Below are 72,089 nucleotides of genomic sequence, written 5' to 3'. Positions count from 1 at the left end.
ACACACACACACACAGAGAGAGAGAGAGAGAGAGAGAGAGAGAGAGAGAGAGAGAGAGAGAGAGAGAGAGAGAGAGAGAGAGAGAGAGAGAGAGCACCATCGTTGCCATTACCACCATTGTTTACAAGGAAAGAGGAGAGGAGCGCGAAGGAGAAAAGGGAGGGAAGCCGCAAAAGTGAAGGGTTTCTTCTTTAAGCCCTTGTAAGTGCATTGTTTCTCCTCTCTTTGTTTTTGTATTTCCTTCTCTCCTCTTTATCTTCTTCTTTGTGAAGAGATGCATTGAGAGAGAGGGGGGGAGATAGAGAAATAGAGAGAGGAAGGGAAGTAGAGAAAGAAAGAAGAAGGAAGAGAAACAAAGTGGAAAAGAGAGGGGGGAGAGAGAAATATAGAGAGGGAGGGAAAGAAAGAGAGGGGAGGGAGAGGGAGAGGGAGGGAGAGAGAAAAATAGAGAGGGATGGAGAGAAAGAGAGAGAGATGGAAAGAAAAAAGGGGAAAGAGGGATGAGAGAGAAACAAAGAAAGGGAGTGAGAGAGAAATAAAGAGAGGAGAGGGAGAAAGAGAAATAAAGAGATGAAGGAAGGGAGAGAGACAAAGAGAGGGAGGGATGGAGAGAGAAAAATAGAGAGAGAGAAATAGAAAGAGAAACAAAGAAAGAGGGGAGAAGAGAGAGAGAATGAGAGAAGGGAAGAGAAGCCAAGAGAAAATAAATAAATATTAAAAAAATAAAGGAAGGGAGGAGAGAAACAAAGAGAGAGGGGTACAGAGAAAAATAAAGATAGGAAGAGAGAAATAAAGAAAGAAGGGGGAGGGAGAGAGAAAAATAGAGAGAAGGTGTAGAAACAAAGAGATAGGGAGAGAGAAATAAAGATAAAAAAGGGAGAGAGGAGAGGTGAGAGAAAAATAAAAAATAGAGAGAGGGAGAAAAATAAACAAAAATAAAAATAAAAACACAATATTAGTGAGTTTGGGAATCTCCCAATTTCCATTTTTTGAATACTAAAAAGGTGGCACCTAGATAACATGCCCATAAGTTTCTCAAAACCATATGATATGACCTATCATTGGAAAGTGCTTGAAAAATGGAATCTATTGAGCTATAGAGAGCGCCCGATTTGGAGTTATAAGTTATGACAAATCCAAAGATTTGACCACGTGTCCCAAACTTATGGAAAATTCCCACATTCCCCATTATGATGTTTAAAAAACAAAGTAAAATATAAAAATAAAAATAGAGAGATAAATAAAAAAAGAGGAAGAGAGAGAGACAGGGGAGGGGAGAGAAACAAAGAGAGATGGGTTAATAGAGAAATAAAGATGCGAAGAAAGAGGGGGTAAGAGAGACCCGGAAAGGGAACATGCAAACAAGGACAAAGCTGCCCTTCGATGCACTGAGTGTGGAATCACACATCTATTTCATGACTGTCCTAGATGGAAGCCATCAACTAGTTCTGCCAACGTGCCCTCAGTACCCTTGGGGCTGTTCAGTGTGGAGACCTTTGACAGTGAGGATATGCGCATCCCACTACATGTCATGACACGAGCACAGACAAAACAGGCAGGCATCTCATTGCCTAGGCCAAGTAACTTGGATGCAGCCTCGTTAGGAAAGAAAAGCCGGAGGAGAAAGAGAAAGAGAACAGACGCAAAGATTACCCTTAATATTGAGGAAGCTACAACACTAGTGACAGGAAAGAGGGTCATTGATGTAGAGGTAGAGACCTCAGCTCCTAAGACAACAGAACTAGGGAGTGCCAAGGTAGGGAAATACCCCCACCCACAACAGCAACTCGAGGCTATAGCCAAAGTCAAGGAGTGGGTCAAGCACGCCCAGGAACACCTTAAGGACGTAGAGCCCATACTTGAAGACCAAATTGAAGATCTCTCTAGTGTGAGTACACCTGTTTCACCGTCGCGACCTCAATTGGGGAACGCACCCACATCACATGAGATGCCACAGAGGCAAGACCAGGAAGAAGCATGTCAGCAAGCTAACCAAGAGATATGGCCAAAGAGTGCTGACCAAGGAGGAAGGCAACCACCCAGCAACCTCCTCACCACTTTAGTAACCACACCAATAACCTTGAGCCTAGGAGATCTGCTTCGGCAGCACTCTTCCTTATGGCAAGAATTAAAGCGCTGGGTGGAGGGAAAAGAGGAGCACACTGCCGCTAACTTGCAAGAGCAGGACGTAGTCATGCAGATTCCAAGCCTAAGGCTACACTTAGTTCTAAGGTCACTGCACGACGTCAATGATTTCTGGGAAGCACTGAGATGCATGCAGTCTTACCTATCTTAGCCTTAGGGGATGTAACACAAAAAGGAATTGTAGACACAGGCGCCGATGTCAGTGTCTTGAGCCATGCAGTTCTACAGGCCTGGGGAAACCCACCCGTGGAAATAGCTAGGTTCAATGTCACATTGGCCAATGGAATGAAGGTTAGACCATTTGGGGTCCTAAAGAACTGGCCAGTGAAGGTCGCAGGGGTGTAGTTTTCCGTGAACTTCATTGTCATGAAGGGAGTGGACTACGACATACTGCTAGGCCGACCCTGGATGATGAACGCTCGAGTTATTGAAGATTGGGGTAACAATCTCATCTTCTTGGGGAATAGAATAGAAGTGATAAGGGTTAACATGGATATCTAGAAGACTACCCTAGCCGACCTTGATGCTTTCTATCCCATGCTAAAAGGTGATGCACATGCAAGCAAACCCTATGGGTCATTGACCAAGTACATCCCTTGCCCTGAGGACGAGTGGGATTGGATGCACGTCTTGGCAACCATTGACCTACCATTCTTAGATGAGGAAGAGCTATATAGGCAAGCTGCTAAATCCCCAAGCATGCCAGCAAGGGAGCTCATCGTGCCACTGTGCATGATGGAAGGAAGCTCACGTAACCCAGGGAAACCAGTCTCGTTCCATATCCCCACCAACAAGATCGAGCTTCAGAAAATCATAGAGTACCTGACCGATAAGCTGAAGGGAAACATGGCTGCCAATCTAAAACCCCTAAGTGATCTTTTGGATAAGCCTGAGTGGAAATGGACCAAAATTCACGATCTAAACCTATTATACAATTGGGCTTTAGTCACTGATGAAAAGGAGATTGGAGAGGAAAGCCTAGGGGATGACGAGCAATCAGAGGGGCAAGACTCTGATGATGAGGAGTACAAGGACTGCCGCTCTATTGGAGACGAGAGTGAAGAAGAGTTAGACACGATAGAATATGACATTGAAGGGAGAACAATCGAATAGATCAAGGAAGATTCTAGGCCTAGAAGGGAAAGGGCAGGCTGGAATGAAAGAGGAGTCATGCGAATGGAGTGCGATAGATCCTGGTTGGAGCACATAGGAGCCATGGATTATGAGCAGACAGGAATGGCGCAACCATTGGTAGTTCTAGTGCTTAAGATGGATACACCACTGAATTACGACCCCCTGTCAAACTCCTTCCTCAAGTGAGGGATGTGAGTTTAACTCAGAGTTAGAAGTCAGTACGGAGAGTGATCCCAAAATACCCCAACCCTCTAAGGTCAGAGGCACCAAAGGGGACTTGCCAGTCCACCTAAGGCGCAAAAGGCTAAAGGAGGAGGCCAAGAAGTGAACTAAGGACTCAGAAGTAGAGAGGCAAAAGAAGCTGCAGATCTCCCCAAATGCTTCACAAAGTTTAAGAAGGGTGATAGAGTGGTGATTCTACTAGGAGCAAAGAGACAAGGGCAAACTAGTGAGCCAATTGAGGGACCCGCCAAGGTCAAGGAAGTCAACTTGGCAGGGGAAGGTGAGAAGCCTCGACCTGTGTTCATTGCTGACGACTTGACCAAGGATGAGGAGGCTAAACTTGTTGCTCTCCTACAAGAGTATGTTGACATGTTTGCCTGGTCCTTGGAGGAACTTAAAGGAGTCGATCCTAGGGTTGTGACCCATAATATCCCAATGGTTCCAGATGCGGTGCCAACAAAGTAACGACCTTACCCTATGAATCCCAAACATGCCTATGCAATGAAGGAGGAAATCGATAAGCTCATGAAGGCGGGATTTATATATGAGATTGAGCACATGGATTGGGTATCACCTATAGTGATCATTATGAAAAAGAATGGTAAAATTTGAGTGTGTGTGAATTACAAGAAAGTTAATGCCGCTATGAAGAGGGACAACTACCCCTTACCGTATGCCGAGCACATGCTGGAGAGGGTAGTAGGCAAAGAAGCCTACAGCTTCCTGGATGGCTTCTCTGGCTATAATCAAGTGCAAGTGCACCCTGACGACAGGCACAAGACTACCTTCGCCACGGAGTGGGGTGTATTTGCCTACATTGTTATGCCCTTTGGGCTAATGAATGCGTCTGCAACCTTTCAAAAGATTAATGTGCACCATCTTCAAGGGTATGCTTAGACGCGAGCTAGAGGTGTTCATAGATGACTTATGCGTACACTCTAGTTGGGCCGAACACTTAGAAAAGTTGAGAGCTGTCTTTGAACGGTGTCGGTTAAACAACCTCTTGTTGAACCCCTTAAAGTGCCAATTCTGGGTGAAGCACGGATGTATCCTAGGGCATGTAGTGTCAAGAACGACATTTCCATTGATTTCTCAAAAGTCAGGGTCATTGTCGACCTACCACCACCCATTAACTACAAGGGCGTTCAGTGTTTCTTAGGCCATACAGGATACTATCAACGCTTTGTACTGAATTACGCACTGATTGCTAGACCATTGTACAAGCTGCTGATCATATTCGAGTGGACTGAGGAATGCCAGCGTGCATATGAAGAATTGAAGAAGGCTCTCACCACTGCACCAATCTTACGAGCCCCAGATTGGAGCATAACGTTTCATGTACACATAGATGCCTCTAAGTTTGCTATTGGAGCTATTCTATGCTAGCCTGGTGAGCATAATCTAGATTACCCCGTGAGTTTTGCCAGCAGGCAGCTCACTGAAATGGAGATGAACTATTCCACTACAGAAAGGGAAGGGTTAGCCATGGTGTTTGCTGTAAAGAAATTTAGGCATTATCTATTGGCCACCCCCTTCGTCTTTTTCATTGACCATCAAGCCTTGCTTTATCTCCTAAACAAGCCGTGCGCTACAGGTCGCATAGATAGATGGTTACTTCTCTTGTTGGAATTCGATTTCTCTGTGGTTGTACGTAAGGGAAAGCAGCACTACATGGCTGATCACATGTCTCGCATACCCACAAGAGAAGCTACTGGACAAGGCATACCTGACGACCTACCGGACGCTTATCTCTTTGGCTTGTCTAGTGAAAGAGACTTGTTTAGAGCCGATCTGATGCCATATTGGGCCGATGATGTAGTTCAAGTGCTAGTCTACCTGAGAGACCTATTGAGAAAGCTAGGCTAAGGAGACTTATCTTAAAGATCCAGCCATACCAACTGATCGCCGGCTAACTCTATAGGCTAGGACAAGACAATTTGTTGCGTAGATGTGTGTGTGAGCACAAGATGCACGATGTATTGAGAGAAGCACATGGTGGAATAGCTGGAGGAAACTTTAGTGGGGATACAACAGCTTGTAAGGTGCTACAATCCCAACTATGGTGGCCCACCCTATTCTGTGATGCTACTAAATTTGTAAAACACTGCGATGAGTGCCAGAGGACTAAGGTGCTTGTGCGCAAGGATAAGATGGAGTTGACCCCCATAATAGCACGACAACCCTTCGAAAAATGGGGCATTGACTTCATTAGACCTATTAGTCCTGCGGCATAGTACTCCTGGGCACGCTACATCATTGCGGCAACTGATTACTTGACGAAGTGGGCAGAGGCAAGAGCCACTAAGAAGAATGACGCTAGAACCACTACGAAGTTCTTGTGGGAGCATGTCCTTTCATGTTTTGGTTGTCCAATTGAACTAGTAAGTGATCAAGGCATGCACTTCATTAATGAAGTGATATCCCACCTGCTCTCGACCTTCCTAATCATTCATAGAAGGTCCTCGCCCTACTACCCTCAAGCAAATGGCCAAGCAGAATCCACGAATAAAATCCTAGTCAACGTGCTTACGAAGGTGGTATCCACATCACGAAGTGACTGGGATAACAAATTAATGGCGGCCTTGTGGGCCTATCGTACAGCTTATAAGATGGCGTAGGACAGACGCCCTTTAGGCTGACTTATGGAACGGAGGCCATTCTACCCTTAGAGTTGTTTGTCCCTAGCTTAAGGATAGCAGCCTAGGAGCATTGGGAGGGAAGAGAGGCTTGGACCAACCGCTTAGTGGAGTTAGAGCGTCTCACGGAGACTCGACTCTTAGCCACCCACGCTCTAATTTGTGAGAAGGCACGAAGAAAGTGTGGTTTGACAAGCATGTCAAACAGCGCAACTTTGATCAGGGGGACCTCATTCTACTATACTCTATGAAGGGTCACAAACAGAAAATGAAATTTCGAGGACTAGGACCTTTTCGAGTATGTACAATTAGTAGAACAAGAAATGTTGAATTGAAGACACTCGAAGGTGAAGAAATAGGCTTTTTCAATGGCAGTCACATGAAAAAGTACTATTCTCCTTCCCATCTGTTGCACGAGCCACCTATGCTTGAAGCCCCTGTCAATGTCTGCGTGGCCACTATTACCAAACTGACAGACCAAGATGAAGAAGCAGTGGCACCCGCCTATCTACGAATCACGGTCACTGCAGAACAAACGTATTCTTTTGATGCCTTGATCGACGAAGGTGCCGACTATAATATCTTGACGCATGACCATTGGACACGCATTGGTCAACCTAAATTATAGCCCACAAATGCTAAACTCAGCCCATTTGGGGGCAACACTTACTCACTCTTAGGAAAATGCAAAGTGGCTGTCTCTATCAAGTCTGAAAGTATATCAGTCTTCTTTTATGTGTTGCCAAACACTAAAGGGGCCGGTAATAAGTCACTACTAGGTCGTACTTTTAAAAATAAAACAAACTGCAATGGGAACTATAGCCTAGATCGCATCCATCTTGCTATAGGCAATGTGCGCATAGTGACTACTTTCAACAAGGGTTATCTTGATCCTTCTACAATTGCAAAGCCACCGATAGAGACCCCTACGACCACGCCTATGACCAAGCCTAGGGAGAAGGGTTGTGATATCTCACCCCATGCTCAAACTGCTAGAACCAAGCCCACAAAGGCCATTCACAAGGCCAAGGAGTCCACGCTCATATGGGTGCCAAAACGACAAGGGCCACCTCCTTGTAAACTGCAGAAACGTGCTTCTAAATGCAAAAACTATCAGTCACAATCTAAGAGGTAGCTTAGATGCTATCGACATAGGCGCACGACCATGCCGCGATGGATCCCCAAAGATCTCTTGCGAGCACAAGGATACTATGAGGGAAACCCCTGGATATGGGTGCCTAAGAGTGGACATTCAAGAGGCTCAACTCTAAGCAACCTCACTCTAGCTAGAGAGGCTTGCACATACGGAGCCCAGGCTGCAAAGTAAGCTGGACAAGCACCGGTTGTGATTAATGAATCCCAACTCATTTATCGTCCAAAGCTAGATGCCCCAAAATTATCCAAGTCAAAGGAGTTGAGCACCCCCATGCCGGCTCAAATAGAATGCAGCACACCTCCTATGCCACTGGAGCCCCCTGCAGCATCTCAAAGTGCTTCTGAGTGCAAAGTCCCATCTGTGACTCCATCAATGGAGTAACCACTGTCCAGCCCAATTGCACCATCACCACCAACAGGTTTTAGGCCTTCATATGAAAGACGATCTTTCCTTTCAGTGGCCAAGGATCTTGCTGAGACCTCGAGAGATGACATAGTGACATGCATCAAGGTGTTAGATAACACCTTCACCACATTTGCTAGGAGCTATGAGAGGCTTGACCTAGGACTTCTCGATGAACCCATTGCTTCTGATGTTCGTGCATTGCCATGCACTTGGGAAGACTACAAATTTATGACCGTCAAATTCCCCAAAATTTCCATCGAATTAATTGCTAATTGAGAAATCTCAAAGTAGCAAGCCATTCTCAGAAGTCTAATTACCTCATACCGCAAGCCTGCTCGCTCTGCACATGAACAAAAATTGGAGGAGCTCACGCAGCTTGCCAGCTCTGGTTCTTCGTTCTTACAACTGTGGTATGCCTTGCGACTCCAATGGGAGAAAAAAGGTTGCCGCATCATGACCAATGCCGAGCAAAACAATTGAAAAACAATTGAACACGACCCTACTTATGTGGCACCTCTTTCGTTTAGGGTTTTGGTCATTACACGCAACATACACTTGGATGACCATGTGTTAGCCCACCCTTACATTGACCAATTCCTTACAGAAGAGGAACTGCATGTTGCTAGCTGCCTCAACTCCTGGGATATCTTTCATGATGACTTGACCTATATCACCCAAGCTTCCATACGACCATGTGAACTTGATCATCATGCCCATCTTGAATATAACCCTAACCTCTATACTTGGCTATTGATCAAGTAACTCGCCCCACAAAGTCCATGTGAGTCCTCCTTCTTCCCTTGCTAATCCTAGGAAGGATTCCTTTAAAACTTAAGGAAGGGGGGGGGGGGGGAGCAAAGTGAGAGCCAAGTGATGTAGCAAGGTGTAGTGATGGATGAAAATGATCAAATGAATTTAAATAGGAAAGAATGCAAAGGAGGAAATAGATGTTGCTTTTGAATTATTTCCAAGTTTGATACCTTTGAACCAGCACGGCAAATTGTCACACATATTCTTTCTTGGGTTTTTGTTAGTGATGAGTCAATTCATAACGCTAATATTGGCATGGTGTAATGATAAGCACCTACCATGGCATGACAAGAAAAGGGGGGTAAACTTCCATTCACTAAAGAGGAGCTGATAAAGTATGGGATCAGTGTTGAGACACGTGGATTTAGCCAATTCATGTTCAAACATACCCTGAATTTAGATGATGCCATCCTGGAAGAGCTGGCAATGAAGGAGTTGGTGGATAAATGCAACCTCCGAAAGTATATGGAAAAGGTCGGACAGGCTATAGATTACAGCATGTGCACTGACTTTTTAAGGAGCTTTGATGAAGGTAGGAGTTGTGGCACGGCCACAGTAAGGACTGGTGACCAGGAAAGAAGGGTGCAAATGCCCCTTAATGCAGCTATCATCGAGAAAGCCCTGGGTCTTGTGTCCAAGAAGGAGAGGTGCCCAAGAAGAGATGTATATACCATGATGGGAGTAAAAAAAGATGACGTGCACACAGTGGATGGAATCAGTTTGGTTGATATTCCAAACCCTGCAACAAAGATGCAAGCTAAAATGGTCCACGCCCTTTTCTTAGGACAGAGATACAATGCTTTAATGAACAAAATCGGGGTGCCATTACTAGAGAGCATCGCTGCAGGAGTTCCAGAGGAGGTGGATTGGAATGGTTTTGTGCAGAAAATTATCAAGAGTTTAGCCGCACTCCTAGCTCCAGCAATAGCACCAGCTGGTGGGGAGTCTCCTGCTTCTACTGCACGATCCGCAAGGAAAAATCCTGCCTCAAAAGCCTCCACAATCAAATATGGCGGTGTCCTGACGGCAATCATCCATGAGGCTATCAAGGATGCTGGTGTAGATGAAGAGCAAGCTGTGCATCAAAGCTCACGTCACTGCAAGGAAGAAGACTCGAGTGAAAGGACAATAAGCGACAAAGGAGAGTCAAAGGTACCACCTACTCAAGCAGCTAAACCACGGGAGGAAAAGAAGAGTGATAAGAGCCAGAAGGAGAAGAAAGAAAGACCAAGCAAAGAAGAGAGAGACGAGATGAAGAGGGCTCAAAGAGAGTCAAGAAGGGTGGAGGAGGAACGAAGGAAAAAAGAAGAGGAAGAACTCGAAAAAATTAGAGAAGAATCAAAGAGGGCAGAAGAAGAGAGGCAAAGAAGGGCATAGGAGGAAGCCGAAGAACTAAGAATGAAAGAACTTGCTAAGTTGGCAGAGGCCACTCATAGATCTGTCGAAGAAACCCATGGGTGAGGAGAGATCGATCCTTTGAGTCCCCGCCATGAAGCTGAAGAAAATGGCAGTGTGGAAATGGCCCCAGTAGTTGTAGGCAAGGGCAAGTCTCTGCTGCACCCCTTACCTTCCTCCTTTGTGCTAGTACCAACCGACACCACAACCACAACCACCCCGCAATCCACACCCTCTCTAGACACGTCCCAATTGATGAACATGATGTAGCTACTTGTCAGTAAAGTGGCTAAAATTGTACCAGAAGCCGGAGCAAAAAGGCCCGCTGTCTCGCAAATGCCAAGTCTAGGCAAGATCCAAAATGACAGAAGCTAGAGGCACCAACCACTACAGCCCCTACTCCCATGCCATCTGGTGCCGACTATGACGCTTATGTGGCTGAGCTTCTAGCACAATTGGACAAGGCAAAAGAAGAAAACAAGATAGCCCTGGTGGAGTTAGAGAAAGAAAAGGAAACTTCGACAACCTTAAGGCTAGAAGTTTCAAAGCAAGGAGCCGACCGAAGAAGGGAAGTGAAAACTCTACATGATCAGCTGGAAGCAAAGACCAAGGAAGCCTAGGACAATGAGAGCCACTTAAGACAAAGGCTCGAAGATGAAGAGCAAAACTTGGTGGCAAAACAACGAAGCATGAAGTTACTAGTGCAGCAGTATGCTGAGTTGCAACAGAGAACTGCCAAACTGGAAAGGTATAGACAGATAGAAGCTTAGGAGGGCAAGCCAAGTGAGCAACAAGAAGATGCCATAGCTTTCCGGCTATGGTATGAACTTGAAGAACAAGATAGATTGGAGAGGGAAATAGAGTTCCTAGAATAGGAAAGTTCGGGAGTTCCCGTAGCAAAGCACAAAGGCTGCAAAATGAGGCACAACGACTGTAAGATGCATTGGAGATTACCAAGGGAGACATAGAGGCCCTCATGGCCATGGCCTTAACCCAGAGAAGATTGCACTTTGCAGAGATCTAAAGTCACAAGCAGCTTGTGCAAGAAAAGTCATAGCTATTTGCTGAGGCAGAAAAAAGATTCAGCATTGCAAATCAAGCAAAAGAAATTGCTGAAGAATAGTTGGCTCGAAAATCTAGGGAAAGAAACCAACTCTGGTTCTTAACGAATGGGCAGGTTGTGGTAACCTTGGCAAGTGAGCTAGGGGAGGGAAGAAAGAAGATGGACGAGAGAGCTAGTGAGTGGGAAAGAAACAATTTTGAAAGAGTTAGGGATTTAACAGAACGCTTGGCGGTGGGGCTGAGTGCGAGAGAGTGCTTATGGAGTCCAGGGCAGAAGCTGTTGATGTATGTGCCAACACACAAAGGCAATCCTTCCTTAGCACAATACTACACATCATCCAGGTGGAGGGCAATGATTCAATGGAGAAGGTAAGAAGGAAGCTAGAACTGACCACCCGAGCACTAAAGTATGGCCTTCAAGAACGGGAGCTTCCAACAGGCACGAGAATCACAAAAGAGCAGCAATTTCACTACCTATGCCATGCCGGCCTCTCCACTGTTGAGCTTAAGGAACTTGGGTTTGAAGAGCATGAGCAGCCACCACCACCACCACAAGCGGTTCCATCAATTGTCGCATAGAATGTTGAAGAGGGTCCGGACTTTGAGCAGGATGCTGAAGAAGAGCAACAAAGAATGCCCAGTCCGCCTCTACCAGACCTCCTACCTGAAGAGCCCAAAGATGCCCATATGCTCGAGTGCATTGTGGCAGCCAGAAGAAGAAGTCAAGAACTAGTAGAGAAAGCCCAACGCAAAGCACGATCACTGCTAAGACAATTCCCTGAAGAGCCTGTGCCACTACGGGGGGATCCCCATCCTATCGATTGGCCTCAGGAATTGGTCATATGGCGTCATGGGAGTTCCAGACGAGGCCGTTTGAACTTTCATTTGCTTATCCACACTCTCTGGACCGTGCTTTGCCTCTAGGTATTCTAGCCAAGATCAAGGATCTGGCTCTAATGATCTTGCAAACAGGTGGATAGAGGAAAGAAGCCTCATAATAACTAGATGGAGGCAAGAGCCTGAAGACTAATGGCAAGACAAGGTAAATAGGGTTCCCAAAACTGTCCAAGGCTACGAGGCATAGTCAAAGTGGCGGAGGAGGATTTGGGATACCAATTTTGATGCTTGGACAGCCTTCTGCAGCTCGCTCCCTGAAGAATGCAATGACCCCATCTACATGCCCTACCCCCGTAGGCATGGAGTTGACTATGATCAAAATATTCATGGGGATTTTGACTTTCCTAAGATATATAATGTTAATGCCCGGAGCCCCGAGGAATGTCTAGTCTTTAGGTTAGAGGATCTCCTCCCATTTATCAACCGCTTCCTCGCGGATTTTTCTTCTTGCCCAGATCCAGCCTTTTAACTACCTATAATTATCTTAGGCTTATCAAGTTCCTCCTAATGCAGAGACCCATATCCAAGGAAGCCCACCTCCCTCCACTCTTTTTTGACATCAACCTAGGGATAGATGGTAGAGCCATTACTAGACTAATGATGAGGGCAACCCTGCTTCCCTCCTTTTGCCTAGAAATCTTAGAGGATATGAGTGATACCCACTTCATGAGGTGCAATCATCCTTTCTTGTCATCCACACCTCTGAAGGCCCGGGCCGGTATTAAAGAATATCTACAAAGTCGTGTGTTCCTATCCCAATGCTTGCGACCGCCTCGTAATCCAGCTGAAGGTGACAGGCATTAGCCAGGACATCTTCCTTGTATGCAATTCTTCAAAAAAAAAGAGAGAAGAAAAAGAAAAAGAAAAAAGAAAAAAAGCACTAGGGCTCACTTTACTCACTACATCTAGGGTTTACACCTAGCCCCTCCCCCACTTCACACTTAGGGTACATCAAGGGCAGGACTTCCAGACCTGTCACCCTAAGTTTTGCACCACACCTCCAACAACACATGAACTGGGTCCTCAAGTGTGTGACATTACCAAGGGCTTACCCAAGGTTAGACCCATCTCCCAGTTCCAGTACACATGCACTTACACCACACCGTGAGACAGACACACCCCTTAGGGAGTGCACAACTTTCTCTTGCAGGCTATGGTCGTGACTCAGTGAATGGCTACCCAGCTAAAGAAGATCATCCACGACATTAGCTAATAACCAGGAATTTTTCCCTGAGTCAGACAGGACACCACTACAGCAGCTTTAGGAGCTTTTGCATGCTCCAATGGTTGGATGGACCAACATGCTTGATGTAGCCGACCATCTGCCTGTTGATGGCTACCATGTGACTGAACCAAATCAAGTAGAAGGAAAACTCAGTGATGGACCCACCATTGGCATAGATTTTGGAACCTCATATTCTCCAAATGTATGTTCAAACCCCTAGATCTGCGGATTGCTTATTTATTAAGTGCTTTCGGATCAGCATGGAATGCACAACTACATGGTTCTCAATAGCCGGCTGGCAATGAAAAGGACTAGAGATGCCCATGCAAAACCTTTATAAGCCGTCGCAGAATGGGAGCTACAACTGTGTGAGAAATGCCGAGCATCTTCATGAAGTCTAAAGCACGCCGGAATCTCTCCCAGTCATTGTTAATCAAACTCCATCACCTCTCATTCACAACAACACCTTTTTATTGTGGTCATCTACCCACCAGTTCCACTTAGCAACAACCCCAACTACCCCACTACTCCCCACCACAGCGCCATGGGATTGGCACTCAGCTAGGAGGGGGTAATGTTTACCACAGCACAGAGGAGTGGGAAAATGGAACAAGGAGATAGTCGAAAGGGCATAGGACAAAGGAAGGAAAAGGTGCCCCAAATGGAAGTCAGACCCTGAAAAATTGTAATGACGACCTCTCCAGAAGGCCTCAATGTCGCCTCAAGAAAAGAAAAGAGTAAAAGCGCACCATTAATTGTGAAAGCGCTCCTAAATCCTTGTAAAAGAGTGCTAGGCTCGTGCAAATTATATGCACTAGTTGGGAATGGGATAAGTTAGAATAGTGGGAAATAGGAAAAGAGGGCCTAGGCTAATGGCCGGCCATGTAAAAAGTGGGGATGATCGCCCAAAAAGTAGGGCATGTATATAAAGTTCAAAAGTGAATGAGAAGATCATTCTTGTGTGTGGCCAAAGCTTCTTCTCCTTCTTCTCTTGTTTCTTGCCTTCTTGCTTGTGCTTGAGTGAGGGATTGAGAGTGTGTGAGGGAGTGAGTGTGTGAGAGTGAGGGATCATGGAGAAGAAGCTCCCCATCTTCTCTCTTCATCTTCTCTTCTCTTCTCTTTTCTCGGGCGGCTATGGAGAATGGAGCTTGATGGAGAGGGCTTGAGGTTGTTTGAGCTTGCGGGCGGCAAGGATCGTGGAGCTACCGGAGCGTAAGAGAGAGGAGGGAACTCAATCGAGCATCAAGGTAAGCTCACTACACCAATAAGGTAGGCATTGCATGTCGGCTATGTGAGAGGTAGCCATGGCCACTCGGCTTGAAACGCTTGATCAATAAGCGGTCTGTAGGTCTCGAGGTAGAGCTCCGTAGCTCCCCTTCAATACACATTAATACTAGTGATTAATATGGCTTATAAGTCCCATTGACATTGTACTTTTCGTGAAGGGTGGCTATGGTCCTTATCAAAAATGTCAGATTTATGACTCTTGATTTTTTGAAAATATATTTTTAATTGAATGAAAATTATTAGCTATTAATGCTAGTCAGTTTTTACCTTAGTTAGTATTTAGTTAGTAATCTTACTAACTTATTAATTGACTAACTAACTTTTGAACTAACCAACTAACTTTTATTGCATGGAAATATTACAGGTGGAAAGTGAAGAGGGGATAATCGAGGACACCGCATCATATCTCACTAAAATGTGTATTACAAAGCACTGAGATGGTGAGCTTGCTTGTGTAGCAAGCTCATGATATAAAATCATTTAACCTTCTTCATCATTGAAGTAATAACAACAATGTTTTGTATTGTACATGGGTGAAGGGATTGAAGGTCTTAGGTCTGCAATGATAGTGGAAGTGGCATGCACAGATAGAGGTAAAAACACGATGCTCATGAGTTTCATATGCCATGATCAAATGATGTGAGAGCTTAAAAACATTTTGTCATTACATGGTATCAATAGTAATGATTTATTCTATGTAGAAAAGGAAATAATGCAAGAACATGGACTAGTAGTGCCAGTGAACATGGTAGCTATTGGTAAACAAGTGTGACTCATGTTTTCTTTTTTCAAAGTCACATTATGTGAAAGTTTTTGAACCTTCTCCCACAATATAATGTCAATAGGGATGATCTATCTTTTTATAGTGGGGATATAATTCAAGATTATGAACCTACAATGGTGGAAGAGATACCGATCACACATACAAGTGAATGAAGGTTTCTCAAGAATAATATCTATAGTAGCATTCAGAAAGGAGAATATGTTGCTAATAGTGAGGTCTATTTGCAAAGGTCCATACTAATAGTCACATGGAAGCCCCCTTGCAAGACACTACCTCCCACACCACTGCAAGGGAGAAGGTGGAGTGGCATACTGTTCTCTATGACCCATTTGAGATAGGAAATGCATTAGAAAGAGATCAACCAAGTGAGGCATTCTCTTGATTAACAAAGACTTTGGAGGAGGTCAACCAACAAAAAATGATTGAGTTTGGCAAAGAAACTACAAACACAACATGCAATATCATGGTGGTTTATCTCCTCAAAGATAGTCGTATGCATGAATTGGGAGATGGAATTCCATCATGGAACTCCCATATTAAGGTAGAATCAGGCGATGCCTTGCATTTGGTTGATTGTGTGCTCAAGGACACAATGATATCAATTTTCCTTGCCATAATACACTTCATGGTAGAGCTCATTGAGCAAGTTGTGAAGGATGGAGGCCGATGGATGGAGTCAGTGCAGAAGTGTCGGGCCTTGTACATGGCACATGTGTTCATTATGAGACACATACCTATGTTGTTGGAGATAGAGAGGTGAGAGTTTTAAAGTCACAATATAGTCATGTTGGTTACTTTTTACGTATCGCATTTGCTAGATCCATTCAGTAAGTATTATTACTAGACTTAGGATTTCATGCTTTCAATATAGATACATATGATATATATTCTAGTATACATGTGATCAGGCATCAATTACTGTGGAATTATCCCTTTGTAATTCATAAAACATGACATTACTATAGATGAGTAGGTGCGAGATACATAAGAATCCCCAATAAGAGGTCAGTATGAGATCCAATGTTGCTAATCTACTATAAAGTTATTTTTTAGACATTTAGGAGATTCCTAATCCATTATATGAATTCCATCTATTGTAGGTGGCATGCAATGTGTTAAGGCTTTTTGGAGCTTGTTGGACACCATAGTAGATTGCAGTGTGGGATGTGGTGACCTTACATTAGTATGCTAAATTACCATAGTCAACTTGCATGTTTGTATTACTTTGCCGAAGATGGAAGATTTCTAATAGCTTAGATAACATGTTTACATAAACTTGCACAATATTTGACAATAATGTAGTTCTCTTTTTTGTCATACCAATACATGTGTGCTCATGTTTTCATGCATGTATGTGCATCTTTCTCCCACAACCCTAAAATTAATTGTGTTCGATGTGAACGGGATGCTTCTACAAAGGTGGCAAAAGCAAAAGGGATCATTATCGATGAGGCCCCTGGAAGTGGGCAGGTACCACATTGTTTGATATTTCCATTTGCAAAAGGGATCATTATCGGTGAGGCCCTTGGAAGTGGGTAGGTACCACATTGTTTGATATTTCCATTTGGAGCTCAATGAAGAAGGACAACCTGAGTGAGTTACTTCAATTTGTTAGAAGTGAATGTGTGAAGTCCTCCAAGCAAGCACCAACCTTGGTATTTCAATATGGATAAGGCAAGTGCAAAGAAACTCTTGCAACCACTTCTTTTGGAAGGAGTTACATGAAGCCACTTTTTTTGAGATATTTTGATGATATTGATTGGACACACCCACCCCCATTTGAGGGAAATCCCATGGACACTATCATCTTGAAGGACATATGCTTCCCTATCATAGAGCGAGTGATAGAAGCGAGAAAAACAACGAGCATGGGATGACACAGAAAGAAACAAAACACTTCTGAGATGCAATAGAGCTAAGAGACAAGAGTTGGAGAGAATGCTTGAGAGCTGAAATTGCTTCTTGTTCCAAATGAGTTACAAGGGGACATATTTACAGGCTTTCGTAGTGGTAACAATAATTGAAGTTAGTGGGTTGTGAGTGCGTATCTTTTTAGTGCATGCTAACTCGGGGCATAAAAGTTACATCAAGGGCATAAAAAAAGAGAGACCAACATAGCAAGAGTTCTTTCCCTATCTCATTGGGTGATTTTTTTTGTAAGATAGCTTGGCACATGTTGAAGATATGTTCAAATTGTGAAAGGGACAAATTGAACAAAGAAGTGAAAGGCCTTAATGGCTTTAATCATGACCAAGATTTCACATTGATAGGATGGATAATTCTGTTGAGTGTTGCAGAAGATTCCTGAAGCATATTTGTAGATATGTAGAGTCGATGGAGAGGTAGCCAAATCTTCTTCACAAAGATAAGCACCCCACTCAAAATCAGAGGCATCAGTGTAGAGGATAAGAGGTAACCCAGTAGGAAGTCTAAGAGGAGGAAGATGCCGAATGAGATTCTTGATATTCTGTATAGCCATTGTATGAAGGGGTTTCCATTGGAATTTATCTTTCCGAAGAAGAGGATATAGGTCCTTGGCATATAGAGCTAAATTGGGGGTTGATGAATTGATCCAATTTAAACACCCAAGAAATTGTTGTAACTATTTTACACTGGTGAATTCATCATGAATGTCCAAGACTTTTGTGAAGACATGGTCCTACAATTTAATGGTACCTTGTTGAATTTCTAAACCCAAAAATCAATTGAAGTAGTAAACATAATTGACTTTGTTGGTAAAAGTACCATCCCTGTGTCTTCCACTGCTTTGACAAACTCATACAGATGATCAATATGTTCCTTAATAGTCTTAGAAAAGACTAAAATGTCATCAATATACACTAGAAAAAATGGGAATTTAGACAAAACAGAGTATGTCCATCCTTGGAAATATGTAGGAGCAGTTTTGATACCAAAGGGCAGTATTGTCTAGTGATAGTGTCCTTGTGGAACACAGAAACCTGTATTGTACATGTCTTCCTTCTTCAAAGGAAGTTGCCGAAACCCTGATTTGAGATCAAATTTGCTAAATATATCAGTTTTTTAAAAGCTTTTTAATCAACAGATCCTTCAGTGGTATGGGGTGACTGATCAAATATTCATTGAGAGCTATTTATAGTTGATCATCATGAGCTTTTTTCCCCTTTTTTGTTATGAGTGTTTATTTACATAAAAGGCTTGGCATGCCCAAGGAGAGCTTGTAGGTTCAATTAATCCTTTATCTAGCAGAGTTTGAATCTCTTCTTTACACAGAAGCAAGTCTTCTTCCTTCATGCTGGAATGGACTTCTTTTGTTGGAACAACATTAGGTTGTAAAGGAAGAGGAATGGCATAGGAGACTCTCTTTTCCCTATACATCAAAGGGTCTTCATCATAAAGGATTTAATACAATCACTTACCTTTTGGATCTCTTGGGCATGTTTTTGTTTTTCTCTGCATTGATCCATTGTTCTCGAGCAATTGCCTTTTGCTGTGGAGGAAGCTTAGCTATAGAGGAGATAATGCGGCCAATTCTGGGCAATAGTGACATGTTTGATTTTTTTTTCCTAGATAGGAAACAATGAAATGTTTGGCCCAAAATGTATATGGAACAAGATGTTGCAGAATATCTGTCCCGATTAGCAGATCATACCACATCTATTTCATGAGCTATATCTCAATGGGAACCTTAATATGGCTAAGCTACATATAAGATTGAGTTACATGGATTAGTGTCACCTTTTTATTATTAGAGAGTTCTACCATAATGGGAGTTGTTGTTTTATACAAATTGGAGGAAAGCGCTCAAATGGGGCTATAGTGAGGCTAGATCCAGTGTCTAAGAGAGCATCTACATACAAGGAAAATTGGGGCATATTTATTAGATGTACACCTATCATAAGGATAGGACCACCAGTATTTAAAGCATTTACCTTATGTACCTTTTCTTTTGTCAATCTTACTTGATTGACAGGTCTGACTAGGGTCTCTGTAGTGGAACTTTGCAATTCCTATAGAATAGCGGTAGTTCCCTGTGGCAATTGTTTTTGTCCTCTAAGGAGTCTCTTGAAAACTTTACAAAATGAGTGTACCTCTTGTTGCATTTCAGCAAAAGCTTGTAGCATTTTAGTACCTTCTTTTTGAATAGAGGAAGTTGTAGCTGACAGTGATTGAAGTAGTACTGTTTTTGTCCTGGGGTGATGCATTTTCTCAAGATTGTGGGGTATAAACATATTAGCTTTTCCTTTGGTTTCTGAGCTTAGCATACCTAGTTTGGGTAGGTCATGGGGATTAGTAAAAAATTCTTGGCATATTTTATCCTTAGCCTTTTTATTAGATGAACTAATATTAGTAGAGGAATCATTAGAATTAGGTTCAAACTATTTTTGCTTTCCCTTGTGTCTTTGAGATGAAGATCCTCCACTTGTAGATGAAGTAGCTCCAAGAAACAATTTGTCTTTATGCCCAAAAAAAATGGACAACATGGGGATTAATCAACACAAAAGTATCAAAATGAATAGCATAGTCCTTAGAAACATCTGATTCTAAGTCTGAGCTAGTAGATACTGAAGTATCCTCATATTCAGATTGAAATTATACTTGAGATTCTTAGAACTTGCAGAACTTGTGTCAGTAGTATACTAGGAGGTATCAGTATCATTGGTCTGATTCATTGTCACTTGAGCTAGGAGTATCATAATGCAAAAACAAGTCAAAGTAGGAATAGTCACTAGTAGAAGAAGAATAGTCTTCACTAAGATAATGAAGATTTACCTTAGTGGAATTGATTTGTTGTTTGTTCTTTTTGGGACACTTATTGGCTAGGTGTGATGTACTTCCACAAATATAGCATTTACAATCCTTCTTCTATTCTTGGCCACAGTATTCTGAGCTTTATAAGTACTATGTTGATGAGAATAATTTCTATTCTTACCATGTCCATGTTTGTGAGAATGTCGATGAGATCTTTTGGAATGGTAATCATTCTCTTGTCTGTCTGTCTTGTCGATTGAATAGTATTTACAACCTCTGGAATAGCTAGAGGAGTGGTATGAACGATGTCGCCCATATAGGCATTACCACTACCATAAGAACCAAAGCAAGAACATTGGTTACACCCAATCAAACACTATCAGTGAAATCTCTATTTTCAGCCTTCATTTTTTGTTTGCAATAGAAAGGAATAGGTTCGGGCAAAGAACATACCAAATGTTCTTTCATACTGTTGTCATGAGCACCTAATCCTTCATATAAAAGATCTCTCATGTAGATTAAGTATTCTTTATGCTACCAGGGATCACAAAGCTTGGACTTAAAGAAAGCTTCACGGGCTTCAAGTACATCATCCAATCTTTTACCCACCAATTCTCTTTGTAGCAATTCAAAGAAGAGCTGTACAAGATCAGCATGTTGGGCAATGCAAGCTTGGCTTGTGGATGGATAGAGATCCACCATTGTTTGAGACCACTGACAAAACCATGTGTCATAGCATTCAAAATATCAGTGCGGCTAGTCTGAGGCTTATCTAGAATCTTCTGGTCCACATATGGATAGATCATGTAAATAAGCAGTTTAATCTCCTTAGGATATTTACCATCTATGGACCAAATAGGAAAAGAGACAACTTTTTCTAGGATGCCTATTTTCTTATAGAAATTTGTATAAGAGGAAGAGGCATTCACAATACTAGTTAATTTAGCCTTAGCAGCATTTACAGGAAGGGAAGGTAGTGTACTTACAACAATCTTTTCATGAGCATTAAGCAAAGCTTAGAGTAAGGTATCCAGAGGAGCATTAGCTTGATGTGGATTTATAAGCACAAAATCTTCATCAACAACACCATCACCATCTTCATCAGAAGATGAAAGTGTATAAGCAGCTTACTATTGAAAAGCAGCTTGATCCCTGTAGTACCAGGCAAGAAGTTCATGAGGAGGCACATTAGGAGGATGTTGGTCTAGACTTTCACCCATCATGTGGGAGTCAATACGGGATTCCATTCTTCTTCAAGTGTCATCTTTTTGTCGGTTCTCAAGAGACAGACATAATGGCATTTGATCAAGCACTTGATTGGCTTCTCCTTGTCTCCTAATTTTTTCGAAGACATATTCATCAATATGGTCGAAAGCCACTTTGTAGTCATGGTCTGACCACTCAGGAAACATAAGGTCTAAATATTCTGATAATTCTTCTACAATGTCATCAGACGATAAAGATGGTTGAAACAAACTAGGTTACTCGATTATTGTTTCACCTTTTAGGACTGACATAAGAGAAGGAAAATAGATGTGTTGGATTTCTTTAAAAATCCCTTCTAGATCCTCATCATCAGAATAATAATCGTGCGCCAGTCTTGATTCAAATCAAGCACAGCATGTGAAGTAGAAGGTTCATCCATCTTGTCTTTACCTTTGGCGAAGGCCGGCATAATATGATGCATGTTTAATGAACCTAGTGCAGGAGAAACAAAATAGGGACTTCAACCTTTTTGCAATCTTTTGGTAGAGAAAGAGGTCCAATCTGGAGTAGAGGGAGTAAGAAACGGTAATGTGGATGGAGCCAACTAACTGGAAGAAGAAGATGATGAAGAAGCACCTGGAGAGGAAACCTGTGTCTGTGCTTTCACTAATTGTTGACATAAGACAACAATCTGATCACAGAGTTGTTACAAATTATCCACCTTCTCAGTTAAGCCTGTGAGTGCTAAATGAGTCTAATTAGTAGCTTGTAATACTGTTGTCCAGGATGCAAAATCCTATGGCCTAAGATATGGCATAGTCTTGTACTTATTATGCTCATACTCAAACTCTTGGACCACGTTGACAATAGAGGAAATAGAGGCTTATTCAATGAGTTTTCTATATTTTGGAAAATTCCATGTATGATCTAATCATGCATACAAGGTTGAGTATGGAATTTGAGTAAGGCCGTTTGTGAAGGGGACACCTTAAGTTGCAACTGTGGAACCTTTGGAATAGTAGTGTCTTCTGGAAGTTTAGGAGCCATGCACTAGGGCAAGTGAAGAGTTTTACCTTTAATATTTTGAACTTTGATAATTCTAGGAGGTAGGAGCTCCTTTTTCTTAAGCGAGGAGATATCAAGTTGCCATTCATGTGGGAGATCAATCTCTGACCAATTGACACAATCAGGAAGAAAGTGTTGTGTGCTTTCATCTAATTTCATTTATAATCATTTTCCCTTTATCTTTAGAATAATTAACACCCTCCACAACTCTAGGGATAGCTAGTGACATACACCTAAAGGCCATTCTATACTAGATAGCAAGATGAGCAGATGAGGCTTTCATTTGTAAACCCATAGTTCTAATATGCAACATAAGAAGTTCAAGGAGATATGGGTCATCCATAGCAATAACATAATTAGGGTGAAGCTCAAAGAAAATGGGATTATTAGACAAAGGAGAAGCAACATCCCCAACTATCATATCCATTAACTCCACATGCCTACTCTCTAATATGGCAGCTATCCATGTTATACTAAGACCACGATGGAACATAGGGATTATACCTATGGGCAATATATCCTAGATGCAAATAAGGGTACTCTTTCTTTTGTTGATGTTTTTGTATTTTGGGGAGAACTAAAGACAAAAGATTGACATGTTGATCCTTTGCTAGTGTATCACCTATGGTAAGGATTCCTTTATCTTCGATATACATAGTAGAAGCCTTAAACTTAAAAAGCTAGTTCTCACCATAGATATGTGCGGCACCTATGTCGGGCAAAATCCATTTCAAAATGGGGTGGGTGTGCTTTGTCCACTATGATTGTAGAGTTTCCCAAAGACTTGTAACACTCAAACAAAGTCTTGAATGCAGAGTTGAACACATTGCCACCTTTCTGGAGGAAGCCATTAGGATTTATGACTTTGAGGGTAAAACGTTCACACACAGCACTAATGGCACAACAGCCTAATTTCCTTCCAACACGAGCAATTCCTCACATGTGTTCAATCCTAGACTTTGTTAGGGATCACCCATTCCAACCTCCAGCACAATGGAACTCGATTGATATTTGATATGCACAATGAATGTATACTTTTATAATTATTTGATTGTAGTAATGCTTGAGTGCAATAAAATGAGGATGAGAGAGAATAGGAGAAAGAGAGAGGAATGTGCAAGTAAAGCAAATTGTGTACTGCACAATTGATTAACAATAAGATAATATTGTTATCCTAATATTAACTATTTGAAAATCTTTAAAAACAATAGATATCACACGTTTTTGTAGTAAATGTAACAAAATATTTGATATTGTACCCTCTTGTAGTAAGATCACACAATAGAGCACAATTGGATGTAGTGAAAACATGTGCATTGTAATTTCTCTTATGTGTGCACAATTGAAGTATTGATATATCAAGATGTAATTGCAAACACACACATAAGATCATAGAGGAATGTGAATGTACATATGCATGTGAGAGTAACAATATGATATTCTTATTGCCCTTATATTAACTACTAGAACTGTTAGAGACAATGGATCTCATGCAAAGTTCCCTTGGCTGGATAGATTTCATGTTTGTGTTCCTTTTCTTTTCCACTTCTTTCTCTTATTTTCTTTTATTTTCTTTTCTTTGTCTCTTCTTTTATTTTATTTTCTCTTTTTTTGTCTTTTGATTACAAAGTGAGCACATTGAGTGGCATCCCATTCATGAGCAAGGGCCAAGCTACGTGGAGGCTTAAGGGATTTTCTTAGGAAGGCCCTACTTTGCATATATCCCTTTAGGTTAACTCTTACATTAAGGTGCATAGATGACAAAAATGGGTGGTTGCACCAGTGAACCTATTATCACTCATATCCTCTATGATAGGCTTATACAAAATGCTGGTAAGAGGGTGGCTCTCATCATGAGGCAAACCATTGCATAGCTATTTATTCCTGCATTAATATAAAAAAAAGGGGCAATAATTTCTCTTCCTCTATAATAATAGTCTTTTGCTTTAGGAGTATTTGCAAAAGGTGGAGATAATTACAGATGGTAATGAAAGAAGATATGAACACGAGGATAAATATTTGAGAAAACCTACTGTCAATGGGCAAAGGTCCCTTTTAGTGAAAGTCAAGCATTCTTCAAGAGATGAGGCATCCATATTGTAGATCATATGGAAGTCATACCTACCATGCAACTCCCAATTGAAGTCAACTCCTATCCTTCACAAGTAGGGCATGTAGGTGGGATCATCCCTCTCATGTGGTAGGGTGCTATAGAAAGCATCTAGGCCTCCAAGTTAGAGTCTCAAATGTTTCTATGCTACTTAGGTTGAACCTTATACACTTCCACTCTTTGGGGCACCTCCACCACCTTGTCTTCCCAATAATCCGCATGCTCCTATTGCCACCTCGTGGGATGTCTCATTCTTCCCTCCAACCATCTCCTCCCCATCCTCATCTTGAGATCTTTACCACGTCCTCCACAACCTTGGAGATAATACCCTACCCAGTGTTTGAAGGAAGTTGAAGGTGAACTTGAAATGGCGGCTGTGATTTTTCCACTACTCCCACACTACAAGTTCATGGCCCCAATTAACACCGTCGCACTCCTCTCCGACAGATGGCCACATGTGAAACTTGTAGTGGCTTGGCTTGGAATCTTCTACGTGCTAGTTCTATCTCCTTTCTCCACCTGTGCCTCATCTCCACCATTCTTTTTGGTGGTATGGCTTCCTCCCCTTTGATCTTTTGGTCGTGATTGTGGTTGCATGGAGGGCTCGGTTCATGCATTTGTTCTTCCTCCTCTTGGTCTTACTCAAAGTGGGATCCTTCTTCATGGATTGGCTATGTCGGCTCTTGTGAAAGAGGCTGCATCTACTTCTCTAACTCCCCAAACCCTAGAAATTCAAGTTCTTGCATGGTTAAGGTGACTAAGATTAGATGGGCTCTTTGCTCCTCCACTCCTAAGCCGGTGCTAGATTTAGGTGCCTTGGCATGGAGGCCATGTTGAAGCACTCTCCTTGCCAGATTTAACTTCCTCTTGACTTCCTCAAGGGTATCTTCTTCTCTCATCTGTGTTATAATTAGCATTGTATTTAGAAATACTCTCTACTCTAACATCCCTATCTCTATGGCTGTAGATTTGCTCTCTACCACGAGGCATTCACTCTCTGAATGGGTTAGTCGGTAAGCTAAGTCTTTGATTCTATCCTCATTCTTGGCTACCCATTCATTTCCTTTCTCTTTTATCCTTGCTCTAGCCCTTGATTCTCATACTAGGCTAGAGTGGTGATTATCAATCTTATTCACAAGTTGTGCTTCATGCTTTCTAGTGCTTAGTGTGAAAATAGTCTTTTTCTTTTCTTGTAGTGCACCTTTGGTGATAAATCAAAAGTGAGGTGCAGATGCAAGAAATGCTCAATGCAAACTCCACTCTTCCCCTCACGTTCATAGCCTGATATGGCTCTAAGCACAGGCTCTGGCTGATCTAAGGTTTTACTGAAAGTCCATGCTGCGTTCTCTATTTTGCTTCAGGGTTGGTTGGTTGGTTATCGAAAGTCAAGTCAAGTTCTCAATTTGGTCCGCCTAGTGTCTAGCTATTTGGGGTGAATCCTTGATTATCCTGTCTAGTCTCTGGCTTCTAAGGGCTAAATTGGGTTTCCGGGGGGGGGGGGGGGGGGTCAGAGACGTGAACAGGGTGGCCAGGACTGTCAGGCAAGTTCAAAAACCCTCTATTTTAAGTTCTAGTGAAGTAGTCCGATTGTGAAAATTGGACAAGGTGGTCTGATTGTGAAAATCGAACACGGTGGTCCGATTGTGAAAATCAGACAATCTGATTTCTACTTTGGTCCGATTTCCCCAATCGGACAGGGGGTTTAACACCTGCGATAGGACGAGTGGTCCGATTGTGGCGCTAGGACCAATGGTCTAATTCTCACACTAGGAAAAGTGGTCCGATCCTTGCAGTTGGTCCGATTTTGAGACTAGGACACGTGGTCCAATTTTGACATTGGATCCGACTACTGGAATCGGATCGGACGGGGTGGTCCAATTCTCGAAGTTGAATGGGGTGGTCCGATTCTCGCAGTTGGACGGTCCGACTCCAGAAATCATGTGGTCCGATTCTGGGAATCGGATGGGCTGGTTCGACTGCGCAGATGACAGCCCATGGGTTGGGCGCGATGAATCAAGCTCAGTGCCTACTCCATGGAATCATCTAATGCCTTCTAGATAGGTGCAAAACACTACAAGGAAATGCCATACATACCTGGAATCACTGTGGTGCTCGAATCGAACGGCACTCCAAGGATCTCCCTGCAGCTCTCTCTCTCTCTCTCTCTCTCTCTCTCTCTCTCTCTCTCTCTCTCTCTCTCTCTCTCTCTCTCTCTCTCTCTCTCTCTCTCCCTGGCTCTCAAGATCACTCTCTCTTACAAAAAATAATGTCAAATGTGGTCTTTCCTGGCTCCCTGGGCCTCTTATTGCCCCATCCCAGCCTGTTGTAACCTCAGAAGCTAATCCCTCACACTCTTCCAACTAGAAATTTGAATTTGTGTCCCTACTTTCCTATTTCCAGCAGCAGCAGAACCCTTTCTGTTTTCCTTCTTTTTCCTATCCTAACCTTAACCTAATGCAACAAAAATCAAAAACATAGATGGATATGGATAGTCCTACTCTAATATTCAACAACAAATCAAAATACTTACTTGCTCCAAGGATTAAAACCTCCTAAATCTCCTAACTATCTCGAGCACTAGTTCGGGCTACAAACCCTACTTCTATGCTCGATTCGATGCATGTGGTGCTTGAGGCTCGATTTCGTCAGTCGTGGCAACGGAACCAAAATGAAGGGGAGCTACGGAGCTCTACCTTGATACCTATGGACCACTTATTGATCAAGCGTTTCAAGCCGAGCGGCCATGGCTACCTCTCACATAGTCGATGCGCAATGCCTACCTTACGGGTGTAGTGTGCTTACCTTGATGCTCGATTGAGTTCCCTCCTCTCTCTTGCACTTTGATAGCTCCACGATCCTTGCGGCAAGCTCAAGCAGCCTCAAGCCCTCTCCGTCAAGCTCCATCCTCCATAGCGCACAAGAAAAGAGAAGAGAAGAGAAGAAGAGAAGATGAAGAGAGAAGATGGGGAGCTTCTTCTCCACGATCCCTCACTCTCACACACTCACTCCCTCACACTCCCTCAATCCCTCACTCAACCACAAGCAAGAAGTCAAGAAACAAGAGAAGAAGGAGAAGAAGCTTTGGCCGCACACAAGAATGATCTTCTCATTCACTTTTGAACTTTATATACATGCCCTGCTTTTTGGGCGGTCATCCCCCCTTTTTACATGGCCGACCATTAGCTTAGGCCCTCTTTTCCTATTTCCCACCATTCTAACTTATCCCATTCCCAACTAGTGCATACAATTTTCACAGGAGCGAGCCTGGCACTCTTTTACAAGGATTCGGGAGTGCTTTCACAATTAATGGTGTGCTTTTACTCTTTTCTTTTCTCGAGGCGACATTGAGGCCTTCTGGAGAGGTCGTCATTAAAAATTTTTAGGGTTTGACTTCCATCCGGGGCACCTTTTCCTTCCTTTGTCCTATACCCTTTTGGTTATCTCCTTTTTCCATTTTCCCGCTCCTCTGTGCTGTGGTAAACAAGTATAGTTTGAATGGTCCAAAAATATTAGATTCTTGGGGGGAAAAAACTATTATATTCTAGATATTATTTTAAAAAGATAGAAATAAAAGTCATTTAAAAGAAAAGACAAGTGATGTTTTAGTTAGTTTTGGAGATTTTATAAAAAGATAAATAAAGAAAAGTGACTGACGAAATCGCGCGAGCCGCGATCGCAGTCTACAGGCAGTAGACAGCACTTTGAACAGAGAAAAGAAGAAGGAGTGAACTAAGAGATTTCTAACCAAGTGTCTTGTAATTTTACCCCCCTTTTGGAGCCAATGCAACCATCATATTTATTATCTGAGCATCAGATCATGGAGTCTTCTAAGAGCCCCTCCACTCTTGTTCTCAGACTTATCCCCTCCTCTCTAATTCATTATAAATATGAGGCATGGGAAGGCACAAGGGAGAATAAGGAGACCCCGAAAGGCTGCAAGAGAGAGGGAGAGAGAGAGAGTATACCCCTCCAAGAGATTGTGAGAGAGAGCTTGAGAGAGAGAGAGAGAGAAGAGTTACCCCGAGAGGCTGCACAATTTTCCTTTATCTCGATCCTCGATTTAACCATCTTCTTTTTCGCTCTCCCATCTCAAATCTATTCCCCCTTCTTAATCTCTTGAGTCTACTTGCAGACGATGGCCTCCAAGCGAAGAATGTCACGTGTGGATGACAACCCTACAACCAGCAATAGAGCTTTGGGCGAAGGCATCACTGTCAATCCAATTGCGGTATCGACCGTAAGTATGCATTTTCAAATTGATAGATGCTTGTTTTAATGCTCACAAGAGATGCATTAGGCTCCATACCTTGTGGTGCTAGAATAGATCATTGAAAAGGATAAATCGCATCTCAAATATTCAAAGATGAAGTTTGTGAAGTGCTTGTATCAAAGGGAGTTAAATTGCACCTAGTTGCTATGTGATGAATCCATGCATAGCATAAGCAACATATGGGACACAAAAGTATTAAGCATCAATGAGTCTTTGATTAATCTTTATCGAGGATAATATTGTTTAAAGTTCACAAATGCATATACATGGTACATACATGGGAGAGATTATGTAAACTTTACATCGATGTCATGTGACTCCTTGCCTTAGGAGAAATGAAGATAAAGCCAAGAAAAAATGTTGCATAGTCGGAAAATGCTAAAAGATAATTGTCACTTAGAGAAAAAGCATAAATGCTCTTGCTATATTGATTAATTTACATTGGAATGATAGGACTTACGTCATGTATAGTATTGGAACCTTTAGCATATGCCTTAGGCTAAAGGAGGGAATATTAAGTAAATTCTACTCTTTGGCCCCAAGGGGGAGAGCGAATATGTGATGGAATTATTCTCGCATCTATTATTGTATTGTTTAGGAAAAATACAATTAGTTTTTTTGGTTGATTGAACAACACCCTAAATGTTTTTCTTTCAATCAAGGGATTGTTGCATTGTGATTTGGATAAATATTCCAAGGCTTGTGTTGATGGCAAATGCATAGCAGGGGTCTGTAATGACAAGTTGCCATGGGAATAAAGGAATGTTTTTCTAGAATATGATATTAGGACTAATTGCTTGATTGTGCTTGAATTTTAATTGGATTAATTAAGGAATGATATTTTGCACGCGTGGATCATCTCCAAGATCACATCGCGGATTATCCCGAGAGGGCACTGTTTGATTTACAGGCGGATGGTCGAGTGGTGAAAAGGTCAACCATGGAAATGGCATCTCTCTCCTAGACCGCTGGTGGGTCAGGTGGAGCTCTGGACACCCCTTGCCTGTCCAGAATGGAGTTGGAGATCCCCGTGAGCCCAATATCTCGGATATTGGAAGATCCTATTCTAGATAAAGGATGGAAATTTCGGTGCCATGAGATTTGGACTGGGTACTTCTGTTGGACAGAAGGGATACATAATTCTCCTGTATGGGCATGAGACAAAGATTAACTTAAAGATAAGGAACTTGTTTGATAAAAGGACTGCTTGTTTTGTTTTTGTGTATGTGTTGTAAATTACGTGAACAAACTCTGTGCCCTAAAAGGCTTAATTAATGAAGCTGATTTTAAATGTCGCACATAAATGTGGTAGGACCCAATTAGACAACTAAAGCTATCAAGGGAAGCAGGTGGACGGAATCCCCCGACGGGTTCTATTGTTAAGTTAGAACCTGATTCATGCCGTTTTAGGGGATCGGAATGGGACTACGCCCTACGGGCAGAGAGGTTGAGCGGTGCATCTCTCTCGTTTCCCATTCTCTATGAACCAAGTGTAGCATAAATCTGCTTTGACTCTGTTGTTCCTACTCAAAGTGGATCATCTAGAGCTCGACGCTAGCTACTTCCTAGAGACTTGGCTGATAGGAAAGAAACCCTGACTTCAGGTCGGTCCTAAGTGGGAACGGCCAAATACTTCCGCTTCGGGGCAGACTCGGGAAGACCTAGATTGCAAACTCTGTGACATTCCTTGCGAGTGCCAGGTGGCGCTTTCTAGACTCCCCTCCCGATGGGCTGCTAAGACGTGTCCCACAAGGGTCAAGCGGACATGTTACACCACCGCTATCACACGGCTCTCTACAGTGTGTGTAAGGTAAGCCTCTCCATCGCAAAATATAGACAAACCTACTCTATTCTTCTATCCATGCCAAGGATACGAACCTTCTTGGTGGTGCCTTCCACTACAAATCAAGTCCATTGGAAATGTGTCAAGAGATAGAACAATACAAATCCTTTGGAACAATTTGGATTAATATGTAATAGATGGAAAATTTGTAACTTCCAAATGTATGCATATCTCATTGCACCAATGGGATTGTGATCTTCTCTTTAGTAGTATCAATCGCAAGGCCAATATGGTCATGTGGTTATGATTCATGTTCAGTGATATATTTTCACTATAGGAATATAAGAGATGTCTTGTCTACAATACTTTAAAACATAAAACCTTTGGAATGTGTAGAAACCAAATTAATTGGCAATGAGGACCAATCTTTGCTTGGTCTTTCTTTGAAAATACTAGATATCCACTTGATCTTTTGTTTTCCTTTTTTTTTTTACTATCGTACTATTGGTATCAGTTTCCTATAAGCTAGCCATAGTCTCTTTACTAGGAGACAATAAATTGTAGTATACTCCTAAGAATGCATGGCATTTTACTTGCCATGGCTTTGGAATTTTTTGTATAAAGCTTTCTCATTGGAGGGATATTCACCTTCTGGGTAGTCAAGGAAGATAGAGCATCTCCAATGTATCTCGTCATCCCACTCCTGCTCTATCTAGTAATTGTTGAGAAATGTGCAATCACATCAACCATAACCTCTTTGTAAGGAACAAAAAAGGCAAAGAAAAACATTGCAAATAAAGCTTTAGACTAGGTCTTGTATGCATGGTTTATTAAAACCACAATTGGTGAATACCATGGTCCCTTTCCACCTTTTTTCCACCTACCAATACCACCTACTGTAAGCTTATAAAAGGCACTCATCCCCACACTCATTTCATTAGTCATTATCATTCAGTTGTACTTGCATTATGCTTGGATAATATCAATTGTTCTTCTTTGTCATTTCTCATGCCTCATCATGATTGTTTATTTTCTCATCAATGATCCTCCTTAGTATGGATTCTCAATATTTTAACAATAATCCTCATATATGCATTATTCATCTTGTAGGTCTACTCAGTCCTCACATTCTCTCAATAAAATTTTACAGTCCACCCTCTCCATCTGCCCATACATGAGCCATTTAGACAAAGTCACCATTACATTTTTGGAATCTATTGGCAAGATAGCATCACAAACATGCTATTAAAGAAGGATATTATGATTTGCCTATAAAGAAGCCCCCATGTTGCCAACTCGGATGACTTATGTGATTCTATATCTTCATCTAGCTTGAAATCTTGGAAAACAGTACAAAACATTTGTTCTCTATGTTTTCTCTTTACCTCTTGTGTGTATTAGAAGAACAAATCATATTCCACTCAAATTATTATATTAATAGTCCTCCCAACTCACGAGTAGTCTTCTTTTCCCCTCTTACAACATGGCCCAAAAGGTCTCTTGTCTCACCTAACTTCAAAAAGGTGCATTTCCATTTGCTCAAATTAAAGTTATGTAATTTAATAAATAATATGTTGGACTTATGATGCAAATAGTATAGACGAACGACAATAACCTATATTCAAGCATGCCCATTAGTGTTCAAATTTTCCTATTAGAACTCTCCATAGCCTTTAATATCCTTATGCGATCTACCTCGTTTGGCTTTGAGGACACCAATTGTATGCTCTCTCTCTTCATTCAAAACACCCTCAGTCTTAGAGCCCCACTCCAAGCATGAGATAGTTTTGCAATGATAAAAATAATGTTACTTCAGACTAATATAATTTAGATACATATGATAGGCAAGTATAGGGATGTAGCAACTTATTGATACCACTTCTCTGCGAAGCTAGGATCTACAACTCTTAGCAAATGTTGAGTTTTCTTAGCAAGATTTTCATTAACATTGTAGTACACCTCATCCCACTTGATTCTGAACTCAAAGTCAGAGAGTTGTGTCTGTTTCTATTCAATTGGCCACACCACCATATCATACTTGTCCTACACTTGGTAATTAAGGACAACATTATTGCATTGAGAAAAAATGCATTAGGATAAAATGAATATTTAAATTAGCTTGAAGAACTATTTACCTTCTATATGACGTGGGAAAGAGTGATCAACTGTGCCATGTACCATGCAGGAATGGGTGCTAGTTTTCTGTGTGCTTACACCCATGACTTTGCATCATGAGTTAACTTATCAAAAATAGATATTTGGTCAGCCTGCCCTAGCATTCTTGCTTTGCAAACAAGTTCTAGATATAAGGTATGGACAACCCCCTTTTGTGCCAAGCTATATATATTCTATATAAGGGTCTCAAGGCACATTTATTCAGGAGGGTGACATTTAGTGCATAAAGGCATTCCAAGTATATAATAAAATGATCCAACATACACCTGTTTGTACAAGATATAACTGATGATTTTTTTCCCTCTACCATGCTTTTCACTTTCACAAGGTGACTATCAACATGCACATGTTACCTCATGTTATCTAGAAAGGTTGTTACAAACAATTAAAGATGCTAGCAATGAGGGAGGTAAAAAGTACATTAAAAAATGTTAAGGGCCTATGATTTAGGACCAATCATATGTGTGTATCTCATTCATCCATGCTGTGAGCCAATGGTTACCATCCCAAACATAAAACATAAAATTCAACAAAAAGACCCAATCAATACTACTAATTTCTATCTCGAACTCCTTATGCTTATTTAGCCAATGGGGGTCCCACTCATTTATAATTAAAGTATCAACCACCTTGCACTAGTGCCTTCTTGGAGTCTCCAATGATACTATGAATATACCATCCCTCTAACTTAGCCATTGCTAAAAAAGTTCTCGAAGAGGTGCTTTACCTCAATGTAACTTATCTTATCATAGGTATGGCAACCAAATGACATAATGGGATTGGAGGCAAAGGGATGGGTGTCTGCATTTGTATGAAACGATGTAGTAATATATTGACATTAACATAAAAAATAAAAACCATTTTCAATAACACGTCACCATCTCTTATAACCACTCACCCTCAACGTTTCCAATTGGTCTTCAATGCAAGCTTTCTCAATACATTTATCGAAAGTAACTGTGAGGGCAATCTCGCCAGTCATATCTGTACCTAGCCTCTATCATGTATTCCTTTTTTGTTCTTTGTGTTTGCTTGTTCTTTCTTTGCATGTGGCTACACCCCTATTGTGCACTAAATGACTCGATGCTTTGTTGGTTGTCACTCTGGAGATGCATGACGATGATGAGAACTTCCACTCAACCAAGGAGCAAGCTTGGCAAGGGGAATGTTTGACAGACTAAGACTTCTCCTATACTTTGAGATTGTCCCCAAAAAGTGTGGCATGATCTTGTCTTTTGAAATCTGATCTCACCATGAGGAGGGGTTGATATATGTTTTTTGTAGATATATTGCTTCTTAGATTTCCTACCATCAAATACCAACAAAACCAAGTTGGGACTCTCCTAGAGAGAGAGATAGAATTAGAGAGAAAGCCACATTAGGATACATTGAGAGAGAGAGAGAGAGAGGGGGGAGGAGGGAGGGAAAGGAGCCAAGTAGGGACACACTAGAGAGACAGGGGGGATCCAAATGGGGACATACCTAGAGAGAGAGAGAGAAAGAGAACATATTAGGATAGAAGAGAGAGAGGGGGGGAGAGAGAGAGAGAGAGAGATAACCATACTAATGGTCAGGGATAGAAATCACAAATTGGAATTGAAAGAGGAAGAGGGGTCTTTTTATAGGCAAAGGAGAGAAAAAATGGGAGAGAGAGTGTGTGTGAGTGAAAGAGGAATGATAGAGAGGGGGAGAGAGAGAGAGAGAGAAAATGCAATCTATGGAATTTTCACTACAAGGGAATGGGGCAATAGCGACGTCGATTAGCGACGGCGGATATCGGCGTTGCTATAGGCGTCGCTATTGGCGTCGCAATTGGCGTCGCATTTGCGACGCAAATAGCGACACATATAGCAACGCCAATTGCGACGCCGCAGGGAAAAAAAGCGCGACCGAAACCAGAGCGCCGTTTTCATTTTGTTTTCTTCGCCTTTTGAGAGCGAGAGTGAGGGAGAGAGCGAGGGAGAGAGCCAAGGCTTTGTGAGAGAAGAGGAGGAAGAGACTTGCTGCCGCCGCCGCCACCGCCACCGTCGTTGTTCGCGAAGGAGAGGAGGAGCCCTCGTTGCAAAGAGAAGCCGCCCACGCTCGCCATATCTCATTGGTGAGTCTCCCTCTCTCTTTCTTTTAGTTGTTGAAGGTTTAAATCGTTCTCTTTTGTTTGTTTAGGAGAGGAAATGAAAGAGAAGGAGAGGGAGAGGGAGAGAGAGGGAGAGAAAGAGAGGGAGAGGGAGAGAAAGAGAGGGAGAGTGCATTCTCTCTCTCTCTCTCCCTTTTGCTTGTTTAATGTTTAAATTACTTTCTTCTTTGCTTGTTTAGGAGAGGAAACGAGAGAGTAAGAGAGAAAGAGAGGGAGAGGGAGAGGGAGAGGGAGAGGGAGAGAAAGAGAAAGAGAAATAGAGGGAGAGGGAGAGGGAGGGGGAGGGGGAGGAAATAGGAGAGGGAGAGAAAGAGAAAGAGAGGGAGAAGGAGGGAGAGTGCATTCTCTCTCTCCCTCCCTCTCCCTTTTGCTTGTTTAATGTTTGAATCACTTTATTTTTTGCTTGTTTAGGAGAGGAAATGAGAGAGAAAGAGAGTGAGAGGGAGAGGAAGGGGAAGGAAATGAGAGAGGGATAGAAAGAGAAAGAGAGGGAGAGTGCATTGTATCTCTCCCTCTCCCTTTTGCTTGGAGGATGTTTAAATCACTTTATTTTTTGCTTGTTTAGGAAATGAGAGAGAAAGAGAGATAGAGAGGGAGAGGGAGAAAAAGAGAAAGAGAGGGAGAGGGAGAGGAAGAGGGAGAGGGAGGGGGAGGGGAAGGAAATGAGAGAGGGAGAGAAAGAGGGAGGGGGAGGGAGAGGGAGCGAGGGAGAGGGAGAGGGAGAAAGAGGGAGGGAGAGGGAGAGGGAAGGGGAGGGAGGAAATGAGAGAGGGAGAGAAAGAGAACGAGAGGGAGAGGGAGAGGGTGAGAGAAAGAGAGGAAGAGAGGGAGAGGGAGAGAAAGAGAGGGAGAGGGAAGGGAAGGAAATTTAAGATAATATACGTATTGATAATGGTATGCAATGTGCTTTGCATACGGCCACATACTTCATCAAAATGAACCCAAAATTATTGTTATAGAAGAAGAAACCCTTAAATTGAGTATAGGATAATTTCTCTCAGGTCTTATGACTATGAGTAGAATTGATTGAAATAAATTTTATTACTATAGTTATAAAATTTCATAGATGGCGCGCATTAATTTTAAAATGGATTACTTATACTCAAAGCCGAGATATAACAAAAAATTATCTACCGGGACAAACAAATCGTTGAGCATGATACAAGGCCGAGATATAACATCGGAAAATCTCTCGACTACTATATACAATGCAAGGTTTATGGTCAACTTGCAACTTGACGTACATCTCCATAAAGCTATCCATTTAAGCCTTGTTTGCTGTAATGTAGATAAGATGGCAAACAAAGAAGGTCCTATTGTTCAAGACCGCGAGTCATATCTTAATCAGCGTGTCCCATGTCCTTGCTCTCAATGCAAGTTGCCAATTAGATGAAAACGCCGATTGTCTATAGAACACGTACGATGATTTGGCGAGTTTCAATCTGAGATCATTGATCAGGCGATTGCAGACTTTCAGCAAACGGTAATTTGAAGTTAGCATTTTTCATGCATTGTACTCTCAAGCTAATTGAAAACCATACACAATAAGATTGGGTCTTGTTGGCAAATTTTGTATCCAGGGGGGTGATGTCTCGACCCAAGGGGGAGTACACCCTTTGCAGCCAATTAGAAGAGTTCGTGGACGTGCGATGGATGGATTGCAGGAGCCAATCGACCACTCGCAAGGCCCATCTATACCGTCAATGCCAGAGGAGACAGACAACCTTCCCGACTTGCCTACAATCTTGGAGCCTGAGATGGAGGCAATGATCGATGCATTGATTCCCATGGATGTTGAGACATCTGACCCGCTTAGAGAGGAAGCCTCCATACCATTATATGATGGGTGCCGAGTATCTCGGTTGAAGACATTGCTAGCACTCTTAAGTGTGCAAGCAAAATACGGTTGGAGCGATACGAGTGTGACTGAGTTATTCAGGTACCTTGCACACAGACTTCATTGTTTTTTTTTAAAACAGTATTATTGCAAACATGGATGGATTTTTCAAGGTGTTTTATGATTTTTTCAGGTTATTGAAATATTATATATTGCCACCTGCAAACACCATGCCTGAGTCTCGTGATGATGCGCGACATGTTTTACGGAAGCTTGGCATGGACTACAATAACATCCATGCATGTATCAACGACTGCATATTGTTTCGAGATGAATACAAGACTATGGAGACATGCCCAAAGTGTGGTGCTCACAGGTATTGACAGGACTTGCAAGGGCAGACCATCCCTCAAAAAGTCCTCAGACACTTTCCGCTCATCCCCCGCATAAACCACATGTTTCGCACGTCTGCCATGGCAAGCTTGACAACGTGGCATGTGCAGAATAGGTCCACGGATGGAGTGCAACGAATATCAGTAGATTCGCACGCATGGAGCCACATTGACTCTACCTTCCCAGGCTTTGCACGAGAGCCAAGGAATCTTTGGCTCGGTCTCGCCATGGATGGTGTGAACCCATTCGGTCTGCGCTCGACTTCTTACAGTGTGTAGCCTATAGTGCTTGTCAACTACAACATTCCTCCATGGCTTTCTACGAAGAAAGGACATCTCATTCTTAGCTTGCTCGTCCTGGGCCGCTACAAAGTAAAAAATATGGACGTGTATCTTCGTCCATTAGTCAATGAGCTTAAGATTTTGTGGGAGGAGGGGGTCACGGTGCAAGATATGAGCAGGCGCGATGGTCGGCAGTCAGCCAACATTCGAGCCATTCTCATGTGGACGATGCATGACTTTCCGGGATTGGGAGAGTGCTCAGGTGAGCAGACCTTTGTTCTCCCCGGTAATATCTATATTTTATTTCATTCAATCAAGTATTCACTAGGTCGTGGATCGCCTTGCAGGTCTCGTTACCTCAGGTTATCATGCATGTCCATTGTGTGGGCCACAGTTAGACTCCCGAAGGTCACGAACCATGAAGAAGATGGTATATCAAGGACACGCCGCTTTCTTGCCGGAGGATCATGAACTCAGGGAAGGTTTTCTTGGACGACCTCCAGCACGTATGAACGCTGCAAGCTGGTACGAGCTGAAAATGGTAAACCCGGATTCACATCCAAATGGAATGCGACGGTTCTCAGTTTTCTACGAGTTGCCATATTGGACCCACTTACAGGTCAACCACTTGTTGGATCCCATGCATATTTTCAAAAATGTGGGCAGCTTGCTATGGGACCACATCACAGGAAAGAGAGACACTATAGGGTCACGAATGGATTTAAAGGAGGTAGGTAAGATGGAGGCGCTTTGGCCGCAGTCGAGTGCTGAAGGGGGAGTGCAGCTTCCTCACGCTCCCTGGGTTTTGTCTACCAAAGAAGAGCGCATTGTGAAGCAAGTAATCAAGTCTATCCGCACTCCGACGGGTATGATGCGTTCTCTCAGGTCTGCATCAAGTCTATCCGCACTCCGACGGGTATGATGCGTTCTCTCAGATCTAACAGAATGGATTGTAATTAGTGTGGGCATTTTGCAATTCGAAAAGTTCCCATTATTCATAATACTTTATCATTTGTGGCAGTTTGTCCTACCGATCGCGATTGTAGAATGCCTTACTCCAGAAATTCGCGGGGCCATTTACAAGTTGTCGACTTTGGTGCAATGGATCTCACAGAAAGAGATTAAGATGTCCTCTATTGAATCCGCAAGGCGGGGAGCAGTTGAGACGGTCTGTCTCTTTGAGAAATACCTGCCCACTAGCATGCTCACGATACAAGTTCACCTTCTTGTGCATCTTGTGGATGAAGTGGAGATTGCTGGACCTGTCCATACGCGATGGATGTTCTTCCTGGAGCGCTTCATGAAAACCCTAAAAGGCTTTGTGCGACAACGAGCTCGTCCGGAAGGTAGCATGGCGGAAGGTTGGTTGGTGTCAGAGGCGTTAGTGCATATCTCACAATGGCTACCAACGGTGGAACCAGACAATGAAATGCTATGGACTCTGAAGGACGATGACAGGCTGACTGGAGATGTGGTGGTTGGAAATGGGGTAGAAAAAAGAATGGATGCCTCAATGGAAGAGAAGGTGAATCGCTTTTGTATGTTGCACCATGCCTCCATGGAGACGTGGCTCGCCAAGTACCAGATTGCAAGGCAAGATCGAGAGGAACCGCGAGCTGAATTCCGACGCAGTACGCGTCACCGACCGATTCGATATCCCGAAGGCATGGAGGAGATGCCGCGGTTTATGTCAACATGATGGTTGCATGGAGCCTTGACCGCAGCATCCAGCGAAGGGACAGAGGTCTCAATGGAGGAGTGGGAGTTCTCGAGGGGATGTAGTCCAAAGGTAATGAGGGGTTTAGAATGTGTCGTATCTAAATTTGCTTGCTACATCTAATTTGAGTGTTTCAATGTGCAGTACAAAATATATAGTGCAGCGTGGTCGCGCGGACGGCATTTTCGGGTGGAGCGTATTGACAAAATGCGCTCCACAATGGATTGTGGTGTCATGGCAAGGTTTGAGCAAGAGAGCCGGCGACGAGCAACGGATCCGAACACGGTTGTGGATGAGATGGAGTATTTTGGGAATTCGCAAAGTATTATTACGGTGGATTACCGTAGCTTCTCCATGATAATATTCGACATGCAATGGTTCAAAGTGGTACTTGGAGGAGCTGGCGCAATAGTTCGACGAGGTCCATCTGGATTTCTCCAAATAGATTCCAAAAAAAAATGGATGGATTTGCGCGACACCTTTGTGTTGCCGGCCCATTGTGAACAGGTGCAACTAGGCATTTGCTTGCTAATTGTAATACGACATGGTTTATGTCACAATGGTTTGAAGACGATTTGTAAGTGTTTGTGAACAGGTAATCTTCTATCCAAATCCCCGACAACCTCGATGGTGGTATGTTATACCTTCAACTCCTCGAGGTGCGAGAGTATACGATCAAAGCGATGTTCCAGGCATAGATGAAGAAAATATGCAAATAGAGGGATCGAAATTACAAGGGGTGGAGGCCACCGCAAGCTTGGAGCCCGCATCGGCTAACAATGATGGAAATATAGAAGTCGTAGAATTTTTTGAGAACGAGACAGACTCGTTATTTTGTGGTGACATGTCTATCGATCTTCCAGTGTATGCAGAGTTGTGTCAGGAGATTAACATGGGACCATAGAATACTTCATTCTTGGAGAATTGTATTACTCAATTCGTTGTTTAGATCTTCCATAAAGGTAGATAAGATATGCATTTTAAGAGGGATTTTTCAAAAATGATTTTATTAATATGCTTTGTATAGTTTAAATTGATTATTCTAACATTATTTTTTATCTGTGCAGGTATCGACATTTTCAGGATGAGTCGACGGATGAGCGATGAGGAGTTTCAGGAGATGATGGCATATATATCTCCAGATCAGCTCGCGAGATTCAGAGAGATAGCAGATCAGGAGCTGTCTCGTTCTTCGTCAGGGCGCTCTGCTAGATCAGCATCGGCGCGATCAGATGCTTCAGCTTCGAGCAGACGATCTCGACGCTCGCGACTTGGGCCAGAGGGAGGGACTGCGACTGCAAGAGGATCAGGGGGTGCTGCTATGGAGACACGGACGCGGTGTCTCCGTCTCGTCGTTCAGTTGGAGCTCGGTCACCTCCAAGATTTGTCACACCTGTGGGGACGTCCACTCCAGTTACTCCGGCTTTTGCGCAGCTGTCAGCAGATGTCACGCCTTTTGGTGGCACCCCCTCTGGTGGCACTCCTTTTGGTGGCACACCCTCTGGTGGCACCCCTTTGTGTGGCACTTTGGGAGAGGGTACCCCCGTCGGTACACCGGATGTTCAAGGGTCTCCTGGATATGCCCAGGAGCGTGGACGGAGATGGGAGAGGGCCCATACAAGGCACACTCCTAGGGATTATGGATACCTAGTGGATGGCAGGTCAGGAGCCATCATCATGAATGATGAGGGGAGGAGGGTGATGGCTCGCATGAGGGAGTTGTGCCAACAAGTTTTTCGGCACAACGTCCTGGATCATTGGAGGAACATACCGGAGGGGAGCAAGGAGTACATAGTAGCATCCTTGCACGAGGAGTTCCCGGTGCCAGCCGCAGTGGATAGATTCTCTACGGGCTGGATGATGGATTGCATGCATGCATACATGTCACATAGACGATCCGACGCACGCAAGGCAATCAAGAGTGGGACTCCAAAGCCCAAGTGGTTAGATGCAGATGACTGGCACCGACTGAGGGAGGAGGCTACAAATTCGCCAGGACGTTGGAGTCAGCAGCGGGAGACGGCGAGGACACGAATCGAGGCCGGATCGGTACATCATCTTGGAAGTGGCGGCCACAGGACATATTTGGAGGACTTTGTAAGATTCTCTTTTGTTTTGCTTATTTGTATTTTTGAGATATTCTTTGTACTGACAATCATGTTTCTAACAGTTAGCATTTTGTTTTCTTTGCAGCACTCCATTACAAATCGCGATCCGCAAGGCCTTGAGACTCGATATGCAGAGAGGCACAGTCTCAGATCATTGATCGACCGATTGTATAGACGCGGCGGCCCAGTAAGTCACTCATCTTTCTTGTCCGTAGTTACCATGAGATATTTGAATGCATTATTGTATGGTGGATTGATATGTTGTTTCTTTTTCTACAAAATCCGTTTGATGCTCCTTTACAGCGGGAAGAGCTTTCGAGGGACGACGATTTGTAGCTCGCCCTTGGATCCTTAGAGCTCACATACCTTTAGTTTTTAGTCGCCCGATCTATGTAGACATTTTCTATGTATTAGTGATATTGTTTTATGATTGTACCAATCGCATTTTATGCGATATCATGTATTTATTTCATCCATCAATTTTATGATTTTAGTATACATTCTTTTTGTTTGCAAACGCTTTGTATGAAGCAGTGCAGAAACTATTTTGTATGGCTCTCATACAGCACACAGTGCTATATGTGGCAGGGCAACAAGCTGCCCTGCCACAAAAAAAAAATATTCTCTGTTACCGTCGCTATTTGCGTCGCAAATTTACTGCACGCATCGCTATTGTCGTCGCTATCAGCGTCACAAATTCTCTGTAACCGTCGCTATATGCGTCGCTATTTACGTCGCAAATGCGACGCATATAGCAACGATTCTATGGCGTCGTCAATAACGACACTTTTTGCGACGACGGGGGCAAATTTTGTTGTTTGTATTTTCGTCGCTTTAAACGTCGCTATAAGGTCTATATCTTGTAGTGTTTTTGTCACCAAGAAGGGGTTGCTAGTAGTCCCTTCTCGGGTGAAAACTTTACAAGTCCCAGAATGTGAATTTATTTTTCACGGAAGAAGGGACTATCGACGACCCCTTCTTGGAGAAGGAAATTTTCACTAGTCCAATCCATTATCTATTGGAGGAGAGGGGTGTGTGTGTGTGTGTGTGTGTGTGTGCACGCACGCGCGCGCATGCATGCGCATGTAGTTTTTTTCACTAGGAAGGCAATCCCTTCTCCGGTGAAAGAATGATTCCACAAGTTCCCTCCTAGATAAAGGATGATACTTGTGGATTTACTTTTCGCCCAGAATGGGGTTTTTGGCAACCCCTTCTCGGTGAAAAAAAAATCCACAAAGTCACATCCTTCTACTCTCGAGAGACGGACCTATGGAATTTTTTTTTGCCAAGAAGGGGCCACCGGCAGCTCCTTATTTGGCGAAAAATAATTCTACATACTCTTCTTTGTCTGGAAGAGGGGACTTGTGGAATCATTCTTTGTTAGAGAAGGGGCTGCTAAGAACCCCTTCCAATAAAAGAAAATACACATATCCCTCTTTCTCTCTCTCTCTCTAAAAACCAATTTATTAGTATTAGTTAGTTAGTTAGTATTAGTATTAATAATTTATTATTATTAATTAATTAGTTTTTTAATCATGTATTAATATTAATTGGTTAATTAATATATTAATAATTAGTAATTTATTAGTTAGTTAGTTAGTTAATATTACTTAGTTAGTTAGCATTAGGGATGTAAATTTTAACCCCTTTTGAAGGTTCTCCCTTTTTCCCATGACCACACATGCATGCGCGCGCACGCGCGCGCACACACACACACACACACACACACACACTCTCTCTCTCTCTCTCTCTCTCTCTCTCTCTCTCTCTCTCTCTCTCTCTCTCTCTCTCTCTCTCTCTCTCTCTCTCTCTCTCTCTCTCTCTCTCTCTCTCTCTCTCTCTCTCTCTCTCTCTGTGACAAGGGCCACTCGCACTCACCCATTGTTTGTGGTCACAATCCATATATCGACGTTTAAAACAACGAAATTATTCATTCAAATAATTGCTCGCGTCATTGCTAAAACCATTGGTATACATGTCTCTACAAAATCGTTGCAATCTACATCTCTATTTGTATCACATATTGCCATGAATATTATGCTAATATTATGATGCAAATAAAAATGCGTGTAAGTTCATTTGCGACTCTAACCATGATGGTTACAAAGGGAAAAACTTTGGGTGGTATGGCATGAGGCCTTGCCACCCTTCTAGCTAACGTGCTGAAAAATGTTCCATAAATCATTTATAGATTGAGTATAAAATTGTTGTTGAAACACATGCATTGTGAGATGATAGAAGAAAAATTCTCATTCATTTAATTTTCAAATAAGTACATCATTGACAAATAACATCTCATAAAACTATATGGATTGGTAAGGAGCAAAATCCAAAAATAGACAAATGTATTAATAAACATCTCAAAATGCAAGTCCATACAAAAGATGAGAAATATATTGAAGGAAGCCTATGTAGAAAGAGTGTGCATGGACTATATGGCCAAAAAAGAAAGGGATGTGTGCTCTACGAATCCAAGCAACTGCTACAACTCCTTGCCATTTGAGAGCTCATCCATTAAAATAAGTTCTATGTCCACCACTCTCAAGATGATGCATAGCCCTTGTCTCTAGTTGTGCCCTCGCCACCTCACATTGCTGCCGTAGCCATCGTCTTAGAGAGTCTGTGGCCTCCTCCCTGAGTATTTGCCAATTCTTTACACCCAATCACTTAGGCTTTGGAGCACCACTCTTAATTGCCTTGCATGCATCCCATTGTTTATGCAATATATATGCATGCATACATTCTATCATCCATCCAATGGAGAATTGATCAGCCCCACTGTAGCTACCAAAAACTCCTCATGTAAGGATGCAATCACATACTCCTTGGCTCCCTCTAGTATGTTTTTCCAATGGTCAAGAAAATTGTGCCTAAATATCTATTGGCACAAATCTCTTATACGTATCATCACCCTCCTCCCCTCAACATTCATGATCACAGCATTGGTTTTCTCATCCACTAAGTACCCATACCTTGGTGGTGTGGGTCTAAGATATACTCTCTCCCATTTGTGACCACGCTCTTGGGCATAACCAAGAGGCCCCTATTCATCTAGTGTAGCAAGGGTGATATCTCTTGGAGTAGCATCCATAGGGGTGCCACCTATAGACGATTGAGAAAAAGCTAGAGTCAAGAGAGTAGACATCCCTATAGGTATAGCAAATCTTGGAGGTGATAAGCATCCACTCTATTGATGGGATGGAGACACTACATTGGTATCTTCATAGCATCCACCTGATCCACCCTCTCTAGAACCAGTGTGGGAGTGAGGAATAGCAACCGATTTGTGGGGTTTACAAAATTTGTATCTCCACAACCCCCATAGCCACCCTAGAACAAGGAGGAGATCAAGTTTGTGGTTCTCTGAGGTACCACCACAACCACCACCTCCATTGGTCAAGTGAGGCATCCTTGATCCTCTCTCTGCAACTAGCCTAGAGCATCAACTCTGTGTGCTCAAGATCAATGCATTGGAGCATGCCCAGACGATGATCAAGAGACAACTCTTGGTCTCCTATATCTATGAAGCATGCCATTTGATCTAGAGACATATACATGAAGATCTCCTACAGCTCCTCATATGTCAGCCCTCAGCTTATCCTACTCTCTAGATTATATACTAAAAGATGTTAGCACAATTAATATAAGGATGAAGGCAAAGCACGATACTATATATTTACAAAGAAGGATATTCATTAAAAAACATGTGATAAAATGTCAATAAAAGTAAATAGTCAATAAATTTAACAAGTGGATGCAATTACAACCAATCCTATAGCTCCATGACAAGCTCTTAGTATAGCTCAGCATACATTGGAAGGTCTATGTATAGGTTCCCACAGAAAGAGGAGTCTACTTCATTCTTGAAGTATTCTTATACTCTAGACTCTTCACCTAGATTGCTCATGAATATCTCATCTACACATTACAAGCCTTGCTTGTCCTCCACCCTCTACAATAGCAATTCCTCTACCTACATACTCTCCTCGTATATGCTTGGAGCATTGCTTTCATCATACACTCAAGTGCTTTGAGGTATTGATGGCATAACATATCACCAATGAGGTTGTCATGGATTTGGGTAGAAGATTACCTATTCAATAATATGTCATGAGAGCTTGCCAGAAAGAATGAAAAAGCACTTGTGGTAGCTTTTTGTTTGTAGATAAATTAACAAAAAAGGTTATACATCTATTCACAATGATCTAGCAAGACAAGGTGTCACATAGATCATTTTATATTTTCTGAGAGTCTACCATCAAGAATCTAGAGGGTCCTCATCGAATGGTTTTCCTTGATCCTTCCAATACTATTTAAGCCATTGTATGTCAAATATGATCATGGAGAAGCTATGGTAGTCTACTAAAACAACACTTTGTAGATTGCCAAAATACTCCATCTCATCCATATAATGTTTAGATCTGTGGCCTACCGTCAACTTTCTTGTTCAGACTTCATGATGACCCCATAATCGATCGTGGAATACATTTTGTCAATGTGCTCAACTTAAAAATATTGCCCACATGACTATGCCACACTATAGATTTTATACAATATATTGAAATGCCTAGGTTATTTGTTGTATAAAATTGCTAGATACAACAACAAAGACATCACGTGGTTACCATTGGATTGCATCCCCTTGAGAACTCCCACTCCTCCCTAGAGACTTCCAACCCTTGGCATGAAGCTATGGTCAAGGCATCATGCAAGAATCTCATAGGTGTTGAGATATCGAGCTCCACTCATGATATGCCAGGGTGACCGTTGTGCATTTATGTCACCGACGTGCTAGTTGCAAATGCGGTTGGTACACCGCCCATGAATAATAGCTAGATGACAGCTATCCTTATATACTCTAGTTCGTGGCTCAGTTAGTATGCCACCTTAGTTATTTGAGTTTGGTTTGAGACCCATATATAGGGGTCTTCTATTTCTTTGTAAGAGAGTTCTTTTTGGCTTACACAACTAAGAAGAGGAAAACTGTTTTCAGCCTCCATCCTTGTGTGTATTCCCCCATTGTGCAAGCAAGAAAGCTACAAGTGAGACTCCTTCCTTCTCTCCCACAATCTTGACATGGTATCAGAGCCTTGTTCGTGGTAAGGAGCTCAAGAAAGCAAGCCAAGCTCGCGGTGTTCTGGTAAGAGGAGCAGTGTTGCTTTCATTTTCTGTTTTGGGAGCAGATCTCTGCATGTAGCACAGCCGGAAATTACAAGAGTGCATTGTCTCAGGTTGAGACGCCCTTCGCGGTGAAGCAAGAGGGCAGTATATGCTGCGGGAGTGAGCTTTAGCTCTTGGCGACCCTATTTTCTTGATTTGAGGCCATTTCGGGGCCTGTTTTGGAGGCGGAAGTTTTCTGCATGCACTTAGGAAAAAGCCCTGTTTTATGCTGTGCGACCACTGTTCTACAGGACGGTGAAAAGTTACCACATATATTGCATCGTATGCTCGTGTGCAGAGACATTGGGAGTTACAGAATCATCCTTGGTTCCTATATATGCAAAATCGTCACTAGGAAGTGACTGTGTGGTTAAATACCACTTTCGTCAATTTTGCAGATTTGCCCTTGTGAGGTTGAAGCTGTGTTCTTTGCAGTGATAGAATTTTTTGCAGGATTCTGTAATGGCATCTGATTCTCTTTCACAGATTGTAACTGAAAAGCTTGACAAGAACAACTTCCAAGCATGGAAGTTTAGAATGACGAATTTCCTTATGGGAAAAGGATATTGGGAATTTGTTGCAGGAAATGAAGAAGAACCAGTTCTTCCTGATGTTCCCAATCAATAGCAAATGCAGGCATTCAAAGCATGGCATGAGAGAGCCAGGAAAGTTATGTACTGGCTGTCTATCAGCATTTCAGACTCTATGATTGTGCATATTCAAGATGCAAGTACGCCAAAGGAGGCATGGGATACTTTGTCAAAAATGTATAGCACAAATACGCAAGCCAAGAAAATGCAGCTCAAGAAAGAGTTGCACAATGTGCAAAGAGAAAATATGAGCATCAACGACTACCACATGAAGGTGAAGAAGATTACAGATGCACTTGCTTCCATTGGGTCGCCAGTGGAAGATGATGATTTAGTTTCTGTGACCTTGAATGGTCTAGGAAAGGATTATGCACAGTTCCGAACATCCATTTCCGTCCATGAAAGATTTCCTGATTTTGAGGAGTTGATTGCTCTTCTAATTTCTGAGGAGCAGAGAAATGGTGGTGCATCTTCTTCAGGAGGAATTTCAAAAGAAGCTGTCTTCTACTCAAATGCTGGAAGAGGTAGAGGCAGAGGTAGAGGAGGCCGTTTTGGAGGCCGTGGTAGAAATCAGAATATGCAGCAAACTCAAGAAAACCAGTCCTATGGAGGAGGACGTGGTAACTCTAGAGGCAGGGGGAGCCAAAGAGGTCGTGGTGGATGGCAAAGAGGCCAAAATGCAAACAGTAATGTTGAATGCTACTACTGTGGTAAAATGGGTCATATGGCTAAAGACTGCTATAAAAAGCAGAATGACATCATGAATGGAAAACTGCAACAAGGGAATCATGCATCTTCTAGTAGACAGGGTGATGACAGAAATGAGCATTTGTTTATGTTGCAGCACATGAATAATTCTGTGACAAGTACAAAAGAAAGCAATGATGTATGGTATGTTGACTCAGGTGCATCAAACCACATGACAGGTCATGCAGAATGGATGGAGGATGCAAGGAAAATGGAAAAACCAGGATTTGTGGAGACTGGTGATGATACTGCACATCCTATTGTGCAGATTGGAAAAATTCCTTTGTCTATGCAGGATGGGAAAAAGAAATACCTGTCCGATGTATTTCATGTCCCGAATATCACCAAGCATCTAGTTTCTGTTGGTCAAATGGTTAAGCAGGGCTTGCAGGTCAGATTTAATCCTCATGGATGCTTTGTTGAGGATATGAAAAATAAAGGCCGCTTGATAGCAAAAGGAAAGAAGAAGGGCAGAATGTTTACATTGGATGCAGACATGTCTAAATTGAGTGCAGCAATGTTTGCACATGGGACCGGTGTAGTTGCAGATATTGATATCTGGCATAAACGCATTGGTCATGTTAATGTACAGCGAGTTAAATCAATGCAGGCCCAAAATATTGTTGCAGGATTGTCCAAATTCAAGGTTGCAGAAATGCATAAGGTATGTGAAGCCTGTCAGTTTGGAAAACAGGCAAGGAAACCATTTCCTAGACATGTTCAAGAGAGTGAGAAGCCATTGGAATTAATCCACTCTGATGTGTGGACTACTAAAGCTGCATCTCTTGGAGGCTGTCATTATTTTGTCAGTTTTATTGATGACTATAGCAGAAAAGTTTGGGTGTATTTTATGAAAAAGAAAAGTGAAGTTTTTGGGCATTTCAAAACTCTTAAAGCTATGGTTGAAAAAGAAACAGGCGTGCAAATAAAATGCCTAAGGTCAGATGGAGGGGGAGAGTACCTCTCAAATGAGTTTGCAAGGTTCCTGCGGGAGCATGGCATAAAGCAGCAATATTCATGCAGTCATACCCCACAACAAAATGGAGTTGCAGAAAGGAAAAACATGCATATTGGATATGTATCTCATGCCATGCTCAATGAAAAAGACTTGCCAAATTTTTATTGGGCTGAAGCAGTTGCTACAGCAGTCTACATAATGAACAGGACTCCCACTACAGCAATACACGGAATGACTCCAGAGGAGAGGTATACTGGTAGGAAACCAGATATTTCTCATTTGAAAATTTTTGGTTGCATTGCCTATGTACATGTGCCAGATGAGTTGAGATCCAAGTTGGATCCAAAAGCTGAGAAGTGCATCTTTATTGGTTACTCTCTGCAGCAAAAAGGGTATAGATGCTATAACCCTTCTACTCGTAAGTTTACAGTGAGCAGAGATGTTGTTTTTGATGAGATGAGTAGCTGGTATAAGCCAGTAAATGTGATTGATGATATAGATGCACAAAATGGTAATGCTGCACAAAATTCACAGCAGCAGTCACAAAATATTAGTGGACCTGGAGCATCCTCTAGCAGTGGTTTACATTCTTCGCCATGGACAGGCAGATTGAGATCAGGAGAATCTTCTCAAAGCAATGCAGATAGTGGTATGCAGGTATCACGAAAAGGAAAAGAGAAGGTTGATCAGCCCATGTTTGATATGAATGCAGATCACTCTTATGTGGATGGTGAATCCAGTGGCTCAGAACAGAGCATTGATGATGAGTTGGGTATTCCTTCTATTGTTACACCTGGAGTAAGGAAGACCAGGGATGTTTTGAGAGCACCTGGGAGTGAACCTACTTTGCGCAGGTCTACGAGAGCTAGGTATCCTGTGGATAGGCTGAAATATGATGGATTTACAGCCATTCACTATGCATATATGGTCAAAGTGATACAGGAACCAGAACCCACTTCTTTTGAGCAAGCCATGGGAAAAGAAAAATGGGAGAAAGCCATGGATGAAGAAATGGATGCCTTGGAAGCAAATGCTACATGGGAATTGGTACCTTTGCCTAAAGGTAAAAATGCAATTGGCTGTAAGTGGGTTTATAAGGTGAAGCACAATGCAGATGGTTCTGTGAACAGATACAAGGCAAGATTAGTAGTCAAGGGGTATGCACAAACATATGGCGTTGACTATGAAGAAACATTCAGTCCGGTTGCAAGGATGGCAACCGTAAGAGCAGTCATTGCTATGGCTGCATCAAAGGGATGGTCTTTACATCAGATGGATGTAAAGAATGCCTTCTTGCATGGTGATTTGCAAGAAGATGTCTATATGGAGCAGCCACCAGGTTATGTGCATACTGTTCATCCTGAGTTTGTTTGCAGGTTGAAGAAAGCATTGTATGGCTTGAAGCAAGCACCTAGAGCATGGTCTGACAAGATAGGACAGTATCTTGTCACTATTGGCTTTTAGATTTCCAAGGCAGATTTCTCACTTTATGTGAGAAAAACAGAGAAAGGTATTATGCTACTTGTCATTTATGTTGATGATTTGATTATGACAGGTGACAGTAATGAAGATATCCTTCATGTGAAAATGCTATTGAAGCAGAAGTTTGAGATGAAGGATTTGGGAGAGTTGCGTTATTTCTTGGGTATTGAGGTGATTAGATCACCAAGTGGGATACAGCTCTTGCAGAGGCAGTATGGATTGGACATGCTGTCCAAATATGGGATGACAGGCTGTAAGCCTATTTCAGTTCCTTTGGAGCAGAATGTGAAGCTGAGCACAAATGCAGGTGAGCTTCTAGAAGACCCTACTATGTACAGACGCATAGTAGGAAGTTTGATTTATATGACTATTACCAGGCCAGATTTGAGCTATGCTGTTGGATTGGTAAGTCAGTTTATGCAGGCTCCAAGGAAACCGCATTTGGATGCGGCTAGATGCATACTCAGGTATGTGAAGTCCACATTGCAATATGGACTATTTTATGAGACTAGGGTTCAGATACAGTTGCATGGATACACTGATGCTGATTGGGCTGGTAGTATTTCTGATAGACGATCTACCAGTGGATATGTATTCTCTTTTGGGAGTGCTGCAATCACTTGGAGCAGCAAGAAACAGCCTACAGTTTCCTTGTCGAGCATAGAGGCTGAGTACAAGGGTGCAGCAATGGCTGCATGTGAGGTAGCTTGGTTGCATAAGCTACTTTATGATATGCATCAGTCTACAGATGGGCCAGTTGTCATTTATTGTGACAACATGAGTAGTATACACTTGGCAAATAACCCAGTCTATCATGCTAGAACAAAGCACATTGAGGTGCATTATCACTATGTGCGAGAGAGGGTTTTACTAGGTCTTATTGATCTAGTTTATGTCAGCACAGAGGATCAGGTAGCTGACATATTCATGAAGGCATTGGGCGCAGAGAAGCTGCGCAAGTTCAGAGACCTGCTTGGTGTGCAGGAATTGGGATTGAGCTCGAGGGGGAGTGTTGAGATATCGAGCTCCACTCGTGATATGCCAGGGTGACCGTTGTGCATTTATGTCACCGACGTGTTAGTTGCAGATGCGGTTGGTACACCGCCCATGAATAATAGCTAGATGACAGCTATCCTTATCTACTCTAGTTCGTGGCTCAGTTAGTATGCCACCTTAGTTATTTGAGTTTGGTTTGAGACCCATATATAGGGTCTTCTATTTCTTTGTAAGAGAGTTCTTTTTGGCTTACACAACTAAGAAGAGGAAAACTGTTTTCAGCCTCCATCCTTGTGTGTATTCCCCCATTGTGCAAGCAAGAAAGCTACAAGTGAGACTCCTTCCTTCTCTCCCACAATCTTGACAATAGGCATGAACTATAGCATCTCCTTGATATGCTTAAGATACTAAACTAGCCCCACTGGCATGTACTATGCTAATATTTTGATCGTATTGCCTCACATTCTCTTTTGTTCTGCTCGTACCTATTAAGCTACTTCCCCATGGATGCATAGTGTAACATACAAAAATTATTCACTTTCTCTTCCATTGCACCATCCATTCTCTTCTCTATTATATTTCTGACCACCACATCTCCTATTAGTCAATCATCATCCTTAAACATCCCCACAACATTCTATTATTTGTATCCACCATTAACAACCACTCCAAAATGTACACCAATGCCTCCAACAATAGCCAACCTTCAATCATGCTACCCTGTGGATAAGCCCATTGTCGCATAAAGCCTTTTAGGATTTTCATAAAGTGCTCCAAGAAGAACATCCATCTGGTGTGGACCAATCCTACAATCTCCACTTCATCTATGAGATGTACTAAGAGGTGATTCTGTATCATGAGCATGCTTGTAGGCACTTACTTCTTACAGAGATAGACACTCTCCACTACTCTTTGTCTTATGGACTCAATGGATGATATATTTATCTCCTTCTATGAGATTCACTGCACTAAATTAGATAACTTATAGATTTCCAAATGTATCTCTAGATTGAGACACCCCACAATTTCAATCATTAGTATAAACTACCAAAAGTTTAATGCATTAAAAACTATAGATCAACACAAGGTAATGAAGTTTTGGATAGTCTTACTACCAAGGCTCGGACAAACCTAGCATATCTTGTGCCAATCATGGGATTTTAGTCTTGTTAGTTAACTGTCTTTAAAAAATGTGAACCTAAGAGAACACATCATACATGTCGACATGTGGATAGATTTGATCATTTGCTTTATCATACACTCCTCTTTATTGGATAGGGCCCAAGGAGCACAAGGTATTTGCACACGACTATTAGAGCTTGTTTTTAGCCAAAGCACCTCCATCTTCTCTACCTCCTTCAAATCCATTCATATCCCTAGGGTATCTCTCTTTCCTGTGATATGGTCCCACTACAAGCTACCAACATTCTTGAAAATGTGCATGGGATCTAGCAAATGGTTGATATGTAAATGGGTCCAATATGGCAACTCGTAAAAAACTAAAATCATCACAGTTCACTTGGAAGGGACTCTTCATGAACCATCATACTAGCTTTGGGAATTCATTTGTGTAGGAAATCATCCAAGGAACCATGCTCTCAATCATGGCCCTCCAGCAAAAATACAGTGTGTCCCTAATAGACCATCTTCTTCATGGTCCGTGACCTTCGAGAGTCTATAACTTTGGTCCACATAATAGATACACATGGTAACTTGATGTGACCAGGCCTATCACAATATCTATATCTAGTCAACACAAACATAAATGAGTCATGTGAGATGTCAACAATGAGAACGGAAGCAAGCCTACCTAAATACTCATCAAATCCGAGAAAGTCATGTATGGTCCACATAAGAATGGATCATATATTAACATACCGCCTCTTGATATTCCTACTCATGTCTTCCATAGTAATCCCCTGTCACAAAATCTTGAGCTCATCAACTAATAGATGGAGATAGATGTCCATATTCTTGACTTTGTAGCATCCAAAAGAACAAGAAAGACAATGAAAGCCAAGCACTACTAGCATGCATGACTTCTTCATAGAAAGCCATGGTGGGATATTATAGTTCACAAGCACTACTGGCCACACAATATAAGAAGTTGAGCAAAATCCAAGTGGATTCACACCATCCATAGCAAGACTGAGCCAAAGATTTATTGGCTCTCATTCAAAGCTTGGAAAGGTGAAGTTGATGTGAAGCCATATTCACAAGTCTACTAATATTTGTTGGATTCCATCTGTGGACCAATTTTGCGCATTCCACATTGTCAAACTCGCCATACCTACTGTGTGAAACATGTCATGGATGACCAATATAAGTGAAAAGTGTCTAAGAAACTTCCATGGGAGAGTTTATCCCTGTAGGTCTTGGCGATACCTGTGGGCACTACACTTTGGACATATTTTCATGGATTTGTATTCTCCTTGTTGAAAGAGCACACAATCATTGACACATGCATGAATGTTGTTATAATCCATGTCAAGCTTTTGCAACACTTGGGCATCATCACGAGACTCAGACATCGTGTTTCCAAATGGCAGTAGTATATGTGACATTTTAGCTACCTTTTAAAAATCCCAAACATCTTTGAAGAAATTAAAAAATATTCTTACTTATACATCAAGATAAAGGAGTGTGATATATACCCAAATAACTCAATTAAACTTGCATCACTCCATCCGTACTTTGCATGTATACGTAAGAGCACAAGGAGTATACTTAAGCAAGGTACCAAGCACCCATCATATAATGACATAGTAATGCATTGATCATAGCCTCCATCTCATTGGTCTATTCTTTCGAGGATGTGCCCTGTCCCACTCCACGGCGACCAGTCCACGCGACTTAGCATAAACTAATATCCGCTAATGACTAGAGGCCACGCGAACATCAGCATGGGGGCCATTCCTCTACAATAAACACCGCATGCCTCACCCCTCCCCTTCTTGTCATATGCGCTTCATAAACCACACTAAAATCCCTTCCATGCAAACAGTTGTATCTTGTATCAAGGTCTAACCCTTGGAGTGCGTCTTGCAGGTTTCCTTTTGCGGCAGAACGCATGGAGAATCATGGAGATCTAGCATGCAAAGACGCTCTTCGCAGAAGGCGAGAGCATGTGGCACGCGCCCCTCCACCGGAGCGCTATGTGCCCACCATCAAGAGGTATGCCAAGAAGCGAGGCCCTAAGTGACACTGCCCAGGGCGAAGGCCAAAGAATCCTGGAGTCAGGAAAGTCGAGACTCAAAATGCGCAACAGGTAGCAGCACTAGTGGCACGAACTCCCAGCTCCCGCTTGGGCCCCAGATGCTCAAAGGCAGAAAGGGCAGCTCGGGAAAGAGAAGAATTTAATGAATTATTTAAAGACATTCTGAAGACGATAGCGGTCCGGGATTACACCATTCATGTCCCGGCCAACATGTTCCCTGCTCAACCCCACGGGAGCCCCACACCAGTAGAGCCCCAATCACCCGGCCACCCAGACTCGCCCCGTCTCGTACAAATCGAATAGCCCATGATGCATAAAGGGCTTATCAAATGATAATTGGCCATAACTTTTTGTTTTTAAATGGTTAAGTGTTCCCGACTTGTTAAGTGTTGACATGTTCCCGACTTGTATGAACTTTTCATATCTGCGTTTAATATATTTCACGCCTTTAGCAAAAGAAAAAGCTAATCAAGCGCAGGTGATAACTGTCTAAGTCAACACCATAGGATTCAGATCAATGATGTCTCCTTGCATTGCACCGGTTTATTATAGTTGTGGCATATGCCATGCATGTACTCTCATGATGCGACAAGTGGGTACAGGATGAGACAGATCTTTGGGCGAAAGTGTTCAATGCCCGATCACCACAAGACCATTGATCCTCCAAGGAGCCGTGGCAAAGCCACGCTGCCGAAATCACGAATCACCCTTGCCAACCACCCACATTGCATGGCCTAAAACACATTCCTGGGTCATGCTCCCTTTCTAGGTCAAGCTCTATAGTTGGCTCACGGCAGTCGTTACCTCAACTGTACCAACATCGCATGTGCTGCAAGGAGGTTTGCAATATCTCAAGTGTATATCCCCCTCTCGCCAACTGCTTCTCTAACAACGAGGCTAGGGCATAATCATCATTGTACTATCCATTTTCTGAGCCTTCGAAGCTTAACATTTTCCAACCCATTGAAAGGCTGATAGCCTCAACATATTGTAATTGTTATACTTAGGCAGGTCAAAAAAAAAAAGAGAAGAAAGAAAAAAAATGAACAAAAAGAAGCACCCACAATCACATCACAGCACCTAGGGGTCCTCAAATTAGATACGTCCAGTGACCTTGATCGACTGGCTCCGTCCCTAATCCCCTAGCCCTTTAGCATCACCCACAATTGTTCAGGGCACATCAAGGGCAGGACATACCTAAGGAGCTTGTATCGCCTATGGTTAGACCTATCACCCTGACCCACTTGCACAATTCTCTCTTGCACTCTGCCATAGTACCATTGCAATCAATTGTGGTAAGCACCGCACGATGGGCCATGAAATGTACACCGTCTTCATCAAGCAAGTCCAATAGCTTCCAGCTACCAAAAGTGCAGTGTCTCTATATTCAATTATGCTCTGTCGTGCAGTCACAATGCGAAAGATGTCTCATATACCTTCACGTGTACTTATTCTCAATATGGACAACTTTGCTTCATCCACACATTGTTACGAGAAACTAGCCCATGGTCTTCTAACTACGTAATATCTAAGTATGCACGAGCACTCACCTAATATCTGCACCAAAGTATATACACAGTTTGGGTCCTCAAGTGCAGGATAATACTCTCAGCTTGCTTAGAGTTCGACCTGTCTCCCAAACTAATCAAATATGTCTTGTGTACGATAAGAAGACTAGCACTACCCCTTAGGGAGAGACCACACGAGAGGTTTTCAAATTGCAGGTGTTGACGACTCCAACAAAAAGCGTCGTTCGATCCTCATCAACACCCAACTCTGAATGCTTATCCCTTACCATTCGACAAGCCCAAAAAGGATCATCATGTGAAGAATCCCCAACAAACCAACACTTGTGCTGGCCATCAATGCAATCCCCAACACAAAATAGCCCTACCGCCAACTCCAACAACCTTCCACCAGCCACCTTGGCCACCAACAGGTCCCCCAGAACCTTCTGCCACACTACCACCAACACTCCTCCATGGAAACCACAGGCGTCCTTGTCACCCACGTCTTCAGTGCATGCTAAACACTTGCTACCTACAACGGTGAGTGCCATGGGACTGGCACTCGTCTAGGAGGGGGTAATGTTAACCCTCAAACGCAGGAAGGTGGAAAATCCAGAAAAGCTAAAGCAGAAGACAAAGAAAAAGGCCAAGGCAAAGAGAAACGGAAGACAAAGACGCACAAGGAGAAGAGTCCTAAATAAGGGAGAAAGGCACACAAGGAAAAGCGCAAGTCAAAACTTTTGTAAAAGAGTGCAAGCGCATCATGGTTTAATTCAAGGAGCGCCGGGCTCTCACCCGAGCAATTTGTAAAGGTAGATGGGCGGTGGAAAAGAAGCCAGGAAGATAGAAGGACAATGGGAAAAAGGGCCTAGGCTATGGCCGACCATGTAAAAAAGGGGAAAAGGGGATGACCGCCCAAAAGGGATTTAGGGTTTTGTATATAAAGTTGAAAAGTGAATGAGAAGCTCATTCTGGTGTGTGGCCAAAAGTAGCTCTCCTTTTCTTCTTCTTCTTCTTCTTCTTGCTTGCTTGAGCTTGTGCTTGAGAGAGGGAGTGTGAGAGTGTGAGGGAGTGAGTGTGTGAGGGTGAGGGACCGAGGAGGAGAAGCTCTCCATCTTCTCCTCTCTTCTTCTCTTCTCTTCTCTTCTCTTGTCTTGCTCGCGAAAATGGAGCTTGGAGCGTGGAGCTTGAGGATGGAGCTTACTTGAAGCTTGCACTTGGATCGTGGAGCCACCGGAGTGTGCGGGAGAGGAGGTAACTCGAACGGCACGGAGGTAAGCTCACTACACCCGTAGATATGGATGGCGTGTCGGTTATGTGAGAGGTAACCATTAGTGCTCGGCTTGGAACGCTTGAAACAATAAGCGGTCCGTGGGTCTTGGCGATTGAGTGAAAGCTCCCACAAGTGATCTTCAAGATCTTGCAAATCCAAGTCTTCCCCTCCTTAATTTGATGCTGGAGTTGCAAAAAAAACTGAGAGTAGTCCAGCAGAAGTGTTGAATTTGAGTGTGTCAAAGGACGCAAGAGGATTAGTGTTAATCAACACTAGTATTAAGAGGTACAATCTTGACTACTTTTTTGGTGATTGCAGCATGTAGAGGTGATTATAATGCAAGAGATTTGATGGGGAGGTAGATTAGGTAGTACACTTCAAAAGCCCCATAGAAATTGTTAGCAATGTTGCACGTACAAATTGCACAGCCTGTACGATTGAACTATAGGCGCAAACAGATAGCGACTGAGATTCTACACAATGCTGGAGAGGAAAGGTGACAATGTCAAGCTCTAAGATGATAGGGAGTGCCCTGAGTCAGAGAAGATTTCTCCAAAAGAAGGTACGAGCTGAAATGGCCCGGTTTGAGAGATTCAAGCCCTCCACTGAAGGTGGGTAGCTATGGAGGTAGGTGAGAGATTCATGGAAAAGTGGAGGGAGCCAAAACTTCAAACTGGAAAGACTCAATTAGTGGCCTAATGACTCACTAACTTGAAACCCACTCTGATACTATGTTAAAATATTGAGAATGCATGCTATGGAGGATCACTAATGAACAAATAGACAATCATAATGAGGCAAAAGCATTGGCAAAGAAGAACAATTAATATTATCCAAGCATAATGCAAGTACAACTAAATGATAATGACGGATAGAATGAGTGTGGGGATGAATGCCTTTTATAGGCTTACAGTAGGTGGTATTGGTAGGTGGAAAAAGGTGGAAAGGAACCATGGTTTTAATAAACCGTGCATGAATGACCTAGTCTAAGGCTTTATTTGCAGTACGTTTCTTTGCCTTGTTTGTTCCATACAAAGAGGCTATGGTGGATGTGATTGCACATTTCTCAACAAAACGCCCTCCTCTCTCTCTCTCTCTCTCTCTCTCTCTCTCTCTCTCTCTCTCTCTCTCTCTCTCTCTCTCTCTCTCTCTCTCTCTCTCTCTTTTTGATACATCACTATCTCAAAGTGGTTATATAAGGACATGCTCCCTATGACATCACCCCCCCAAGTTGTGGAATATTTACATAATTATTGTGTGGGTGCAATCAACAATTTGAAAGATTTATGAAATGTTGAGGATTGAGGTGATACACGAGAGAGGGGGAGAGATTTATGAAATGTTGAGGATTGAGGTGGTAGACGAGTGAGGGGAGAGATATAAAGAGAATGTGATACAGAGTAGGTTGTGGAATATTTACTTAATCCTGTAGGTATAGTCGAGAATCTGAGAGATTTATGAAATGTTGGGGATTGAGGTGGTAGACGAGAGAGCGGGAGAGATATAGAGAGAATGTGATGCAAATTAGAGAGGATACATGTGGGCTAGGATCATTTTATCGCTTAAGAAGGGGTTGCCAGTGCCCCCATATTTGGTGAAGAAAAATATGTCAAACAACCCTCCCCTTTGTAGCTCTCTCTTCATACCTTACATATCTCTCACTCTCACCCTCTCTATCTCTCTCCCTCTCTCATCTATGACAAGCATGTAATGCTCCACTATCTCAATGTGGTTATATAAGGCCATACACCCCCTATGACACCACCCCCTTAAGTTGTGAAATATTTACTTAATCCCACAAGTGTGTATGCCACTGTCTCTCTCAATCTCTCTCTCTCTATATATATACCCTCCCTCCCCCTCTCTCTCTCTATCTTCTCTCTCTCTATGTTTCTCTCACACTTTATATATCCTCTCTCTCTCTCGCACCCGCATCCATATACACACACTCTCTCTCTCTTTATCTCCCTCTCTCTCTCTCTCTTAAGCACACATGCTTTATATATCCTCCTCTCTCTCTCTCTCTTAATCACACATGCTTTATATACCTCTCTCTCTCTCTCTCTCTCTCTCTCTCTCTCTCTCTCTCTCTCTCTCTCTCTCTCTCTCTCTCTCTCTCTCTCTCTCTCTCTCTCTCTCTCTCTCTCTCTCTCTCTCTCTCTCTCTCTCTCTCTCTCTCTCTCTCTCTCATATTTGATACCTATGCCTAGACTAAGTTTTTCACCATCACCCATAACATCCCAATTACACTTGATGTGGAAGAGGAGGGGATAGGGCTATCCTATTATGTTACAAGTGTGGTTGAGTACATAATGTCTTCAAGGGTGACGATGAGTGTTACATTGTTTTCTTCAAAATACGAGTATTATATAGAGAGTGGAGGAGATCCAAGTTTTGTATAATAGCAATGTGGTGTACGATCTTCCACTGCCAGTAGTGGACAATATGCATCCTATGGAGGGTATGGAGCAAAAGTACGATGGCCATTGCTAGACAAAGCCCACATCAACATCTATGGCATTCCATGGTATTGTTTTCCAAAGAAAACACATGGGAGAACTAGACTATCCAAATAGAAATTATGTTGGCTGCTCAATTTCTAGATCACCAAACTAGGTAGCATGGATAGGTATAAGATTCTTCATTTGCAAGGTCATTAAAAGCATTATGGGATAGCATGTCCTCATTTTTGTACTCTTTAAGTCCCATAACATGCCATGTAGAAAACTTAATACTAACATACTGAATACCAGAATGTTAGCTGGTGGTCTCAAAAGCCTTGGATGCTTCTATTGTAAGCATCTCCCCATCCTACTCTCCAAGTCCACATAACCACGAGGTGCAAAGAAGCACATGTAAAGCTAATGTCAAAGAGGTACAAAAGACAGTAGAGGAAATGCTAGGAGACTTTAATGTAGCTAGACCTCGATACTGGCAGATGACTATGGCTAGAAGACTAGTGACAAGTGCCCTAGTTCACGAGCGAGGTGTTTCCATGTCTGACATTGAACTCTCAACAATGCTTGAGGAACTCCAACCAATCATTCAAAGGAACATGTAACATATTATTCCATTCATAAATACTAGTCGTACCATAAATATCATAAAAATCCCTACATATGATGTTCATTGTTTTGTGTATGTAGGTTCAAACACATGCTCCGTGCAACACACACTAAAAGAGAGATCAGGGGATGGAATATCATCTTCTAAAGTTAAAGCAACATGGTGCACACATTTTTTTTTTTCCATGGTAGCCTATTTCCCCTCTGGCAAGTTGTTAATAATGATAGCATGTGCTTTACATTCAAAATGTCAACGACTGGGCTAGCCTCAAGGGTTGACTTAGTGAATTGTATAAAAAGAAATGGCACTTGAGACCTACACAATAGTTGAAAACGCTTTGACCATGTACATCGTATTAATAATTGGGCCACCATGGCAGCACATCTGTGACCTAAGGTACTTTCTCTTACACGATTTTACCATCACAACACAAACATAACGAGCATATTTTTCCTTAAACTTCAATTTCTATCTTGTGTTTTTGCAATGTATAAGAGTTGATGACTCTAGCAATATGTGAGATGAAGGAAGAGGATACAGATGCATGTCTTATTATAGTCAAAGTTGAATTATGTGATGGAGAAGTGTGGCCACCCAAGCATTGATTTTCGAGGCTTCATGGCAAATATGAGGCAACCACAAATTGGAGGGCCATTACATAGTGTTCAATGGTAGTCTGGAGAAACATAATGCAAGAAAGGGAGAGATCTTGCTTATTTAATTGGGAACAAAGTCTCCAAATACACATCACACTATGTGCACAATTTTCAAGTCGAGCATAAGCATTTGTGATGCATGTGATGAAGGTGTGCAACGACCAAAGCTGATGCAACAATGCAATATTAATTCATTTGAGCATGGTGGGTCTCAAGGAAAGCTACGGATTGCAATATTCTGGCAGTTGACGTGTAATATTTCCACACAATAAAAGTGAGTTGGCTAGTTTAAAAGTTAGTTAGTCAATTAATAAGTTAGTAAGGTTACTAACTAAATTAAAAAAATTAACTAACGTTAATAACTAACTAACATTAAAAATAAATAAATAAATAAATAAATAAAACCAACAGTTGTAACTTGATATGTTTTCTAAATTAACAAGGATTGTAGCCACCCTTCACAAAAGTTACAACATGAACGAGAGTTGTGAGCTATATTAATCACTAGTGTTAATCTATATAGTTTAGATGGTCTAAAAATATTAGATTTTTGGACAAGACTAGTATATTTTAGATATTATCCTAAAAAGATATGGAGATTTCTAGAACTGGATATCATTTAAAAGAAAAGACAAGTGATGTTTTTGTTAATTTTGAATATTTTATATATAAAAAAATAAAAGAGAGAGAGATTGGCAAAATTGCGTGCACCGTGATCGCAATCTACAAACAGAAAATAGCACTTCGAACAGGGAGAAGGAGTGAACTAAAAGATTTCTAATCAAGTGTCTTGGAGTTTTACCCCCCTTTTGGAGCCAAAGGAACCATCAGATTTATGATTTGAGTATCAAATCACTGATTTTTCCAAGATTCCGTCCACAAAGAGCTCCACTTCTCAGCCACAACCCCTCTTCTCTAATTAACTATAAATATGAGGCATGGGGAGCAGTTAGAGACACAAGGAGACCCCTAGAGGCTGCGAGAGAGATGTAGAAGGATATCCCTCCAAGAGGCTACGTGAAGGAACCTGAGAGAGAGAGAGAGAGAGAGAGAGAGAGAGAGAGAGAGAGAGAGAGAGAGAGAGAGAGAGAGAGAGAGAGAGAGAGAGAGAGAGAGAGAGAGGGAGGGAGGGAGTTAGCTCAATTCCCTTGTCTCGATCTTTAACTAAGCCATCTCTCTTACGCTCTCTCATCTCGAATCTATTCTACCTTCCCTATCTCTCAAACTAGTCATGGACGATGGCGCCAAAGTGACAAAGTGGAAAGACCATGGGAAACACCGCAGCCGATCAGCCAACGGGTACTACATGAGATACGGGAGTGCCCGAGGTTGCCGGCGTTGCCACTACCAACAGAACATCGGGTGTGGCTAATGCAAGTGCGAGTAGAGACAAAATTCCTAATGTCATCATGCTGCTAAACCAGGTTATTCATTACTAGATTATTATTTCGCTATATAAAATAATTACATAAAAATATTAGCTTCCATATTTTTCACTTACACGAATTGATAACTCATCTGGAAAGCATACTAGTACAAGCACAAACAATTAATAGTTATGAATTTGCATGCAACTAGATTAATTGAGATTCTAAATCATAGAATCATGTTAGAAATAATTGCCAAAGGTTATTGTACATATGTCTTTCTGCGCATTCGATATAGTTATGGTCAAATGCGACAAGGTTAAGAGTTGACTAACGCTTTATAAAAAAATGATTGTCTATTTAAGAGTCCTATAAGTCATCTCGTTGAGTTATTGCCACAATATATTTATTTAAGAAATTTTGCGTATGTTGGGTAAGATAGCCCAAATGGAAAATTCATGCCTTGCTTAACATGTTATAAGATATATACTCAACACTTCTTTATGGGGAGGAGAATCCTCATTAGAATGTAAGGTTATCTTAGGATAAGGTCTACCTTGGCTATGTGAAGATGTGAATTGCATGATGGTATGATTGACATTGCATCATTTGATATACATTTTGAAAGGACTATTTGTATTTGCTAGAATCTACATCTCTGATTGAAATTATTAACAAATAGAATAAAAGGAAGGATTGCGCTAGGCTACCCCCAAGCTAGCTGCGATACCCTACTCCAAGGGGGTCATGGTTATCACTATGAGAGGCTTGGACTGGCTCCGTAGGTGAAAGGTTTGTCAGTAGGGATAGTCTCGGGCAGTAGGAAATGTAGGTGCCATAGGGGGCTCTAGCTATAAATCTTACATTGTTCCTAGAATCCGACGAGCCCCTTTGTGACCCAGGAGGATGGGATCCTGAAACCCTAAATACTAGTTACAAGGGTGGAATCTTGGTGGGCAGAATACCCTCATGGAATTCTGTGTATCTTCCGCAGGGTCGGAAAGATGGAAATTGTAATGAGCTTCCAATATAATAAAGAAGTTTGCTTTATTCAAGGATTGTTTGAATTGTATGTGTGTCTATGAGATAAATTACATGAAGGAACATGTGATTTAATGGACTAATTAAGGAAGCCAGTTGTATATGTTCCAATAAATGTGATGTAGGTAATTGAAAAACTAAAGATGATCTCGTCATCAAAGAAAAGCTCCTATAAAGCATTGTACTTGATCTCTTTTCTAATGCAATGTCATCATACTTTTTTCATTCAATAAAGTCTCTATGTCATTATTAGTCTATACACAAGATTGTGTTTATGAGTCCAAGTCTCAATCTTAGAACCTAATTCACTTGTGTGGCAGTTAGTCTTGTCTGTGTCCATGTCTTCATAAGTTTGGTCTTCGTCTTCCAACCTCCATAGCTTCCACATTGCCATGTCCTAGATCCATGTTTTTACATGGTATCAAAGCCCAGTTGTCATGGTGAGGACTAGGAAGAGAGAAAGAGGAGAGAGAAGATTGCATAAGAGAGAAGAAGAAGTGTAGAAGAGAGATAAAGAGAGTGATGAGGAGAGAGAAAGATTAGAAATGGGGAGAGAAAGACAGAAAGAGAGAGAAGATAGCCATGAAAGTTGGAGAGAGGGAGAGAAGATGAAGGAAATTTATTATTATAATTCTAATAAGAAAAATGTCAAGTCCCTTACATCTTAGATACCGCCAATGTAGCATATATTTTTCCTCCATTATTTTATTCCCATATTTTCCCTTGTATTCCCCATCTCTTTCATTCCATCCCCACCAAAGGTTTTTTCCCTCAAAAACAAAATGGGCACTTATTACAAAATAGGGAAGGGAAGTCCAGAGTACTACTCTGCTGCATGATTACAGGGGGCTATTCAATGAATCATGTGGGGGTTATGTATGTATGTTGGGTCATGGATACAATACGATATATGGACATGATTGGGGAATACGAAAAATATAGTTTTGATCCGTAGTTAGTGAGGAATTGAGTGCTACAAATAGTGGACAGCATGTTGTCTACTGCAAGACCTTGCTATAGTAAATCTGCAATAACTTTTGATAGGTAACTTTGATTGGGGAGTTTGTCACATTGAAACGGAGTTGACTTTGAGTACTTTCAGCCCATGTATGGCATTAAATGCTGTCCATAATTCAAAATCAAATATGGTTGAAAACAAAGAGTTGTCTACAGGCTATCTGAACTAAGATAGGCTACTCATTAACTACATCTCAACCAAGTTAGTATCCATAATATGAGGGAAATCTTCCATGATTGAAGCCGGTCACCAAGAGGCCTCTTCAAGGGGTAATCCTTACCATTTGATCAATTATTCCATGATTATATTGAGCGCTGCTTCTTTTCCCTTTGACCTATGACTGCCTCTGGAATGTATTAGATGATACCCTCTTCATCCATAGGGATGGAGCTCTTTTAAGTAATCCACTGATGATCCAATGAAAGGTTTGAGTTGACTCACATGAAAAACATTGTGAATCTTGGTGGAAGGGGGTAATTCCAACTGAATAGCCAAGTCACCCCTAGGGTCCATAGAACATTTGAGCTAGCTTGTTGTTGGAGTCGTCCTTAAGAGTGGCATACCTAGACTTAGGTACCTTCAACAAAACCAAATCCCCTTCTTGGAACTCAATGTCCCGTCTTTTCTCATCAACATAAAGCTTCATTTGATCTTGAGCTCTCTTTAAGTTCAACTTACATTGCTGAAGTAGGGCATGCATCATGTCCAATTCTTCCTTGCTTTGAGGATTGATCTTGTCATTGAAGATGACCGTGGGGAGAGGGACCTTATACCCATTTAAAGCCTCGAAAGGTGAGGCTCCAATGCTAGCATGGGTGGAGTTATTATAGGCAAACTCAGCCAAATGTAACCATGCATCCCAAGCATGTTGAACATCATGACAAAAGTGTCTCAGATAAGTTTCCAACCATTTGTTGACCCTCTGTGTTTGACCATTAGTTTGGGGGTGATAAGCTATAGAGGGAGCCAATTTGGTGCCCATAGAATTGAATACCACTTGCCAAAAATTGCTCATAAATTTTGTATCCCGATCATGCACAATGACCTGCGGTAAACCATGCAATTTGAACACATGTTCCATGAATTGGCTGGCTACTTATGATGCAGTAAATTGGGCTTTAGTGGGGATCAAATGAGCTGCCTTTGTGAGTCTATCCACCACCACACATGTTATTCCACCCTTTTTTGGTAAGGGTAGGATTGCTATCCCTCACATTTCCCCATTCAAGTAGAAGATCATGCGGCAGGAAATGCATTTAGCACCTATAGTTGGTCATTTGGGAGTGTTCAAAACCTATGACAAAATTGCCAAGAGTTTTCATTGGAAGGGCCTTTGGAGAGATGTCAAAGAATTTGTCTTGAGCTACGTGCCTTGTCACCAAAACAAGGACATCACATTAAAGCCGGGTGGTTTGCTACAGCCCTTGCCTATTCTCGAGGGCAACTGGGCTCATATAACCATGGATTTTATTACAAGTCTGCCTCTTCCCACATGAACTCCCTCTTAGAGGAGAGAGAGGGAGGAGAGAGAAAGACTGATTTTCTCTCTCCCTCTATAGGCTGCCATTCCCCGCGTGAACTGAAGCGATGCGGAGCGAAGATCGAATGTGGAAGCCTGATATAATTGAATCCATGGCTTATTCTTCACCCTGCATCTCGATTTTGAGGGGGAGGGGGGCGCCGTTTTTTTCGCGCGGATCCCTGCACGGTACTACCTTGGGCACGATGAAAAAAATAGGGGGAGTGAGGAGCCAAAGGGCACCCCCCACTAATCACACCCTTTGAAATTTCAAATTTGGCCCCTTTTTGGGCACCCCGGCCGGTTTCGGGTCAGGTTTCGGGCGAACTTCCTTATACGAGCTCCGATTGACGTGCTGTAAATTTTTGGGCGTCCGTCTTGGCATCCCGGACAGGCCTGCAGCTCCCGTATCCCGTCCTGACTAACAGAAAAAGTACTAAAAATCCGGACGTGTCACTTGGCCGCCCGTCGACTGCTTGTCGCTTAAAATCGTCCTAGATCGAGCTGCCGCCTTTGACGGTGAATATTTTTCCCTTGATATTCATAATTTTTAGCTATTTTTAAGCACTTCCCGGCACCTAAATTCCGCTCTCACAAGCATTCCTATATAATGATGTACTTGACTATCACTTTCAAATGATGATAATGTAATAGTACTTGTCTCTTTCTATCAAGTCTTTGTGTCATTGTCAGTCCTACACAAGATTGTGTTTATGAGTTCAAGTCTCAATCTTGAAACCTAATTCACTTGTGTAATAGTTGTCTTCTTTGTCAATGTCAACATGAGTAGTATCTTCATCTTCCATCCTCCATAGCTTCTGCCTTTGCCATGCTCTAGATCCCGCATTTCTCACATGGTATCAGAGCCCAGTCGGGCATGGCATAACTCCCTTATCTGCTCTCTCAGTCCCTCTTAACCTCAGGTCAGCTCAAGTCCAGCTCATGGTTCCATTTCTTACCTCTATCCTCACTGAAGCTTCCATGGCAGCCATAGCCAGCAGCACCCTGTCAACTTGAAGCTCCTGGATCTCTCTCCATAGGTCATATCTGAACCTGCTCTCTTCTAGACATTTGTTCCTTGACTCCCAAGGCTTCTTTCTATCACTTAAGAGCTTCACATTGGCCACTCCATAGCTCAGCATTGCTTAAACTGTCAATCTCTGCTCTGTGTCTGCCATAGCCAGACAGGACATACAGCACTTGGAGCTTCTATATCTTACTCTACAGGCCATCTTAGCCCACGATTCCTTCTGGAGAAACATTCCTCTACTCGTGGCGAAGCTCCCTGATGCATCACAGTCCAACATTGGTCATCATCGAGCCCAGCATTGCGGAAATCGAGGAAATATGTACAAACTGCGCCTATTCACGGAATTCGTCTCTGCACGTACAGTACAGCCAACGATCTTGACGATTTTCATAGGATTTTGATAGCCCATGAAATTAGCTTCCTAGGCATTTAAAAATTTTTGAAAATGGTCCACCATAGCTCCTGCAATGTTAGAAAAACCAGGCCCCTGTCTCAGAAACCCTAAAATCCACCATAGCCAAAATCCTTCAAACTCAAAAATTCTTCATTTTCTCTCTCCTGACACTCAACCCAAGCCTCTGCCACTTTTGATTCACTGATTTGATTAGTCTCCAACAACATTTTTCCATCAAATCAAGGAGGGGAGATCACTGAAGCACTTAAAGACCATTGAAGATTTGAAGACCTCTCATAGACTTGAGCTCCAAAGCTTCATTTTCTTACTCTTTTCACTGAACTGAAGGTTTTGCTAATCTGATCTATTTACTCAATGTTCAGCAATATTTTACTAGCAAGGAGGGGACTCAAACAACGGGTTCATCAAGCAAAGGATCGAGAGACGTGGAGTTGTTCATACTACAGTGCAATCAATGATTCCATCTAAAGTTTTTGAAGGCACTCCAGTTACCTTGGCCATCATGAAGAATGAGATGTCTTTGCTTGAGGGAGACAAAGACATGAACATGAAGACTAAAGACATGAACATGAAGATTAAAGACATGGACATGAAGATTAAAGTTGCAAGCAAAGTCCATGGGGAACCAGACCAAGAAGACCATAAGATCAAAAAGCAAAGGAAGAAGGACAATAAGAAGATCAGCCATGAAGACCAAAAGACCACATCATTCAAAGCTGAAGAACCAAAGATGAAAAACAAGAAGATTTTCCATGTTGACAAAGAGAAATCATATGCTGAAAAAGACCACAAGGGCCTATCGGTCCTTGTCTCTCATTTTCTATTTTAAAAGCATTGTACCTGCCTTAATGTTCCTTTCATAAGCTTTGTAAACTCCTCATGTAGCCTTGTACTACAGCCTCTGTACACTTTGTGAGGCCCCTGTTACAGCCTCTAGATGTCCACCATGTTTATGGTACCCACACTTAGCCTTTTCTGCGACAGTCTCTGGTGTTTTGCCATGTTTGTGGTATGCCCACACTTTGCAGGTGCAGCTCTCACTAAAGCCTCTACACACTTTGTACTTTCAGGTTGTGATTGAGGAGGGGTGTTGAGAATCTGCCAATCAGACCCTATGTATGCCCCTTTCTATGGAACAACTAGGCTAGGAAGATGCAGTTCATTCTAGGAAGAGAGACAAATCCCATAGGCACAGTGATGAAATGTGCTACCAAGCATTCCTATATAATGATGTACTTGACTATCACTTTCAAATGATGATAATGCAATAGTACTTGTCTCTTTCTGTCAAGTCTCTGTGTCATTGTCAGTCCTACACAAGATTGTGTTTATGAGTTCAAGTCTCAATCTTGAAACCTAATTCACTTGTGTAACAGTTGTCTTCTTTGTCAATGTCAACATGAGTAGTATCTTCATCTTCCATCCTCCATAGCTTCCGCCTTTGCCATGCTCTAGATCCCGCATTTCTCACAGTCCCGTTAGACCATCTATCACTATTCTGTCCGTAACTTGAGCTAGGAACCTCTGATTGACCTAATTTTTTTTTCAAGTCAAAGCTAAGGATGCCCTCTTTGAATTGAGCATGAGCATGCACTCCCAAGTTTTATACAGAAAATTCTATAATAGGGAAAAGTATTACTGTACTATGCAGTCCAACACCCTGTCTACACCTGTAGGAGGCTTTGACTTGTAAGTATCTTGTAGGGTCCAACTAGAGCTCCAAAACTAATCAAGGCCTTTAGTAGGACCTGTGGGTACTCTGCAAGACCTGCACCTTAGTTCCTAGAAGTAGGTACACTTCTGTAAATGCAAGTAAATCGCTTACAGCACCCTGCAGGAGTCAAGAAAGGGTTTGCAAGGAATCAACTTGTCAATGCATGATTGAAAGGTCATCCCTCATGGCATAATACATTGCACAACCATCCAAATTCATTTTTTGCAACCTATTCCAGAACTGAGCATGTCATCAACATCTCTTAGCATAATTTCCCCATGCATAGGCATATCCCATACATTCCAAGCATCGTATTCACTGACATTGCCTGCATATGTATTCTCATGTCTGCAAATACATCCTCAGTAGTATTTTTTGTACATTTGCAATCAATAATACATCCATACATTAGTTCCAAGTCAATATCTCAATTCTTCAAGTGGGTACCTACACCTGCAAGCAACTTCGGGCTTCGAATCAACGAGAGGTGGGCAAAGTCCCCCCCAGACCGAATTGTGGGTACCTGCACCTGCAAGCAACTTCGGGCTCCGAATCAACGGGAGGTGGGCAAAGTTCCCCCCAGATCGAGTTGTGCACCCCTTTAGGGTCTTTGATGGCAAGGAGGGATCACCCCTCTTTTGTGTTGCCACCTCACCTAGCATCAAGCTTTTCCTCACCCGAAATATACATGGTAGATATTTATTGTTAAGCAACCAGCATGATATGTATTTACAAATTGAGGATTGGGCCTTTCATGATATGCATGATCAATAAGGAAGATGGGATGGGGAAATGGGTTACCTCTGCAAATTAGTGACTCACTGATTGCATCACTTACCCTTTCTTACAATTTTTGGCTTAATGATCAAGAATCAAGACCAAGCACGGTTATGGTTTAGGAGTTAAATTCTCAGCCAACAAGAAAGAAATTTGAAGTGTGTTCAATCATGCATGCATTTCAAGAAGTGCATAATGGAAGAAGGCAATCAATAGGTGATCCATAGCTTTAGTCAAATAAGAATTCATGTAATTCTTTAATCTCTCCAAGCAAGAGGTTGGGCTCAAGTGGTTGGATAAGAGAGACCAAGACCCATGAGACATACCTTGCTTAAGCTTGGGACGATGGCCGCGTCTTCAACTTTGCAATCAAGAATACTTGATGGTAGTAGCATCTGCAAGAGAGTATGCACCAGTTGCAGTAGGACTGTAGCTACTGCCAGGATCTTGACGATACCCAACATTTCCTACATAACTATGCTGATAGGGTGCATGCATACAGCCATAGCTCGAAGGTACATACTGGATTCCAAAAATGTTGGTTGTAAATGGAGTTAAAGGGACACCAGCATGCTGTGCAAGATATGGATGAACTGGATTAGGCTATTGGTGGTGAACCTCCTCCCCCACCACCTATGAAGGAAGATGCACCAAAAGCAAATACACCTGAAAGGTACTGGCCCCAATGAACGTGTCATAAAGGCCGATGTTGAAGAGTTTTTAGATTCTGGTGCTCTAGCTCCCGCAAAATCAGCTGAGAAGCCACTCGAGACTCTTGGCTAAGTGCAACAATTCTTGGACAGATGAGTCCATCCGACAGTATCATAAAATCAACATTAGTGTTGTTGTGCAGAGACTGACTATGGTCTCCTTGTACCTATTGTGTAGAATGTCGACAAGAAAGGTCATCTCAAACTTGGGTGGCCCATTTAGAGTCAAACAATTCTCTATTATTATCAATCCTCCTCAATCTTGCATTGGGCACAATTGAGAAATGGGTGATAGCTAGGTCAGGTCATCATTGGCACGCCATAATTGGAGCAACAGAGAATCAATCAAACAAGACCGTTGCCAAGGCCAGTGGGGGGGAATCATGAGACTTTGTATTCCACCACAGCCAGGAAGCTTCGAGCTTCAGTCAGAAGGGGGGAAAGAGAGAGTGTGTTAAGGAAGGAAGAATTTCTGTTCGCTACTTCAATCAGTGCTGTGTTGCCATTTGCTCACCATCGCCATGGGTCGAAGACCCACCAAATGCTACCGGCAAATCAAGAATAAGCCTTATCCTAAAACACAGTACTGCCGTGGTGTTCCTGATCCAAACATCTGTATCTATGATGTTGGCATGAAAAAGAAAGGGGTGGATGAGTTCCCTTTCTGCATCCATCTTGTGAGTTGGGAGAAAGATAATGTCTCCAATGAAGCTCTAGAAGTTGCTTAATTGCCTGCAGCAAGTACATGACCAAGTATGGTGGGAGAAAGATAATTCTCCAATGAAGCTCTAGAAGCTGCTCAAATTGCCTGCAACAAGTACATGACCAAGTATGCTGGGAAAGATGTCTTCCATCATCTGAGAGTGAGGGTGCATCCTTTTCATGTCCTCCGCATCAACAATATGTTTTCTTGTGCTGGAGCTGATAGGCTTCATTTCGATTCTGGATGTGGAAAAAATGAAAAAACTAAGTTTTCACCCTGTTCTCCTGTTTTGCGCGCGATCCTGTTGCTTTTATAAAGAAAGCTAGAAAAGCCTTCTAAGCTTAACTACATTAAGAAAATAACAAATATTCTATAAAGAAATCTTATTTCAATAAAAGCATATCTTAAAACTCATATTCTAAAATAATTTATATTAAAAAATAAATTAATTAATAGTACTAAGGACAATGATCCAATTATTACTAAAGAAGTTTAAACTTATAACTTACAAATAGAGTAATAATTTTAATAATAAAATTTATGCTTGGACTTACGCTAATGCCTAGTGCTACCCAAAGCCACCCCTACCTGCTCTACACATCAACTGAAGCATTCACAATTGTTTATAAATAAAATAAACAAACAATAGTGAATACCTAGCAGTCTTCAGTTACAAAATAAATAAATAGGTTGGAACTGTGTCCTAACCTTAATTTAATACGAGTGCACTCTAAACTCATAAACGTTCATTAATTTAAATATGTATTTTGCGAAATCACCCGCTATGGAGTCACCCACGTGCACATTAAATTAACATGATGCATGAAAAGGACAGGCGTCCCCGTTAACTTCTCGCACAAGGAATCCACCTTGTGTACAAGCCCCGAAAAATAAATATAGTTTTATGGAATCCATCGCAAAACCTCACGAAGTCCACCGTGGAATAAAAAACTCACAGAATCCACTGTGGTCTTGCAGAATCCACCGTGGAATATGCCTCCTGGTATCTTTTTTTTATAGAACTGGGTGTGGGAAAAGATAAAGAAGAATGAACCAAATACGTAGGCTCTGATAGCAATTGTCATGATGAGGACTAGGGAGAGAGAAAGAGGAGAGAGAAGAGTGCAGAAGAGAGAGAAAAGTGTAGAAGAGAGAGAAAGAGAGTGATGAGGAG

The sequence above is a fragment of the Lygodium microphyllum genome, chromosome 21 (genome assembly GCF_053477565.2).
Source record: "Lygodium microphyllum isolate KBCC chromosome 21, Lygodium_microphyllum_v1.1.10, whole genome shotgun sequence".
NCBI lineage: Eukaryota > Viridiplantae > Streptophyta > Polypodiopsida > Schizaeales > Lygodiaceae > Lygodium > Lygodium microphyllum.
Note: the sequence above shows the minus strand (reverse complement) of the source record.